This window comes from Artibeus jamaicensis, unplaced genomic scaffold (genome assembly GCF_021234435.1).
Source record: "Artibeus jamaicensis isolate MK-2021 breed Jamaican fruit bat unplaced genomic scaffold, CSHL_Jam_final contig_548, whole genome shotgun sequence".
Classification (NCBI taxonomy): Eukaryota; Metazoa; Chordata; class Mammalia; order Chiroptera; family Phyllostomidae; genus Artibeus; species Artibeus jamaicensis.
Window position 1 is genome coordinate 2,126,048 of NW_026521883.1, and position 72,089 is coordinate 2,198,136.

The window sequence follows — 72,089 nt, forward strand, 5'->3', positions numbered from 1 at the left end:
TACCTGTGAAGAACTATGTGAAATGAAATCTCCAGCATTGCCATCTAAGAAAACCTACAGTGAAGACACATACTATTCTTCAAGAACTGCTTATCATGCTTCTGAGATTATTTTTTGGTTGTTGATTGCAACACATGCAATTATACCTGTCCATCAAACAGCATGCACACATCAAGGTTCAGTCTCTGTCTTCATCAAGCCTCCTTGATTCTTCTGATGTAAAATTAATGTCTCCTTTATCTCTGTTCCCACAATCCTTTGCACCTCCATTCTAGTGTTTCATAGAAATATAGAATTTCTGGGTTGAAAGGTACTTTAATGAGTCCACGCTTTCAAGCCCCATCTAATGTCTTCTTTATTAATTTGTCTAATATTGGCTCTCCAGGCCCTAAAACATAGTAGACATGATACAAAAGAAAAATATTTGCTGAGATCTAGTGCAGCAAAGCTATACCTTAATGAAGATGGAGACCAAAGTCACAGCTGGCCCCCCAGCAGCCCAGGTCTGTCCTCTCTCACACACCCTTGCTCAGCTCACTCTCCCTTTCATTATAGGACTAATCCAAACTGTCATTACTTTTTTCAAAATTTCTATCCCCATCCCCAGTGTCGTATAGCTCTTTCAGGACAAATAAATAACCCTTGGTGATTCAATTTTTAAATAAACATCCCTTGGCTATTTTGTGAGGATCTTTAATGTTATCTAGCCACATCATTTAACAGGTGAAAAAAAGGAGTTTTAAAGGAGTTAAAAAAAAACTCTTTTAAAGGAGTTTTGTGACTTGCATGGATGGTCACATGGCTGTTTGCAGGGCAGAACCTGGAATAGGCTCCAGACAAGTAGAATCTCTTGCTCTTGCCAATCTCCTGTCCATTAGGCCATTCTGATTGAATAAATGTGCTCCTCTGTCAAACACTGACATAGAGAACTTCAACTTTATGTAATAGATTAAAGGCTGTTACTAATTTAGAGTTTACACACTCACAAAGAACTGCTTCTGCCTATGCTGCCCCGCCTTTCCACATGGGATTCATTATAAATAAAAACTTCAAATATTTAGGATGTTTTTAGGCTTTAAAATGGAGAACAAAGATATAGGAGTTAATCATAAAGAGATCCTTGTCACTAACAGAAAAATCTCCTCTATCTTAAGGACCAGTTTTCCCGTTGTAGCTCCGAGTTTCACATCACAATCGCTGAAATTGTGTTCAAGTTTCTATTACATGAATTAATATGTTTGAAAGCAAATATCTGAGGACATCTGCTTCCAGTCAAGATGGAATATCGGGAAGTAGATTTACTGTCATCCCTGAAGCAACCAAAAAATGGACACAAATTGTGAGAACACAGCATTGTATGCTTGGGGTTCCTTCCTAAATCATTCAGAGCTTTCACCATGTTTGATTCATTGTTAGTGATAATTGCATGATTTTTTCTTCTCAACTGATTGTTTCATCCCATAAATATTTCTTCAATCAGATTCACTAAGTTTGCTGTGTGACAACCAGAAATCTCTTGGCAGCCAAGTAAAGCAGAAGTGGAGTTGAGTTCACCATTAATCTCTGGGTCTGTCAAATTTTAAACAAGATTTCTGGTACTGGCTGCTTGACCTAAAGCTGGTGTGCAAAAATACACAGAAGTGCCACATTTAATAATGTCATTAACCATTTTGTGCATAGTAGAGGTATAGTAGAAAAACCATTTCCCCCCAATAACTTGTTTTCTAGAAATAACTTCATTTTTTAGGATACATAACTTGGGCAAGTTTCAATATTTTATTACCTTCAACTATTAAAAATGATAAGTAGAGCTCTGACTGGGTTGTACAGTTGGTTGGAGTTTTGTCTTGTACACCAAAAAGGTTGTGGGTTCAATCCCTGGTTGGGGCGCTTATGGGAGGCAGGAGGCAACTGATGGGTGTTTCTCTCTCTCTCTCTTCCTATCTCTAAAATATTAGTAAACATATCCTTGGGTGAGGATTTAAAGAATGATAAAGTGCAGTGGTTTGGTATTCTAGTTGTTGGAGGAGTTTCTGATCCAAAGCTGCCCTATCAGAGGTAGATGAGGGAGATGACTTGGGATTTCCAAGCTGGCTTAAGGTTTTGGAGTACCGCCACTGGTGCGCTCCAGGAGGCTAAGGAAGAACACCTGTTTCTTTGAAGACAGTCTGTGCCACCCATGTGGAGAGTTACCCTCACACCCAAAGACACCCAGTTGCCTCTCTGGATATGTGGGGAGAGAGCTTAAGTAAAGGCAGTTTTTATCATATTTGTAGTAAATTTTGTAAAATACTTTGGTTTGATTTAAGACTTATTTTGTAAGAAATTGTTTAGAAGATGCTGCATTTGTACTTAAGTCATTGTTCACTTCGGATGAATGAGCAAAGTGACTATTCCCAGGCCTTAGTGACATGAACACTCTTGCTGGGGAGTGACAAGTTGCTAATAGGCAGAAGACATGGGTGCTATTTCTTGCTTCTTATAATGTACATTCTGTATATTAATGACATGTTGGATATCTATTAGGGTAATGCAATTGATAAGTGTGTATATGATCTTTTTGCAATAAAACTGACTGTGACTTGAAAAATATTCTGAAAGAAAATGATTAGTATACTACATCAAAAATAGCTTTACTACAATGCCATGACTTCCAGCCAACATGGAGGTGTAGGTGGAAATACTGTACCTCTTTGCACAAACAAATTTAAGGACAACAAAGATTTGGAAACAAAAACACAACCAAAACAGACAGAAAAGTGAACTGTACGGAAGTCTGACAACAATGAACCACTCGTCCAGACTAGTAAGAGGGGTGAAGTTGGCAGCCAGTGGAGAGAGGTCACAGCAGGGAAAAGTGGTGGCTGCTGGACCAACCCAGGCACACAGGTGGTGGTTGGCAAATCCCAGGTGTGGCATGGCAACAGGCAGACCCAGTGAGGGCACAAGGTGGCTGGCTGACCGTGACCACACATTCATGTACAAATAAACCAGGTAAAAAAAGCAGACAGTGAGACAAACCACGCAACACAGGGCCCCGGCGCCAAAAAATAAAATCTAAAAGCACCAACTGAAAAAACTTTCAGAGGTTGAGGTGCTGTCAGAGGCTCACAGCCTCACAGGAGAGTTTGTTGGAGAGACCCACAGGGTCCTAGAATGTATACAAGCCCACCCACTAGGGAACCAGCACCAGAAGGGCCCAGTTTGCTTGTGGGAAGTGGCAGAAGGGACTGAAATTAGAGAGAGAGCAGAACAAGCACCATTTCTCCTTCTTTGACACCGCCGCCAGTCACAACCCAATGACTGAATTGACCTGCCCCAGTAAACACCTAAGCTTTTGCCCCTTGTACATAAGAGGTGGGACAAGACCAAAACATTATGGCTCAAGCAGGAGAATGGCTCAAAAACCCAGAGTCAATACTTCTAAGCGACAAAGAGATAGCCAACCAAAGAGATGCACAGTTCAAAACACTGGTGATCAGGATACTCACAGAACTGGCTGATTTTAGTCACAAATTATACTAAATACTAAAGGCTACACTAAGTGAAATGAAGCAAAATGCACAGGGAACCAATAGTGATGGAAAGAAAGTGGACTCAAATCAATGCAGTGGACCAGAAGGAAGAAAAAAACAACCAAACAAAAAGAAGAAAGAAACAAGAATTGAAAAAAATGAGGAGAGGCTTAGGAACCTCCAAAACATCTTAAAATGTTCCAACATCTGAATTATAGGGGTACCAGAAGGGGAAGAGGTAGAGCAACAACTGGAAAACTTATTTGAACAAATAATAAAAGAGAACTTCCCCAATCTGGCAAAGGAAATAGACTTCCAGGAAATCCAGGAAGCTCAGAGAGTCCCAAAGAAGGTGGACCCAAGAAGGAACACACTAAGGCATACCATAATTACATTAGCCAAGATTAAAATGAAGGAAAGAATTCTAGAAGCAGCAAGAAATAAGGGGACAGTCACCTACAAAGGAGTTCCCATCAGACTGTCAGCAGATTTCTCAAAAGAGACCTTAAAGGCAAGAAGGGGCTGGAAAGAAGTATTCCAAGTCATGAAAGGCAAGGACCTACATCCAAGATTGCTCTATCCAGCAAAGCTTTCATTCAGAATGGAAGGACAGATAAAGTGTTTCTCAGATAAGGTCAAGTTCAAGGAATTCATCACCATTAAGCTCTTATTATATGAAATATTAAAGGGACTTATCTAAGAAAAAGAAGATAAAAAAGATGAACAGTGAAAGGACAATGAACTCACAGTTACTAACAACCACACCTAAAACAAAAGCAAACTAAGAGGATAGCTAGATCAGAAGCAGAACCATAGAAATGAAGATCTCATGGAGGGTTAGCAACAGGGGAGTGCGAGGAGGAGAGGTGGGGAGAAGGTACAGAGAATAAGTAGCACAGATGGTGGGTGAAAATAGACAGAGGGAGGGCAAGAATAGTATGGGAAATGTAGAAGCTAAAGAACTTGTGACACATGGACATGAACTAAAGGAGGGGAATGGTGGGGAGGGGATGTGCAGGATAGAGGGGAACGAAGGGGGAAATGGGACAACTGTAATGGCATAATCAATGCCAATATATTTTTTAAATATACTTAATAAATAGTTTTACTTTAAGAAGTAGCATAGATTTATATCTATGCAATTTGTAGGGTTGTTATTTTATAGTTATTCTACTCATGACTTTTAATTTTTTTTTTAATCTTGAAATAAAATCACAAGAGAGGTCTGGTATACTTTTTAGCCAGTGTTCCTCAATGGTCAAACCTAAGTGTAGCACAATATCATAAGCAGGAATTTGGCATTGATACCTGTGAGTTTAGTTCTTGGCATTTTACGCCAGGTGGGGATTTGTGTAGTATCACTGCACAGTAAGGATACGGAATTGTTTTGCCATGATAACGATCTCCTCATCACTTCTATATTCCTCCTCACACTCCACCATCCCTAACCCTGACCACCACTAATTGTTTTTCCATCTCTATAATCATGTCATTTTGAGTGTTATAGATATAGGATCATATAATGTGTAACCATTTGAGGTTGTCTTTTTTTCACTTGGTGTAATGACCTCGAGATCCATCTAAGTTGTTGCATGCATCCATATTCTGTTCTTGTTTGTTGCTGAATAGTATTCCATGGTGTGGAGTTAACACAGCTTGTTTAACCACCCATCTGTCGAAGGCTATTTTGATTATTGCAAATAAATATACTGTGAACAGTCACACAGATTGTTGTGCAGACATAATTTTTATTTCTCTGGGATGAATGCTCCAGAGTGAAATTTCTGGCTTATATGAAAGCCAGAAAGCTCAGTGAAGCCAGGTTGGAGAAATAAATGCAGGTCTGTGTCTGAGACACGTTTACACAGAAGAGGCCTTGACAGGCAGAACCTCGTTTCCATTACTGACGTGCGTGGGGGTGGTAATGTTGGTGGTTGTTCTTCTTCTTAGTGCCCAGAAGAGCCAACTGCTGGGCTCTGATTCCTCCAGCTGTTGGCTTAGTACTGTGCTGAAATATTCAGGGGCAGGACAGGGAGAGGTTTGGGGCAAGAAAGAAGGCGATGGGAACCTACAAGCAGCAGTTACATAGCTTTGTGGCTGAAGGTTACTTGATATTTTTACTTCAGAATAAGCCACACCTGTTATGAAAACTGAGACTTAATGAAAAAAATCTTGACTTGATAAACCACCCAAAGGAATTTTTTATTAGTTTCTTGCTGTATTGTTCTCTCACCACCATCATCTACTGTGTGGACACCGAGTCTTAAAGAGTGAATATCAGGTTTCATATCCTAAAACCAGGTTACAGAGGTGTGCTTTGGAAATTTCAAAATAAAGACTTAAAACTGATGCCAAATCAACCAGGGACATGAAATGTATTTAGTTACATTTAGTTACATTAGATCATCTTGCACACACCCCAAATATCACTTACAGTCTGTTTCCTCATTCTGTCATATTTCCTAGCAACCATTTGCTCCAAAACCATGTATAAAAGCCACCCTCTATGATAAAAAGCCCAACTTAAAAAATTATTTTATTTGCTCATTTTACAGTACCAATTATGTATGCCACGCAGGAATGACTTGGGGAGTTTTCCTTCTCTTGGCTCATTAAGTCTAGAAATAAAAGTTTGTACATTCTTACCTTTCTTGTTAACTTTCCATCTTCCCAATTCCCCTCCTGAGACTTTTGTCTCACATCCTGTGTTCCTTTCTCAGACCAGATTTGCCCCACCTTCAGGGGCTCTCAGAAGGCCTTTCTATCAAGCTAGCCTAGCTTATGTAACAGATGTGCATGAGCTGGTGAATTATGCAGTTATGAATCAACACAGTGTTTTCACCAATAGCTCATTTGACCCACTGCCAATCATCCTCCTTGTGTGTTGGCTCCGTGTGAGAGACGAAGACAAGAAGGGACCATAGACAAGTTGCAAAGCAAGGGGACCAGAACCACACAGGACCCAGATCCAACTCTATATTGCAATCAAAAGGGCAGCAGATCTTCCTCACCATCTGAGAAGAGGCTCATCCAAGTTACCCTTCTCCTGCTAATGGTTTTCTTTTCATGTTGTCCTTTGCTTAAAATTTACTTCTGTAGATTAGCCAGATGTATTTTCCTGTCTGATAGGTCCAGGAGCTCTGTTCTGTGTTTACTTCAAATTCCTCAGCATTTTTCTTTAATGCATCAAAAATAAATTCGCTTGATCTTCACCTAAGATAGTTTAGGAGCTTAGAGTATGGAAAATGCTGAATACCAGTGTACATGCCTTTAGCACAGGCTGGTGGTGTTGCTGTGCCGCATACTTTTGCAGATCACAGCTTTGCTTCTTTTTCAAAACTGAAGCTGTGATTGGTGACCAGTTACCTTTCTTTATCCAAGATGCTAATGCTTTCTAAAAGTGAATTGCTTGTAGTGTAGTCCTTCATGGTACTCACAGGTATTATATTGAATACTGGTTCTGTGGTCACATAAATTTGGAAAATAAGTTTTGAAACAGATTAAATAGGTTTTTAAAAAATGTCTTAAATAGTAATCATGTTCATTGGATTGTGGTGGTTGGCATATGTGTGGGGATTCTGGGGAAAATATGTAGGGATTCTCAATGTCCTTTAACTTTTTTTCTCTAAAGAGCCTTCCAGGGGATCAGCATGTCATGGAACATACTTTGCAAAACACTGTCTTGCACTCTGCTCCTGGGTACCAAATATCTAGGAATAAATATGCTTGCATGAGAAGTACTATACCTTAATAATATTAGACTCAAGTATTTGTGCATGTTCTTGGTGTTAAGTTTTTTATATTGTATATGCTTTCTCTAACAATTCAAAATTTAAGATCTTATCACTGTTTCCCTCTAGATGGTCAGGTGAGCACTGGAAGTGTTCCCTTGAAAACTCAAAGCAGGTAAACAGTTTCACTTCCTAGAGACAGGCTCTAGGCTCCTGTCTACAAGGAATGAAGATGTTCCCAACCTCTTAGAAACTCTTAAAGCAGGGGTGGGCATCAGCATCCTCGGTCATTTAGCCCCCATGCCAGGAAATTCTGATTTACTAGGTCTCAAGTGGGCCTGGACATAGGTATTTTATAAAATTCCTATAGGTGCTTTTGATGTGAGCTCCCATCTGTCTAGCCATTTGACAAATTCTTAAGTTAACTTAATTGGGTAGTCAACCTTAAGAAAGGTGTTGTTTATACTTTTTTGATGTAGCAAATAAATTCCCAGCAAAATGCAATACCGGGACCTTTAAAAATGGTCGTACTTCTTTAGACACCTCTTTGGTGGCAATTTTCCATGTCTTCAGAATGCTTTTTTCCCTCTCAGTGTTTCTCTGCCCCTTCCCAGATCAGTCTGCCTCTGTTCCTTTCCTCGACTCACTGTGTGTTTTGTGTGCGTGCATGTGCACATGCGCCTGCCTTTGTCTCTGTACAACTTTGCCTCCTGCAGCTCCATGCATGTGGTGTCTCCATCAGCCCAGCTGGGCTCCTCTAAGCTTCCTGCAGTTTACACAGGTGTCTGGCTCTTGGGGCCAGCGTGGTCTATTTCCTCCTTTCCTCACAGGCCTCTCCGGCATGCATCGCCTCCTCCAGCCCATGCATTCTGTCTCTTTCCTCCATCCCACAAAAACAGGAATGCCAAAGGCTGGGCCAGACAGATGGCCTGGAATCCTGGTAATGGGTGTGCCCATGGGGAGCAACCTCCCCAGAAGAGTCCCTGGCACTTCCCAGTAGGGACAGGCAGAAGGGTTTGCATAAAAAGGCTTCTTGTCACCCAACCTTATTTCCCTCCTCCCTCTCTCCCCTTGCCTCCTGTTATGCTTTCCTCATTTCCAAACAAATTCCTTCTTCTTCATTTGTTGCATTTGGGCTTTTTTCTCCCCCTTTTTCTTCTTCCTCATTCTCTCCTTCCCATTTCTTCTGTTAAATCTGTCCCTCTCTGCTTTTGAATTCAAGTGTTTTTCTTCTATGACAGAAGTTCAAATGATTCAACTGGAAATGTATCCCTGGGACAGACCTGAGGATGTGAAGTTTACACTGAAATGATTTCTCTGTTATTCTCCAAAGAGAGTCTGGCTGCAGCCAGATTTGTGAGATATTTCCCATCTCAAATGCATCATTTGTATACAAATAATATAAATCTCAGCACAGCTTGTTTCATGAACTTACTCCAGACAAGGCACAAATATGAATGTGTGCTCTGGAGCATTGGATTTCACACTAGGAAATTGAACATCCAGAGAAGAGACAAGAAAAAAACCTTCTAAAGTATTTCTAGACAAAGATGTTGTTGGAACTCCAAAAGGCATTTATCTGGGGAAACTGTGCATGAGATGCTACAATTCGTGGGAGTATTGATTCTGTGCTATTGAGCTGCGTTTGCTTTGCATAGACATACTGTCATGCAAATTTAATAAAACTGCCCTCCATGAGTTCTACATGTCCAAATTCTGACTGTTTCTCAAAGCTCAGTCTGGATAGCTCTTTTTCCCGAAAGCCTTTCTCACCTGCACACCCACACTCAGCTCTCATTGCACCTTACACTTGCCTGTCTTGCAGCCCTCATCACTGGCACCTCTATTCCATCCTAATAAATGTGGGCCACTTATCTCATCAACCAGATCATGTATAAGACTTTTGAGGGGCAAAATCTCTGTCAGACTCATCTTTTCTTTCCCCAAAGCATAGGATGTGGGATGTCATATGGGACAGACACCCTACACTCTGCTGTTGAATAATCTTGGATGATTAAAAGGACAGGGCAAGAGTGACTTTGGGATCTTTCTGAAGTTCTTGGTTTAGAAACCATGGAGAATTCCAGATATAAGAAAAGGGAAATGTAAAGAGAGCAGGTAAAACATCATTGCAACAATGTCAACAGTCTCACAGAGGTGTGACATTATTTAAAAAAGATCTCTCAATGGAAATGCTATATACCCAAGTAGAGACATAAGGAAAACAATTCTACAACTCAGCCCACCCAAGGAGTGTTAAAATGCAACCCCCATGCCCTCAGGAAAATTTTCTCTATTCCTTCTTTTCTACAGATTACTTTTCCTCCCAGCATTTTGTCACATATGACTTTAATGCTTATTGACCTGTGCTAAGTAACTGCATTTTAGATCATTTTCCAGGTAAAGCTTTCACTTTTGGGGAGCATTTAGTTGTCAAATTTGCAGTTTTGTGGCATTCCAACTCTTAGTGAAATAATACTTTCAAGGTTGCAAAGTGTTGCTACTAGCCAATTCTAAAATTTAAAATTCCACTTTCCTTACTTGACTTCTATTTGCTCAGGATTCCACATGAAGCCTTCTTTTGTGTGCGTGCTCATGACCAGAGGGCAATCTCAGGATACCCGCTGGTGTTCTGTTAGGAGAACAGGCCCTCAAAGATTTCTCTGCCTCAGGGAAATTTTTTTTGGGTGCAGCATGCACCTTACACATGTTCTTAGCAATCACAGATATTTTTCTTTGAACCCTTCCCTCCTTCGCTGACTGAAACAGTATTGAGGGTGGCTCCCAGATGTTTGCTTGTGCTCCGAGTGTTTCACTTGAGCAACTTTCCAGGTCCAAGGAATCATTCTGAGACTAAAATTTCCAGCTAATATTTCCACTGCATGAATTTCTGGAAAGAACCTTTCATGCCAAAATTTTTTAATCTTTTTCATGAGTACTTATCAGAGAGTGGTTTTACCTGGGTAGAGAGTTCTTGAAGAGCAATGTATGAGGACAAAGCAGGGGAAGCTGAAAAGGTTAGAGTAGGTCATATACTTGGAAGTCCCACCAATTGGGCAGGGGTCAGAGTTTGACTGGTCTACAGTTGGAAATAGTGATTCTTAGCACTTACCCCAGATCTACTGAGTCAGAGTATCTGGGGTTGAGGCCCAGAAATCTGTGTTTGCTGTGTTTCCTGGAGACTCCGATGCACACTCAAACTGGAGAACCACTGCTGTAGAAGATGGGTGAGTCTACCAGCACAAATTTTTGAAGGCTCTGTGTACAGGACTGTGCAGGGACCATATTACACTCGATCTCAGCCGAAAGGCCAAGAAGGGATGTAGGCACCATTTTAATGACCTTTGAAGGCCTGCTCCGTAGTTCCAGGCCACCTAGCTCTGGTCTGTCCTTGAGATTTACCACTTTGTGGGAGTGTTGGAAAAGTTAGGAGTTTACATTCCAAGTGCTTAACAAGTGGAAAACACCTATATGTAGTCATGACAGAATGAGAGTAAAACACCATAGGAAGACAGTGGTGAAGATGACCTTGAAGACCTCCTGGAAGGCACTGGGAATCCCCAGGATTTCTTAGACTACACTTTGAGAATTGTTATTTTATACACAGCACTGTTCGTATCAAGATTTATTCATCAATTGTTCAGGGGCAGTTATTTAGACAATTACTTCGAATGTCATTTTTAATGGTTTTATATACATTAGTCTTCTTTTATTCTGATTATAAACTACTCTGTGTGTGTATATACTCTCCATAATGTCTGATGTTAGAGCTAAACACTGTGTGCTTGGTAGGCACAGAAATGCAGACAAAGTTACTTCATAATTATGGTCAAATTGGTATGTGTCGAGTATATCTCTTTGTAAAAGGAAATAAAAGGAAAATTATGTCATTATCTGATCTTACTACAAGCAGAATTGATCCAGAAGGCTTATTAATAGGAACTTTTTAAGGGAAATGTATTTCATTCTGATTTTTAAAATATTTATTCACTTTTTAAAATAAATATTTAAAAATATTTATTATAATGTATGTGTATATATTTATTCACATATATACACATATACATATACAGGCAAGTGTAAGGTACAAATAAATATATTTATTTTTTTATTTTTTAGCTTATCAGTCAGTGCTTCTTAGTACCAGAAACCCTGTTTGGATCCCAAGTCCACACCCAATTGGCTGTGTGAACTTGGACAGAATTTTACACTCTATAATTGGTTTCCTTATCTATAAAATATTAAAAAATAATATTTACCTCTAATTCTTGTGATTTTGCAATGAGATCATTCTTTTAAGGTGCTCAGCACGGTCTCTGCACACAGTAAATGGTCAGTCAGTATCTGCTGGACAAATAATTATTGAAAGAACTCCAAGTAAATATTGTTCATTTGTTCATTACTCTTTTTAATATGATTAATGTTGACTGCATTGCAAAAATCACTTTCAGAAGACTGATGCTGTGTCTTTTTATATCACCATCTACTATTACATTTGCTTCACTTACTTTTTATATACTTCTCTAAGTGTTGCACATATGGGCCTTGGAATGTGCATATGATGTGTTTTTCAGGTAGAAACATCAATTATCAGAGGAGTGTTTGCACTACCCTCTGCTCCCTGCACCTACATTCTATTCTAAGTCTCCAAATAAAGTAAACATATTGTGATATTATTACAGCTTCCTCTGAGTTATTGCTTTCTTATATTAGTAATAATCTTCTGGGGATTGTAACCCAGGCTTTTCACAAAGCACCCATTTTGGAGATGTTTTAGGGACTAAGTTTGCCTTAAAATTTTTCCAGTCTGTGTCTTCACTTTAAAAATGAAAATTAGTTAACAGACTGTCATGAGACCTTTACCTCTTCTACAACTGTTCTCACTCTCTCCACACCTGACATGAGGCACATGTGCCTGAGAATGACCCTTGGTTTCTTCTATGACTCATTGTTAATCATTAGAAGGCATAGCTCCATCAGTTCATAAATTTGAAGTAAACTCAATTTCCCACACAGTCTGTCAAATGATCATCAGCAAGCTGTTCATGTTGATTCATAAGCTCTTAAACTCCCATTATTTGGAGGAGATTTGGGTATATTGATAAACAAATTTGCACGTTCTAGGTCTGTTCAAACAAGGCCTCTATCCTCTAGAATATATAAGTTGACCTTCTGCAAGCATCTAGTTCACAAACTACATATTTAAAATCTGAGTCCAGTAAGTAAGGGCGGTTTATCTACATCTCATAGTGTAATAAGAGAATGAATCTGGAAGATTCTTGCTCAGTATGAAGTCAGTATTGCCTCTTTAGAATTTATGGTAAATCCAGGTCACTTAGCTAGGGATTGCTATGAACGTATACAAAGCCACCAAACCTAGGCATGATGTTAAACCGCAGGGAACTAAATAATTTAAAAAGTACCTAGCATCCTTGCTCTGTGAGGCAGGAATTTTTTATTCAGGCATTTCTTGGCTCTTTCTGCATATGTATTTTTTTCAGAAGAATGTTAGGATTATATTGTAAATGTTTTTAAAATTAGTGATTTTATGGAAACTATGCATCTCAACATTTGTCCAGTCTTCTGTCCTGGAGCTCAGGAAGCTTTTCATGTAGGTTATTTTTACCCTGGTGAACGGGACATTTATCTTATGTGTTCTGTTGGTTTCTCTGGTACTATTCTAAATTTATTTATTTTATCCCTGAAACAAAACACATATCAGATTGACCACATTAAGATGTAATTGAAGTTAATCTGAAGAGCTCAATTTTCTTTCCCCATTAAAATTTTTTTAAACCAGTGTCATACATGCCTATGGAAATAAAGTGTAGAACTTCAAGTGATAAGAAGTTCTACAACCCACAGGCTGGCTTCTAGAGATATTCACTTTTAATCTTTCAGAATTAGTTTTGCTGAGATATAATATATGCATAATAAAATTAGTCAATTTTAAGCGTACAGTTTTATCAGTTTTCTTTTTTTTATTAGCTATATATTTTTTTAATATTAAATTTTATTTAGTTACTTTTCAAGTACATTTTTTTTTAATCTATTTCTCCCATCCCACCCCACCCCCCCCCGCCCGGTCTCCCCCCTCCCTCCCATTCCCCCCCCCCAGTCCTCATCTCTGTGTCTTTCATACTTGTTCCTCAAAATCCCTCCCCCTTTTTCCCCCTTAAGTTCCCTTCCCTCTCCCCTCTGGTCGCTGCCCACTTGTTCTCTATTTCAGTGTCTTTGTTTTTATTCTGTTTGCTTGTTTGTTTTATTCTTTAGCTTCCTGTCAAAGGTGAGATCATATGGTATTTGTCCTTCATAAATGCCTGTAGATACAACTGCCAGTGCCATCAAGATAGGGAGCACTTCTGTCACCCCAGAAAGTGCCCCTGTGCCCTGTTGCAATCTGTCCCTCCTCCATTGCCCATCCCTGGCAATCACCATCTGTTTTCTGTAACTTGTATTTTTCTGTTCTAAAATTTTATACGAAAGGAATTATATAGTATTTACTCTTCTGTTACTGGCTCCTTTTGTTCTGCTTAATGATTTTGAGAATCATCCAGGCTGCTGTGTGTATTAATTCTTCACTTATTTTTCTTGTTGACTAATGTTTCAATATACAGATAAGCCACAGCTTCTTTTTCCACTCCCCAGTTGAGGACAGTTGCATTGTTACCAGTGTTCGAATTTTCTGCTGTGAGCATTCTTCTACAAGTCTTTGTGTGGGTATATGTGTTCATTTGTTTTGGACAGACATCCAGGCATTAAATTTCTGGGTCATATGGTAAGTAAATGCTTAATTGAAAATGAAATACCAGAATTTTTCCAAAGTATCTATACATTTGACAATCAAAGCAGAAATATATGAGAACTTCACTTGTTCCCCATCTGTGCTAACAGTTGGTATGATAGATCTACTAATTTTGTATATTCTAGTGTGTAGTAGTGTCTGATGGCCTTAATTTGCATTTTCTTAATGATGTGTGGTGGTGAACATCTTTTCATGTGCCTAACTGTCATTCATATATCCTCTCTGGTGAGGGGTCTATTCAAAATCTGTACCAGGAGTATTTTGCATCAGGTTGTCTTTGTATTATTGAATCCCAGGAGCTATTTGTATATTCTGGATATGTGTGCTATCAGACATATATTTTGCCCATATATCTATGGTTTTTCTTTTCATTTTCTTTCAAGGAACACAAATCTTTAATTTTAATAACTATTTATCATATTTTTCTTTTATGGATTGTGCTTTGTGTGTGCATGTTGTATCAAAGATTTGCGCCTGAGGAAACAGCAAGCACAAAGGCCCGGATGTAGACAGGTCTCTGGAGCATTTGAGGAAGTGCAAGGTCAGTGCACCAAGAGTAGACTGAGCTGGGGAAGAGCAGTAGGAAGGAGAACAAAAAAAAAAAAGAAGTCTTTGCCCAATCTAAGATCACAAGGATTTTCTTCTGAAAGTTGTATAGTTTTAGCTCTTACCTTCAGGTTTGTGCTTCATTTGAGTTAATTCTATGTAAAGATCAAAGTTGTTTTATGTACAATTGTCTAATTATTTCAGCACTAGTTCTGAAAGTATCCTTTACCCATTAAATAGCCTAAAGCTTTTGTTGAAAATCAGTTGACTTTACACATGAGCATTTATGTATCTGGGCTCTTTTCTGTTTCATATATAATCTTTATGCCAATACCACAATGTTTTGATTGCTGTAGCTCTAATCTCCAGATGTTCTGGTTCTGTTTGAGTCTTTTCTTTTTCTTTTTTAACAATTTTACTTATTTTTAGAGAGAGGGGAAGGGAAGAAAAAAGACAGGGAGAGAAACATCAATGTGCAGTTGCCTTTTATGTACCCCCTACTGGGGACCTGGCTCGAACTAGGCATGTGCCCCAACTGGGAATTGAACTTGTGACCCTTTGGTTCACAGGCCAGCACTCAATCCACTGAGCCACACCAGCCAGGGCATGAGTCTTTTTTTCTCTCTCCTGTTTTTCTTCACATAGTGGTCAGGCTTTCCTCTGCCTTCTTGATAAATGCAGTATATTTAATCCCTGCAGCCAACCTACCCCACAGCCAACCTACAAAAGTTTTGTCATTCAGTGTCTTTTCTATTGATTGATGTTTTTCTTAGTTATGAGTAATATTCCATTGATTTTTTGCATACATGGTAGTTTCTGATTGGATACCGAACATAATGAACTTTTCATTATTGGTGGCTGCATTTTGTGATATTTTTTTAAGTACTGTTCAATTTTGCTTAGGCAGAGCTAAGTTACTTGGACTCAGTGGGATCATTATGAGCCTTTTAAGGATTTGTTAGGTTGGGTCCAGAGAAGTCATTAGCATATAGTTAACTCACCCCCATTAAACTTTCTGGGGATTTCACAGGATGCTCTTGTATTACAAGGTTTTTCCTCTCTTGCAGGTAGAACTGGAGCTGTTTTTTTCTTGTTCTATATAAACCCTAGAAACTATCCATGTATTTTCTTCCAATTCTTTCTTCCTATTTTCTCCCTATTTTTTCTTCCATCTTACCCCTGGCAAATAAGTTATTAGCCTGTTCTTTTAACTATTCCCCTAAATTTAAATACTTATTATATCACTGTCCCTTGATACATCAAACTACAGTATTATCTATTGGATTAAAAACAGTCTAGATAAGCCACAATTCCCTGTTTTTTTTTTCCTGCTCTGCCGAGACAACTATTTTAATTACTTTAATTTCTTCAGTGGTTACCTGTATTCCTCTAAATAATACACTAAATCTTTGTTTCTTTACTTATCAACACAAGACATGATCTGTTGACTCCCTGCTATGAGAGATATGGATTTGGTTCTTTTTTACTAACTCCAACTTCCCCTTTCTCACCTGAGAATAGACAATATCATAATTTTTAATTCTTTTACTTCAGTCTGTGTTTCTTGTTTCATAGGTTATTGACAGTGCCTCTTGACTCCCATGCGTTTTAGGGAGAGGATGTTATCCCCCTTATCATTCCCACCAGATCCCTTCACATTCCACCTCCGAACTTTCTCCACTTTGAAATTGTCAAGGCTGATAACACTCTTCTCTGTGAAAATAACTGCCATTTTTGCTTCATTAATAGCATTCCCTCCCCCCCACCATTGAGATGAAGTTATTTGTATGTGTTTTGTTCACCACAGAGCTGGTATTTTCAGATGATTGTATATATATATATTTTTTTTTCTTGGTGGTTTTCCAGTGCCATAACCTCATGCCTCTCAAAGGAGAATATTCCTAGCATCAAATACCTTTTTTCTCTGGTAGGCAATACTTTTTATTTCTCTCTGGAAGTATCTGGATATTGTTTTTGACCTTGGTCTTTTAAAAATGCACAATGACGTAGCTAAGTGTAGATTGGTGCTGTCTCATCTTACTCAGAACTTGGTGAGTCATACTTTTATGACATGTTGTCTCTTAGCTCTGAGAAATACAGCAATATTATTTCTTTTAGAAGTTCCTCTTTTCTAAGTTTCTTGTTCTTTTCTGGATTAATTTTCTTGGCATTTTGGATTGGATATCTATGTATCTTATTTCCCCTCTCCTATATTTTCTGCATTTTCATCTTTAGATCTGTTTTTGGACATTTATTCAATTTTATCCTTTAACTTTAAACTATTTTATTTTAGTGTTCACCTTGCCAGTTCTTTAAAAGTTTTTTTTTTTCCTGGTTGTTATTTTTTACAAACTTTTTACTTCATGGATAAAATATTTGTTTGACTCTCTCTAAGGATACTAATTAATACTAGATTCCCCCAATTCATCTAGATTTCTTCATTTCTCTAGAGTTCATATCTATTTTTCTTTGATGTTGCAGATTTTCCTCAAGTTGCTGGTGATCCTTGGTTGTCTGTGTATATCTATGAATGAGGTTAGAAGAATGACCAGGAGCTCTGTAGCTCTGGATGGGGCTTATCAACCAGCCTGCTGGTCATCATACTGGAGAAACTAAAAAGGACTGAGGACTTCATTGCGATTTTTGATAGTTTCTTTGGTTGTTTTATTGGTTTGCATTATACCTTTATTCTTAAACTTGTACTTTTTGGTTCTTGTATTGGAATAGGCACAGTAATAGTCCCTACTCTTCTTTCCATTTCCCATAGTCTATCAGTTATCGCTTTAATTTTACATTGTCAAATTTTGATCTGTAACTACATTTACTTTGAGTTAGTTCCTTATAATTTTATTCTGTACTTTGAACCTAAAATTTATGTTGTTTATATACAATATTATGACCACATAAATATTGTTCACCATGGAGCCAAGCGGTGTGCTAGTATTTTATTTCCCTCTCTATGATCCAAAGTTATGTCCATATCTCAACAAATAGCAAATGACAAAGTTTGGAGTTCGACCTTTTCTTGCATTCCACTGAATGTTTGCAATTGGTTCACATTGATTTTGCTTTAGAATGGGATCACAGCTTTCTTATTCAGTCATATTTTTTCTTGAATTTCCACTTGCCATTCTTTTTTTGGTGGGGTAAAGAAATGCTTTATTCACTATGTACTAATATTATCCATGTCTTTAGTTATTCTGTCTTTTGCTTAAAACCCACTCTTTTATTTCACAATAATTTTCTTGAGCCGTGAATGACTTTGCTTTGTATTTTTAAAATGAATCTCCCATAAAATTTATTTTATTTCCAAAATGTCTGGTAAGGAAAATCTAAAAACATGTTTCCTAACTTGCAAAACAATGTAGTTTATATACTAGTTAGAGTAAAAAATAACAAGATCCATGATGACATAGTTGGTGGATTAATTATCACAAGTTTGGGGGAACAAATTGAATTTTAAGGACAAAACATTCCAACAAGTGCAGTTTCTAGTGACAAAGATACACAGTCCTGAGGTCACAAGTCACAGTCTATGAGAGATGATTATTTGAAAATCATTGGAAACTTTTTCCCTCTTGGTAAACAGACTAGATAAAAACTAAATTCTTAGATGACAAGATACAAATAAGTATAAATTAAATTATACAGAAACTTCACTCACTTGGCTATGGGTCTTTATTCCCCTATGTACATTTTTCAACCTTCTCCTTCGTCTTTAAAACAAAAGGTTGTGTCAACAATCTTTTTGGCTTTCATGGTTCTAGTTTAAATACCATTTTGCCTCATGACATACGGTTTCACCAGTAATTTTAAACAAGGCTAAATCAAAATATTTGGGGTTTATAATTTCCTGTTTATTTGGAGCCAACTGTTCTAATTTAGAATAATTGCTTTCAAGGCCTGTTGTCCAACAGCCATTCTGGATTTCTCTTTATTGGTCTCCTTGGATTTCAAGCTGTCTTCTTTCTTATTGTTAACTCTCAGGTTACTGGACAACGTTCTCATTGTAACTCCTCTGGGCCGCACTTGCATTCTCCTATATCTGAAAATATCTTCATTTAGCCCTCCTCATTTGTGATTTACAGTTTGACTTAGTACAGAACTTTAGGTTAAGAAGAAGAGTTTTGACATTTTGATTTGTTAATAATTTACATTTTATTTCACTGTAGTTAGAGAATACAATATGTAATTTCTCCTTTTAAAAATCAGAGTTTTCTTTGTCACCTGCTATAAAGTCACTTTGTTGTATATGTTGTCTGGACACTTGAAAAGGAAGTGTATTTTCTGTTAATAGAGTTTGATAAGTATTTATTATAAAAACCTTTAAAATTATATAATCCAGATTGTTTTCACTCTTGTTTACTTTTGTCTATTTCTCCATCAAGAAGTCTGACAGACATGTATTATCTTCTGTTCTTCTTATGCAATTTTTAGCATATTAATATTAACAATATTCTTATTGAGAAATATACTCTATATTAACAAAAAATGACTCAATTTGTTTCCTTAAAAGTGTTTTGACTTGCATTTGACTTCATCTGATGTAAATATTAAGATGTGTTATGTTTTAGTTTACAGTAGCTGTGTGTATCTTTGTTCATCTGATTACTTAAAAAATTTCTTAAACTGCCATGTTTATTTCTTCACAGATTTTATAAACTCTAATGTTAGCAATTGTCCCAGTGTGGGTGTTATTTTTTTAATGATAGCTTAATCATTATTGTTATAACCATATTTATTCTCTTTTTTAAAAAGATTTTATTTATTTATTTTAAAAGATTTTATTTTTATTATTTTAAAATATATTTTATTGATTATGTCATTACAGTTCTATTCCCCCCTTCATTCCCCTCCACCCTGCACACCCCTCCCCCACCATGTCCCCCCTTTAGTTTACGACCATGTGTCTCAAGTTCTTTAGATTCTATATTTCCCATACTATTCTTGCCCTCCCCCTATCTATTTTCTACCTACCATCTATGCTACTTATTTTCTGTACCTTCTCCCCCTTCTCCTTCTCCCACTCCCCTGTTGCTAACCCTCCATGAGATCTTCATTTCTATATTTCTACTCCTGATCTAGCTGTCCTTTTAGTTTGTATTTGTTTTAGGTGTGGTTGTTAATAACTGTGAGTTTGCTGTCCTTTCACTGTTCATCTTTTTTATCTTCTTTTTCTTAGGTAAGTCCCTTTAACATTTCATATAATAAGGGCTTGGTGATGATGAACTCCTTAAATTTGATCTTATCTGAGAAGCACTTTATCTGTCCTTCCATTCTAAATGAAAGTTTTGCTGGATAGAGTAATCTTGGTTGTAGGTCTTTGGATTTCATGACTTGGAATACCTCTTTCCAGTCCCTTCTTGGATGTAAGGTCTCTTTTGAGAAATCTGCTGACAGTCTGATGGGAACTCTTTTGTAGGTGACTGTCCCCTTATCTCTCGCTGCTTCTAGGATTCTCTCCTTCATTTTAATTTTGGCTAATGTAATTATGATGTGCCTTGGTGTGTTCCTTCTTGGGTCCACCTTCTTTGGGACTCTCTGAGCTTCCTGGATTTCCTGGAAGTCTATTTCCTTTGCCAGATTAAGGAAATTCTCCTTTATTATTTGTTCAAATAAGTTTTCCACTGGTGGCTGTTTCTCTTCCCCTTCTGGTACCCCTATAATTCGGATGTTGGAACATTTAAAGATGTCCTGGAGGTTCCTAAGCCTCTCCTCATTTTTTTGAATTCTCGTTTCTTCATCCTTTTCTGTTTGGTCATTTTTTTTCCTCTTTCTGGTCTACTCCTTTGATTTGAGTCCCAGTTTTCTTTCCATTACTATTGGTTTCCTGTGCATTTCCATTCATTTCAATTAGTTTAGCATTCATATGTTCCTCTAATTTGTGACTAAAATCAACCAGTTCTGTGAGCATCCTGATCACTAATGTTTTGAACTGTGCATCTGAAAGTTTGGCTATTTCTTGGTCACTTAGATTTATTGGCTCTGGGGCTCTGAGTTGTTCTTGAACCATGTTTTTATCTGTTTGTGCCCGTTACATATGAGGAGTAGAGCCTTAGTTGTTTACCAGGGTGGGGCCACCCAGGTTGCTGGTTTGTGACTCTGTATGTGGGGGCGGGGTTAGAGAGGGACAATGGCGGTCCCCTCTACCACTTTTCACCACTGGGGCCTGCACAGTCTGTCTCACCGCTTCGCTCATTCACCAGTTTATCTGCGCTCAACTGTGTGACTTTGGTCAGCCCTCAGTGAGTCTACCGCCTTTTGCCCTCAGTGGGTCTGCCTGCTACTCCACACCTGGGATCTGCCTACAGCTGCTGACATGCCTGGGTTGCGCACCCCGGTTGGTCGGGTGGATCTTTCCTGCCCGACCCCACTCTGCTGCTGGCTCTGCCCCTCTTACCAGTTTGGCTGAAGGGTTCGTTGTTATCAGACTTCTGTGTAGTTCAATTTTCTGTGGTTTGGCTGCGTTTTTGTTGCTAAAACTTTGTTGTTTTTAAACTTGGTTGTGTGAGAAGGTGCAGTGCTTCCACCTACTCCATCTTGGCAGAAGTCCACCATATTTGTTCTTAATCTTATTCCTTTGTTTTATACTTCTGTGGCTGTTCCCTTGATTTTTTATTTTCTATCAGTATTTTGCCATATTAACTCTATTTAGTTTTAAAATTTAAAGCTTTGTTATTTTAATTCATCTAGAATTTAACTTTAACAAATAAGAGTCAAATAATAAACAATATATTATGTATTATATAAATATTACATTTATAGAAATATATTATTATATAAATATATAATATAAATATATATTCTGTTGAGAAAATATCTACTTTTATTTGCTTTAAAACTTCTATATCCCATTTCTTAGTTTTATTCAATTTATGATGGAACTATATGATCAGGTAAATTATTGTTAAAATACTGCTTTTAGTAAAACAGATTATCATTTAATTTACTTTTATGCATGTTTTCTATGTCACCAGAAGTCATTTGATGTATATTTTTATATTTTCTGATTTTTAAAATTTAGTTTTGGAATAAATTAAAAAAAATATACCATGTAAATAGTATAGTTATAAATATATATATCTCTGAGATATGAATCTCTTTATGTGGGTAAATGTAAAATCTTGGGTAAGAACCCTTTTCCAAATATCGTCACTCCATGGTCTTCTAGCATTTAATGTTAAGCAAAATGTCTAATTTTTTAGAGATAAGTTTTTTTCTCCTTTAATAATGTTAAGATTGTTTATTTCTTTTCTTAAAATTTATAATTTTTACCAAAGTCTAGGTCTATATTCTTTTCATTAAATTTATCTGACAATGGTGAGGTATTTTAACTTATATAATTATAACTTTCTCATTTCAGTAGAATTCTCTTCTTTCATATTTTCATTATTCAATTTAATATATTTGTATTATTTATGCCTTAATTAGATAACCTTTGTTAATTTTCTTACCTATCATCTTCACTTGATTTAATCTTCTTGTCCTTTTATTTTCATTCATAGAGAGTTTTTTAGTTTTGCTTTCTGGATCACAGATTTTAATTTTACAGGGCTAATTCTGATTTTTACTGCTTCTATGTTCCCTTTTTAATTTTTTAATTTATTTTAAAAATTATTTTATTGCTGTTCAAGTACAGTTGTCTCCATTTTACCCTCCATCCCCCCCACACCACTCACCTGCACCTTTCACCCTCAACTCTGCCCCCTTTGGTTTTGTCTATGTGTTCTTTATACACATTCCTTGATGACCCTTTTCTATTTTCCCCCATTATCCCTCTGCTCCATCCCCTCTGGTTACTATCAGTTTGTTCTTTATTTCAATGTGTCTGGTTACATTTTACTTGCTTATTTATTTTGTTGATTAGGTTCCAGTTATAGGTGCAATCATATGGTATTTGTCTTTCACTGCCTGGCTTGTTTCACTTAGCATAATGCTCTCCAGATCCATTCATGATATTGTGAAGGATAGGGGCTCCTTCTTTCTTTCTGCTGCATAGTATTCCATTGTGTAAATGTACCATAGTTTTTTGGTCCATTCCTTTACTGATGGGTACTTAGGTTGCTTCCAACAATTGGCCATTTTAAGTTGTGCTGCCATGAACACTGGAGTCCATAGGTTCTTTTGAATTGGTGTTTCAGGGTTTATATGAGATGCAAGGATGGTACAACATTCACAAATCAATAAATGTAATACACCATATAAACAAAAGGAAAGATAAAAATCACATGATCATATGAATAGATGCAAAAAAAGCATTTGATAAGGTACAGCACCCATTCATGATAAAAACACTCAGCAATGTGGGAGTAGACGGAGCATACCTTAACATAATAAAGGTCATATATGAGAAACCTACAGCCAACATCATACTCAACAGGCAAAAACTAAAAGCTTTTCCACTAAGATCAGGAGCAAGACAAGGATGTCCACTTTCATCACTTCTATTCAACATAGTATTGGAAGTCTTAGACACAGTGATCAGATAAGAAAAAGAAATAAAAGGCATCCACATTGGAAAGGAGGAAGCAAAACTGGCACTGTTTGCAGATGACATAATAGGGTACATGTAAAACCCTGTAGACTCCACCAAAAAACTACTCAATCTAATAAGTGAATTTGGCAAAACAGCCACATACAAAGTTAATATCCAGAAATCAAAGGCATTATTGTACACTAACTACAAAATATCAGAAGCAGAAATCAGGAAAAAATATCATTTGATATAGCAACAAGAAAAATAAAGTACCTAAACTTAGGTACTTTAGTACCTAAGGAATAAACTTAACCAAAGAGGTAAAAGAACTTTACTCAGAAAACTACACAACACTGAAGAAAGAAATAAAGAAAGACACAAATAAATGGAAATATATACCATATTCATGGATTGGAAGAATTAACCTCTTCAAAATGTCCATATTATCAATGTTAATTTTTTGACCTAATACTAAATTTATTTTTGTTTATTTAGTTTTCTTTTTTCATGTAGCTTTAAAAATGTTTTTTTTTCCATGCCTCCTAACCTTTTTTTTTTCCCATTGCAGTGGTTGTCTTCTCATCTTATCTCTTATTTTACAGACTTCATGTATTCTTGAATTTCCTTGAGAATGTAAAGTTAAAGTTGATGAAGCATATGTAGTTATTTTCAAATTTTAGTTCTTTACAGCCCCTTACTCTACATTATTGTTATTGCTTTAAGGTCAATAGTTTTAGGATAAGGTGTTAACCAAAGCTGAAAATTTCCCCAATAGAGTATTGGTGAGGTCTTCTTGAATTCTCTTCTTGTTACTTCGATGATTTTTAAGATATGATGCTCTCATATCTTAGGCTGAAGTTCTGCTTGATGTAAGTTTATATCACCAGTTCAGTGATTCAGTAGACCTAAGGGAGTGAGAAGAGATTCAGAAACATGGGTTGCACCAGGATGTGTGATTTCTTCTCTGTACTTGGTGAAACCTGCCACGCCAGGCACCAGCTCTTGGAATCTATAAATTTTCTTGTCCTCCATTTCAATTATAGGTGGAGCTGTGTTAGCCCTCTGGATACTCATTCTTCTCTGATCAAGAAGAGGTTGGGCCTGGAAGGAACCCCTCTGTCTCTAAGTTTGTGTTCTGCAAAGTCTGTGCTTGCCCTTGAACCTCCTCAGAGCACTGCTTCAAAAAGGCTATTGATTGGTAAAAATAGAGGAGGTCCCATCTGTTTTATAACTAAGTTACCATGGTACTCACCATCATGTAAATCACAACACTTATAAAAATGACAGAAGGCTCAATTACAATTAAGCTGGAACAGTAAGTGCAAACCCAGACCGTCTCAGCCAACTTGGGCATGTGGTCACCCTTCCTATGATCCACCACTATCTTAAGCAACTACCCATTCAAATTTGTGAGTATTATTGGGTGTCTATAAAGTTATTCTTTATAATTAATATATATGAACTTAATAATTTCTAATAACAATAACAATGGTGGCAGTAATAAATATTCATTTATTGGATGTTTACTATTATTATAATTTCTTCCGTGGTTTCATAAGGAAAATTCATATCTATACACAGATTTTGAACCCTTTCCTTCTCAAAGTCCCAGGAAACTTCTATCACTGGTGTCCAATTTTTAAAGAAACTCATTTAAAATTATAGCTGACATATAATATTACTTTTAGATATACAACATAGTGATTCAACATCTGTACAGTTTACAAAAGGATCACCACAATAGATCTAGTAACCGTCTGTCACCATACACAGTTCTTACAATATTATTGACTTTATTCCCTATGCTGTATATTATATTTTTGCAAGTTATTTTATAACTGAAAGTTTATACTTCTTAACCCCCCTCCCCTTCTCCATTCTTCCCCATCTTCTACCCATCTGGAAATCATAAGTTTGTTCTCTGTATTTGTGGATTTGCTTCTGTTTTGTTTTGATTTTTGTATTGTTTTGTTTTTTAGATTCCACATGTAAATGAAATAATTCAGGATATTCTTTTCTCTGTCTGACTTATTTCACTTAACATAATACTCCTCATCTATGGTATCTCAGACTAGATTTCATTCTTTTTTTTTTTCTTATGACTGAGTACTGGCCCCTGATTTTTGAAGTGCATTGATGTTATTGGAAAAGAGAAGACAGAACCCACTGATTGTCTCTTCCTTGCCTCTTCCTCCCTCTCCACCTCACCTCCATTCTGTATAGTTGTCCTTTGGTCATTTCACATATGTTACCTTTTGTTCTCAAATAGATGGTAAACTTCTTGAGAAGAAGAACCTTGACTCCTGAGTCTTTGACATTCTCATAGCTCCTAGTTTGGTGTCCTCCCCCCGCCACTCCCACCCCATGCTACATTCTTCCTGAATGTGTCTATAGTTCTGGGGGCAGATATAGGTTTTTTCAGACAATTTTTAACCTTCCCTGTCCTAGTTGTCATTACAACTTAACATCTGTTCCAATATTTCTGTTATAGTTGGATTTTATTCAACTTTTAATTCCACATTTCATCTCAAGAAGTAAATTAAACAATTAGCTTTGGTTACATAAATTTTCCTTTCTTTAATGGAGTAAAATTACAAGTATTTTAAGACAAACTCTAAATCTGAACAGAATAGTTATGATGACATAATTTTATATAATGAGAATCAACCTTAAATAGTGGAATTACAAGCTGAGAAGAGCTATTCAGTCATTATTAGGTCATCTACACATACTTAGCAAGACATTAACTTGGAGAGTGCCTAGATCTCTTTTTCTTGCCTTCTGTTTTTTAATTGGGCAATTATTATTTGATTGATGATTAAATTACATTCAATTGATTAAAGTTTCTACTTGAAAAGGAAACTTAAAGTTTTTAGCTATTTGATTATGTGAGGAAAGATGTGCCATAAGTTGTTTAAATCATCCTAAAGATGAGAAGTGAAAAGCAAAATTTTAAAAAGCTTAATGAGTCTTGACCTTTGTAATTGATTTTTACCTGGAAACTAGAAAAAAATCCAATACTCCCAATTCAGCAAATTATTGATTCAGACTTTACCCATTAAGCTGCACCTTCATTTTGTGCTAGGTGAACTGATTAAAACTGGTCTGACTATGTATTATCATATTTTGTTTTACTAGATGAGAGAAGAGCAAAAAGAAGATAGTCACTTCTAATACAGATTCTAAGTTCCTTGAGAGCAATATATAAATCTTAAACTTCTTTGCATCCTTTCTTTGACTTAGCATCTAGCACAATTCTTTGGGTATGGCCATTACTATGAAGATGTTGAACCAAATTTTTAATTATTCATTTTAGCAGACTTGGGACATGCTGTCTGTAAGAACATTGAAGACGCTTCTCATCTTAAGAGCTTTCTTATTTCAGGTTCAGCTCATGCTTAGCCTTTTCTTTTTCACAAAATCGCCACATCTAATGTTAGGATTTCCTATGATGAAAATTGAAAACTCGAATTACCTACTCACTCTCAAGTGCATGTCTTTCTTTTGATCTATGTAACATTTCAAATCTAGTTTTCTGAAAAGATACATCAATAATGGAATATTATCTGTAGAGTTTTGTTCAGTTCACACTTCTGCCACAAATTTTTCACCTAAAAACCATTACCTGCTTGGGTCTTAGTTTGCAGAGATTGTACTGCTGTCCTGAAGTGATTTTCACTGTGTGTTTTAAAATCCCCAGTGTGTATCAGGATTAGGGATGCGGTGCTGCTGATATTATGGCTATGTAAAATAATATAAAAATATCTTTCCTGCATTGCATATCATATTCCTCTGCCCTGATATCAATAATATACTGTGCAAAGTCTCCAAAAGCACCTTCCACAATACATTATAAGAGGAGTATAGGTCTTAGAATCAGAAGGTTTAAGTGTGGGGTCTCTGGGGTTTTAGGCAAGGCTGAATCTCCATCAGCCTCTTTTCCCATCTACCAGAAATGATTAATAATATCTAGTTTATTAGATTGTTATGAGCAAAAAATGAAATAATGTATGGTAAATAAACAAACAAAGACAACACTACACACAGCAGGGTGTTCTACACATGATGGACAGTTATTATCACATTATTATATTTTTCCTTAGGTTCAAAGCTTCCATTTCTCCCCCCTCTATTGTTTTAGGCTATGCTTACTGCTAATCAATTCAAGAAATAGTTATTATCTGTTAGACTGATTATAAGGTTTTCAAGATTTGAAATTCTTTCATTCCTGAAGTGTAAATAGTGACAACTATAGAAATAAAGTGTGCCCATGATGGCATCCTTGCCCCAAATCAGATTCATATTCCTTTGTTTTCTCATGAGATTCTGCAAGACTGTATGGCTGACCCAAGGATGAAATTCTCTGTAAAGTCCATAGATATATGACCCACGTTATATAACTCAGGACTTTGGCTTTGTGCCCACTTGTGGTTTTCCCACAAGTACACTAGACTGGAGTTTTTAGTATAAGATATGAGGATCTTTACACGTTCGCTTTACAAAGTACACTCCCCGGAGAAAAGCCCCCCCAGGTGTCCTGACAATTGAAGTTGGGAAATGTTGGTTCTAGACTGCATTTCTACAATGTATGGACTAGGTAGGAATCAAGATCCAATTCTTTATCCTTCATGTACTTAATCAACTTAGACTTCTCCTGTTTCAGCCTCTCCAATGTTCTATAGTTTTTACCTTCTTAAAAATGCTAACAATATTTTAAACAAACACTCCCAGTCTACTGTAAAGACTATTTCTGTGCTCTGCCAGGTAAGACATCATTTGGCATGAGTATCAGGAATGTCAGATTACAAATAAATTTCCATTCATAGGCCCTTATTCAAAACTGGTCCTTTTCTATACAGTGCACTTGTGGCATATAGTAGGCTTTTATTTAATGATCACTAAGCATGTACACAGATGAGTAAATTATGACTGGAGCTGATTTCCAAGTTGTAGGGAGAATGGTTGCTGATTTACACATTTTCCTTCTGCAGAAGCATCTCTGCAGCTAATCAGCCTCTGGGTTTGCCTTGCTTATTTCTGTTTTTGCAGGACATACCATGTCCTGCTCCCAGATGCATTGCCCCAGTGCCTTAGCATAAGCAGTTCACCCAGACGGGATTGCAGACCAGCCTCTAGAAACAATATCCAAAGGAGCACTGTGTGCGTGTGTTCTGAAGATGGAAATGATTATCATAAAAGATGTAAGAGGAATTATGTCAGGAATTCTCTCCAGATCTCCACTTTAGCAAGCCATCCTGTTTTGCATTACAGAATCACATTATGTTCTACAGCTCCTCTGTGGCTGTTTGGTGTTGGTCATGGATTTGTGAGAGATTGGGGTCAAAGTCTGCAATGTTTACAAACACAGGAGAAAAGTCAGCAAGAGATGGCCAAATCCAAATATGATCTTTATGATTCACTAAGTGGCTAGTCATTTGACCTATAAACAGAAAGCATGGTTTCTGGCTATGCAAGGTGTTCCCTGAACTCAGAGCTTTAAATAGTGTAACCAAATAAAATCATTCATCTACACTTCAAGTGCTGGCAAGCTGGCCCCTTCCTGATGCCAGGGTTTCTGCCTAATACCTGGTATAGTTTTTTATGGACTAAAGCTTAAAAAGAGCCACGGGAGCCAAGAAATATATATGTGTTCATGATGAATTAAGAGCCTGGAAATAACTGCAAGCCATTTGAACTGGGCTAGTGGGGTTTTCCCACAGCTTTGGTCTTGAGAGCCAGTGATCAGTAAAAAGCAGACAATGATATTCAGAAGCAGATAGCAGATCTTGATAATTTAGTTTCTTTCTGAGGGTGTCTTACTCAGGCAGATCTAACTGTTGCGTCCCTCTGCCTACCTTTAGACAAGACACCTCTTTTGATTTACATGTGGAAGTTTTGTGGAAATCACCAGTTGCCAGTTGGAGCAGGTTCAGGAGGCATGAGACGGAGCGACAGTCGTCTTGCTGTGAGTGAGGGATGGAGTTGAGTGTCTTTCATCTTATGATCAGCTGAAAAGTAGTTTGGGAATGTGTCCATAAATGTGTGGGGATTGATGGGCATGCAATCAAGTCTACCTCCAAAGAAGCAGGATGCCCTTCACAACAGTTTTATTGAAACCACTTCTGCAGTTTCTGATTTGAGTTCTAGTTTGGAAGCTGTAAGGGGAGTCTGAGGAGGGACTTGATTATATTGCATACTTCCTGCCTCTCTTCCAAAAAAGAATAAAGTCTAAGCATTAAAGAACTGAATTTAGAGTACCATGAGTGTCATTCAAACCTATTGCACCATCAAAATGTTAAAATAAGATGCCCATTGGGCAGAAGACTAACACAGATAGGATCCTGGACAAAAAGTTTCTGGAACCATTTCTATCTTTAAAAAGGTCCTCAGACTTGTGTCCAAGATGGGGGGAGGCAGTTAAATTTTGTGTCTTGGAAGTTGGGAGTATTCCATAGCTGGATTTGTGTGGTTGAATCACCCTCAAAATGCTTCTCCTGAATGTTCTGTTGGTGTCCTATAATGGCTGCTTAAACCCATTTGTGAGCAGAGGAAGAGAAGCCAATTGCTCCAGAAAAAAGGAGAATGTAACAGCTATGTGCTGGAGAAGGGTGGACTCTTTCTGAAGACTATAGCAATTATGTTCTGGTCTTCTCCATGTGGATTTCTGTATCACTTTGATTTAAGCCAAAAGGAAAAAAATCAAAGAAAGGGATAAGATTACTGCATGCAAAAAGTTTCTGATTTAGGGGAGGAGAGACCAGATCAACACGCACTTCAGAAAGCCATTCCTGGGCAGGCAGAGATGTGATAAGATACAAGTAGAACAGATCATCTGGAGTGCACCAGTGACTTAGGAAACACAGTGTGAGTTTATGGGGTCTTTGGGAAAGAACCCATATAGAAATAGTTTGTGAGACCTCACGTGTGGGGAAAGAGTTAGTACAGTGTGATTTAACTCGAGTTCACATTTCTCCGCCTGTTCTCTCTGGAAAATTTGCATAACTTCCAGTAGCTCCTCTCTCATAGCAGTGACCCAGCCCCTGTGGGTGCAGACCACTGGGGATAAAGAGCTTTTAGCACTAGGTGGGGTTGAGGATGCTTTAAGGGTGTTTTTATTCTTAACTCAAAAACTCTGAAGAGGAAGTAGTTAAATATAAAAACTGATGGTAATTCCACCAAAGTTTTCTCTGAAAACTTCTCAGTGTTGATGACAGAGCTTGGAAACCCCACCCAATGGAGGAGGCGGTGATGGGTCTTGCTGAGAATAAATATGTATGCAGTAGGATTCTTAGAGAGAGGTTCACATAGGAAATAAGAGATGGACAAAGTGGTGTGAAACCCGCTGCTGAGTCATACATCTAGGCTGACATTTTAGATATTTTTAGTGTTGCAGGGGTTGGAAAAATGTTTGGCACTTGTAAATAATGCTTTTAAATTCTAAAATTTTTCAAGTCACTTTTATTGTACTGTATGCTGGATCCTGAAAGCATCTATATTGTATTTCACTAACTCAAGTACTTGAAATGACTGTGGTGGGTGAAGCCTGCACTCTGAAATCCCTAAGAAGCTATATTTGAGAATTTTTCTCTTCCTAGTTATTACAACTAATTTTCCCATTAAATCCTAGAGGACTGCTTTGAACCACTCTAACTCTCTGAAGGCAGAAATGTATTTCAACTCATTCACGCTGCTGCTAATCTCCTCAGTGATTTATGAGGTTTTTAAAGCTTTAATTCTCCATCTGTCAGAAGTCTTCCTTGGTAGTAAGTTGACAGTTTAAATTAGTGTTTAGACATGGCTTTCATAATGTCAGTTTTGTTTTGTCTCAGCAGCGTCTTGGAATTCCTTCCATTATACCTCAAGTGACTCATGGCAATAAATGACTCTCCTTCTCTTTTGTTCTTAATCAAGGAAGAATGGAGTGAACCACATAATGCTTGTAAAAGAGCAATTTTAATTAGTGCTCAGCTGTCGCCAGAGATGCTTGTCTTGTCTTCTTAGTATATAAATGTAGGACATGATGTGTTCAGGTGAACAAATACTCTTTTCCTGAAAAACCTCCTTTGGTTCCCTTCCAGAAAAAGAAGGGCAATTGCAACAGCAGCATTATAAAGCCTTCTTGAACTCAAGGGAGAGACCCCAAGTAGCTTCCAAGAGTTGTGTCTGGGATGATCTTTTTGGGATTGAATAAACCACCGAAGGAAAGAAAATCTCCTGACTGGGGTTTCCCTGCTCACCGCTAGGCGCTCCTGCCCTTGGGAAATAGTGCCAAGATACACGCAAGGCTACGGGTGCCTCTCCTGCCAAACTGCCAAGCTACATTCTCCTGAGTTCTAAGTATAAGGTAAACCCAAGATCCTTGGGGGTCCAAGTTTGTTTACTCTCAACAACATTTGACTTCCTAAGGAAAATGGTGAAAGAAAGTATAAAATTCCATTAACAAAAACCCTCAAGTATTTTTGGACATCAAACAACTCTTACAACACAGCTCTTTGATGAATTCGGTGTAAATGAATCAGAAACATATGGATAGTGTTTATGCTCAAATGCACATGCACTTAAAAATTCTAAGATAAATTAGTTTAGTGAGCTATGTTTGGGTCAATTCCAGCATCCAGGAACTTGGAAAATCACTTCTTGTGAGTGAAGATGCGGAAGCAATGGTTGGGCACCCCTAGAACTGAAAAGTGGGCACGTTTGGCATCCCAGGCTGTGCTGTGTGTCGTCAACACAGTAGCTGAGGGCACAGATCTTGGCACAGCTCCAGACCAGGAAGGACTGGGGCTACTGACATGGTAAAAGTTTCTGCATCTCATTACTAGCTGTCAGTACCTGTGCAAGAAGGTTCCACACTTAACAAACATGGCCCACCAACTTTCTTGGAGTCTTTCAGTCCTCAGACACTTTTGTAAATTGCCTTTTGTGCTTAGCTCAGTGGGCCCATAAGCTATGTGGCACCATTTGGGTACGACCAGTGCTTCCCTGTCACTTTGAAGATGGTGGGAACAGCCAATAATGTTATAGATGTGAGAAATGGTTTCCTACTTGGTTTCTGGTTAACCAAAATAACATATATGAACTATTTTTAAAAATCCCATTTGGATATGTAGTCCTAAAGGCCTCAACATTTCTCATTTATAGCAAGACCAAAAGTATTGAATTTTTGAATTACCTCATTTTTACTCAAATTTGTGTCATTGTTTACTGGGGAAGAAGAAAGAGCAAGTGGTGGAGGCTACTGCGTCTTGGTACATGAGATTTCTTTATTATTTTGAGCCTGTTTCAAAGGGCCAGGTCTGGATCATGGTTTATTGCTTTAGTGACCTTTACAGTGGTAAGGCGCTGGCTTTGAGAATTAAAGAAAACTTTCCCATGTCTCCTAATGTCCAGTCACAGAATATCATCTATAATGTACTTTCATTTTAGTTTGCTAAAACTCTAAATAACTATAGTATTGAATAACATAATACAAGATGCTGAGAGTAATGCAAAAATGTAAATAGCACAAGACCTCTGCCTTCAAAGAACCTACCACTGAAGTTACAAAATGTTATATGAAATCATTGCACTAGAGATGTCATAATAATATGCTATGTCATTGCTAAACTAGTGACATAAACCATTGCTTTATGAGTTGAGGGATTGAAGGTGGACCTAGACTGTGGGGGATAGTAAAACGATCATGAGATATGTGAACATTTTTGGAAATAGAACAAAATAGAGAATATTATATTTGCTGCATTTCTTCTAAGACAAGTATTGTATGTGGTTGAAATATTGTACATGCTTGATAAACTCTTTAGCCTGATAAAATGGAGGAAGAATTGAAAATCCAAGCTCTGCCATTAACTAATTTTGTGACTCTGTTCAAATTAACTCTTCTTTGCTGACATCACTCATCACTAAAATGGTATTAATATTGATATTAACATTAATATATATCTATAATTTATTCATTTGGTGGCCCTTTGAGTGATTATGCTGTGTCAGGCACTAATGAAGAGAAATGAACTACCAATATATGCAAAGAATGGTGCTGTAATTGGCACATTGTGGATTTGGTGGAGGCAGTGGGGTTGTGTAAGAATTAAATGGCAGGGGGAAGGTAAATTGATTTTCGACTATGCAATTCTTTTGGTTAATGGAATTATTTGCATAGGCATAGCCGAAAAATGTTTTAAGACCAAAGTCAGATAAATATCATTTTCTTCATCATATATTGTAAACTCTAACATTGTTTCTTTTTTTTTCTTTCTTCTCACTCTTTTCTCAGACTTTTGTCTGGAGCAGGAGAAGGAGGTAGTGCTAATAACTGTAGTAGCTCTGTCTTCACTCACATACTTTGTTCTACTCTTTTCAAAACCCACCTGGTTTCAACATGGCTTTATAGGTGGCATGCTCACTCCTCTGTTTGCTGCTCTGTGTATGCTCTCCCTCGACTCAGTGTGTGAACTTGTGAATGTACATCTCTTTATGGGTCAATGTCTCCATCTTTAAAGTAGGCTAATAATAGTGACTAATACATAAAGCACTCAGAGAGCCTCATGAAAGATACAAAGTCTTATTATTATGTTCATGAAGCCTATTGCTCTTTGTCCCATTGCCCTAAAGATACTTATGAAATTTTCTTCTCTTAATAACCTTTTATACTTTATTAGTTTGATCATTGTGAGACAACTTCTTCCTTGCATTATTGAAGGAATTGGGTGCAACCAAAAGAACAATTATATTTTTGGGAAGCAAGAGTGGAGAGTGTGATGGATGGGAAGAATAAGAAAATTATGATCCTTCTGAGGGCACAATATTTCTAATATGGTAAAAAGGAAACAAGGTCCATCATCACATGGGACCACAGCGATGCAAGGACACCAGTCAGACCAAGCATCTGAATGTCAATAAAGAGCCTATAGAAGGACATACTCATTTTGACCTGTTTGGAGCCGAATAGCTTGTCATATGTGTATGCCATATATCTATGAGAATCAAAGACCTAGCCAATTTTGGCTGGTTTTATGCCAAAGAAGTCAAAGTTCAAGACCTCAAAATATTTAACTTCTAGAGAAATAGAAGACTTCTGTATTAGGGGAAGAATTGAAAGGAGAGACAATGAGAGAATATGAAATAGAACCCTGTCATAACATTGTCCAACATAATCAAACACACCACAAATTCATGACATACCCTCAGAGAGAAAATCTTCATTCAAGTAAAGATCTAATAAAATATAGATGTAAGTTGTGGCTCCATCCGCAGCCAGCCTCTGGCCATCTCAACGTACAAAGTTTGCCCAGTGATCTCGGGACCTCTGAACAGGGATACCTGTCTCCTTTTTCTTCTTTTCTCTGGCATGTAGTTGCTCCTGTAGGCAGTATCAGGAAACTATCTAAAGAACAATACTTGGAAGTATGCCAAATTATTATCCTCACCTGAGCACCCACATGTCTCAGGCACAGCCTGGGAGAATTCACTGCTCTGCAGTTTGAGACCCTCCGTGCCATGGGAACAAGAGTGTGAAAGAGGAGGAGAGTGCTTTGCTTTCATATCTATCTGATGTACATACCATCTATCTGGTGGAGATGGGGTCCATTTCTGCCATAAATGCCTAGCTTCTGGAACCTTTTAGGTGCTTAATAAATGGGAATCGAGGGAGTAAAACTTTGACTAGAAGGGAAGGCATAGAACCAGGGAAAACAGAGGAGAAAAGGTAGCCAGCCAGTCAGTATATACTTCAAGAGATCTGAGCTTCAAGCACTCAGGAAATCTTCATGAAATTGCTCAAATTCATAAAAGAAAAATCCCACCTTGAATTTTTTAATTCTTGACAGTCATTGTCCTTTAAGAGGAAAGATGAAGACAGAAGGGGCATGTCTGTGGGGAAAAAAACTACTTGATTTAATTTTACTTTTAATGCCATCAAAATATCTCTATCATCTATCTATCTATCTATCTATCTATCTATCTATCTATCTATCTATGCATCTATCATCTATCAGCTGTCTTTCTCCTGACCAGCAGTGCTGTGTGGTGGAGTGACCACTGCACACGCACTCTGTGCAAGGGCTTGTGCAGCCTTTAGGAGTCACTTGGTCTCTCTGGCGCTCTGCTCACTCTTTTATAAAATGAGAGGTAGGATGAGTTCCATTTCTCAAATTCTGTTTCTACCTGGGTTTGGTTAAAATTTAATAATTTGACCCATCATAATTTCTACAACTTATTTTCATTAACAATAGAGGGTGGACATCACACTTGATGTATTTTCTTTTAAATTCCATACATGTTTTTCAAATGCACAAGGAGATAATAATACATATAGAAGAAACAAATTTAAAGGATCATTATCAATCTCTGCATTTCTAATTTATACTCTTCTCTGATATAATTTTTCATACATTTAAACATTAAATTATGTTTTCACATTTAAGCCAGAAAAAAAGCCAATTTTTCAACATTGCATTATGAACATTTTCTTTCTTTCTTGTTAAAGATTTTTTTAAAATTTATTTTTAGAGTGAGGGGAAGGGAAGGAGAAAGATAGGAAGGGAAATACCTGGGCAACAACCTAGGTATGTGCCCTGACTGGTAATCGAACTGGTCACCCTTTGGTTCACAAGCCAGTACTCAATCTATTGAGCCACACCAGCGAGGGCAGTATTATGAACATTTTCAGGCAAACAGAAGAATGAAAAGAACTCAGATTTTAAAATGACTTTTTTTTGTTTGTTTCTAAATGACTTGTCACATCAGATCTTAAAGAATAAGACTGAAATACTAAGAGTACAGCTACTTTTTATCTTGGCTTTAAAAGTAGGTTTAGCTGAGAGCTAACTTAGGTACCTAGGTTCAAAATGGCTTAATAAAATGTATATCTTAGTACATAAAATTTTTCTATTATCAAAGCCTATGGACAATAAACCTAACTGCTCCCTGTGTATTTCCCTGAATCTTTATTCTTGAGCTTCCATGGAGGAATTGGTCAAATCTTGGCAATGTTATTGACTTAAAGCTTTAACAATGGTATTTACATGTTGCCAGTGAATAAACAATGATTAAAAGAATATTTCTAAAATAGACAGTTTTTTAATTCATCATAGATTAAGGTATAAGACTGGCACAATGGTTGCAAAATTTTATTGTTAAAATACTTAGTAATAAACCTAACCAAGGAGGTAAAAGACCTGTATTCAGAAAACTACACAACACTGAAGAAAGAAATCAAGGAAGAAACAAACAAATGGAAACATATACCGTGTTCATGGACTGAAAGAATTAACATCATCAAAATGTCCATACTACCCAAAACAATTTACAGATTCAATGCAATACCTATTAAAGTACCAATGGCATATTTCACAGACATAGAACAAACACTTCAAAAATTTATATGGAACCATAAATGACCCCAAATAGCTGCCCCAATTTTGAGGAAGAAGAGCAAAGTAGGAGGGATCACAATACCTGATACCAAACTGTATTACAAGGCCACTGTAATCAAAACAGCCTGGTACTGGCATAAAAACAGGCACATAGACCAATGGAACAGAACAGAGAGCTCAGAAATAAACCCAAGTATCTATGGTCAATTAATATTTGACAAAGGGGGCAGCAACATAATATAGAGTAAAGATAGCCTCTACAACAAATGGTGTTGGGAGAACTGGACAGCTATGTGCAAAAAAATGAAACTCGAGCACCAACGTACAACATACACCAAAATAAATTCAAGGTGGATGAAAGATTTAAATATAAGCCATGGCACCATTAAAGTCCTACAGGAGAACATAGGCAGTAAAATCTCAGATATTTCACGCAGCAACATTTTTACTGATATGTTCTCTAGAGCAAGGGTCATAAAGGAAAGAATAAACAAATGGGATCTTATCAAAATAAAAACCTTCTGCATGGCTAAAGAAAACAGTATTAATATAAAAGAAGAACCAACTATACGGGAAAATATATTTGTCAATGATACCTCAGACAAGGGTTTAATCTCCAAAATATGCAAAGAATTCACACGACTCCCCTCTAAGAAGACAAGCAACCCAATTAAGAAGTGGGCAAAAGACTTGAACAGACACTTCTCCAAGGAGGACATACAGAGGATCCAGAGGCACATGAAAAGATGCTCAATATTGCTAGCTGTCAGAGAGATGCAAATTAAAACCACAGTGAGAGACCACTTTACACCAGTCAGAATAATCATCATAAACAAAGCAACAAACAACAAATGTTGGAGAGGTTGTGGGAAAAAGGGGACCCTAGTTCACTGTTGGTGGGATTGCAGACTGGTACAACCAGTATGGAAAACAGTATGGAATTTTCTAAGAAAACAAAATTAATCTGCCTTTTGACCCAGCAATTCCACTGCTAGGATTATATCCTAAGAACCCTGAAACACCAGTCCAAAAGAACCTATGCACCCCAATGTTCATAGCAGCACAATTTATAATAGCCAAGTATTTGAAGCAACCTAGATGCCCATCAGTAAATGAATGGATCCAAAAACTATGCTATATTTACACAATGGAATTCTATGCCACAGAATGTAAGGAGCTCCTACCCTTTGCAACAGCATGGATAGAACTGGAAAGCATTATGCCGAGTGAAATAAGCCAGGCAGTGAAAGACAAATACCATATGATCTCACCTTTAACAGGAACCTAAACAACAAAACAAACAAGCAAGCAAAATATAACCAAAGACACTGAAACAGAGAATAGGCTGACAGTGACCAGAGGGGACAGAGGAGGGAATTTCAGGGGAAAAGGGGAAGGGTTTACAGGAACAAGTATAGAGGGCACATGGACAAAAACTAAGAGAGGTGGAAATGGGAGGGAGGTGGGGAGCACTGGGGGGTGGGCAGGGATGGGAGTAAAAAACAGAAAACTGTACTTGAACAACAATTAAAATTTTAAAAATTTATTCTTAGTCCATAATCCTTTCTTTAATTAAACACTGGAGGCCTAATTTTGAAAGAATATTTAAACGTAGCTCCAGGGGAAGACTACAGGGCCCTCTCTGAAATATTTTTGCAAACATTCCAGATCTGGAATTATACCAGTGGTCTTGAACTTTACTGATCCACTCATATTAGTAAAACACTTTTGCATGTGACCTCATACGTGAACTATACATGACACACACACACACACGCAAAAGAATTATAAAAAATAAGATAAAACTAAAATAGAGCACAGAATATCTGCCCTCACTAAATTTTATCTGATTAGTTATATTCTAGCTCCTTAGTTGTTGGCAGTGATGTTGCTTAACATTATTAGTTAATATCCTAAGTAATTTATATTCTTTAACTTTGAACTTCTTAACAAAGTTCAACTTTAACTAGAGTGACTATAAGTTTGTAATTTCGAAAACTTAATAATTCCAAACAACTTCTGGATAGTGGGTTTTTTAATTTTTATTTTTTCTTGTTTTCATTTCATCACAGAAGGAACGTAAAGTGTCAGCTCCGCATATCTCATTGTTCCTACATATTTGTATTCCTGAGAATACTTCAATTTGAGAATTTATTTAAAGAATATTTTTAATGCTTTTGTCTATTTTGTGAATTAGATAATATAACCTACAAAGTCACATAATTGGGCTTAGCAAGAAGTCTCAACACACTGCAAGCAAACTCCCGAGTAAGAGCTACACCAGCAGCCCCTCTGTGTTTCGGGACTGCCACCTCATTGTCTGTTCATGCCACATGACCACTGGACACACAGAGCATGAGCACTGCTGGCAATCCTCACATTTAAAATGATTTTGAGAATTATATAAATTAAATAAAAATACAATTAGAGATGGAATTTCTTTATCCCGCCAATGCAGTAGGCATGGATGTGATTCCACCACGAAATTCTAATATGGAAATGGTGCATTTGACAAAGTTTTTCCAAATCAAATTAATTAATTTATAGACCCTATCCTGTCAGGCTGGGATATATAACCTAACCCTGTTGAAGTCTGTGGGGAAGTCTTCTGGAAGTGTATGTGGCTCCAAACATTTTATGCTCACTGCCGGAGCCTGTATGTTCTGTAACCCAGGATGTTCTGTGGGTGCTTCAGCCAAGTTCTGGAGCCCTGAGCTCTAGATTCAGCCTTCCTAAGTAGATAGAGTGGGGCTCAAGCTCTTTGTGTTTTTAGAACTTGAACCACCCCTCCATCCCTGTCCAACAGAAGACATAAATTAAGTTCAATAAATTACTCTGCCCCAACCATGTTTGGGGCCATACTGAAATGTCTGCTAAGGGCTCTCTGCTTCTTTCTCCCTAACAAAGGGCCTCCTGCGCCTTCAGGTGTTGGTGCTGCCATCACCACAAAGTCCTTGCTGCTACCGCCACTGCAGCTTTAGATCCACTCTGTGCCCACCCAGAATCTCCCATTTCCCCAATGTCACAGAAGCTTGCTTCTACCTTTATTGACAGCCTCCTCACTGCCAGTTCCTGAAGAGGACAGTCACAGACGAATGTGTGATAAGTGCTTTGCGGCTCTCATCCCCATCTCCTCAGACGCCTGAAGCTCTGTGACTGGCACAGACTTGTGTTGGTGACCCTTCCTCCCCTTAGAAAGAGGCCTTTTCCAGGAGCTTCCAGGGCTCCTCACACAACTCAGGCCCCGCTGGGCCTGCCCCACAGTGGGCCAGGCCTGCTTGGATGTGTTTGCTTTCCTGCGGTAAACACAGCTGGTGGGTGGGAGGGACACCTGATCCACACACCTTTAATCACTAACACGGAATTAATTGCTAATAAGTTTTTATGTTTGCCGCTACATTCTCAGCATTTTCCGATATGTTGGTCTTGTCTGAGATATGTTGGTTTTGTTAGAATTCGACGAAAAAATGGTACGTCAAAAAAATTTATAACTCTCATTTTAATTACTCCCAGACCCTTTTTTGCACAACTGGCTGGCCGGCTGGCTGACTGATTCAATGTAAATGTCCAGAAGGGTGGGACCATTTATAACCATAGAAACCAATACAGGACTTTTACCCTAAGCTATGCTGGATGGATAAACAAACATTGGGACTAGACAGCTGACACCTACAATCTTTGTAACCGTGTCTCTGTAGAGTCCCCCAAACAGAGCTCCAAAGTCCTCATCCATCGAGCAGATTGGCTCCTTTGTCAGGCCATCGTATTATTTAGAATTTTTTGAACATTTTATAGACCATATTAAATAGATGGGCCAGTGTCAAAATCAATTATTTTTATAACTCAGTCTTGAGAAGAGAAACATTATTTATTATAGTAACTATGAAACAGATGTTGTAATATATGTCCTAATTCAATAAAAAAATCAGTTAAAGCAGTCATTTTATGGCTTTTCCCAAGAACACTAGGTTAAATTTGGTGTGTCTGGTTCAAAACAAAAATTCACGCGAAGCGTGTCAGAGTAAGTTTAAGTTAGCAAATATGCAAGGTTTAGATCCAAAAGAGAAATGGGAAACTAAAACATTGGTTTGGGGAAAACTCCCTTCTCCTTTCTAAGCAGATGTTTCACAAAGACAAAGGAAGCCTGGGCCATGGGGACCAGCAGTCTGTCAGTGGGGGCGGGGGACACCCCGGAGGTGGCGGAGTGCACGTGGGTGTGCCGGCTCAGATCTGCTTCACTGGGAGCAGCTCCTGGAGATCTGGTATGAACAGGGGTCTGGTAAAAAATCACACCTGATATGGCAGATTGTCAGCATGGCTCTGACATGAAAAGTGAAGTACTGTATTAAGTATGAAGGCTAGGCACTTCTTTCCAACCGATGTTCCTTCACTACCTTCTTTCAAATTGTCTCCACTTTGCCCTGAGCTTGGCAAGCCTGATCTTTGGGGGCTGGTGCTTGTAGCACTACCCATGCTGTGTTTGAAAATCGGGATCTTGCTGAGATTTAAGAAACTTTACTTGGTTTCCACCTGAGTAGAAGAAAGAGAATACATATATCTTCCAAATGGAATATGCCAATATTTTAAGCCAGGGCTACAAAAAATAAAGTGTACATAAAAGTGTACATACAGCCAAAAGCTTTTAAAGTCCTCTTTTTTTTTTTGCCATTACACTGGCAATCTCCTTGAGTACAAGTGAGTCCATCTTCTTTTACAAAATATATTCTGAAAAGTCATATGGATGTATACAAACTTATACATAATAAAGAGGAATATATAACAGATTAAAACTTTAGTTATACCTGACCATTAATTTAGAGTTAATCTTTGATGATACATATGCAACATTTTATATTTCTGATCTTTGACCAACCTGGGTTAAATAAACTCCTAATTGGAGATTAATGTCTTCTGGTTTGAACAACCTAATCATTATTTTCATTATTCTAATGTTATAAAGTTTATCAGAACTATGCTTCTTATTAGTAGCAGCAGCATTTTTATAAAACTATAATGACAACAGTGCAAAAATGTATATTGCAATTACACAAACTGCTTTGGGGACAAATAAGTGATGATGCCAAAACTGAATTTTTTCTGGCAGGCAGCTATAAAAATGACGGCCTGAAATATTAGGTCGTTAGCCAGTACTCACAGTCTATCTGGTGCGTAAAAATCAGTTGTGGAGTCAACATATAACTTCTTAAGGTGCCAATTTTGTGAAAGTAACATTGTACATTTTAGGGAATGCCTGAGTGATTAGTAAACCTAAATTTTGCAGTTCTATATATTTTTAGAAATCACTGTTGATACATATGAGAAAATAGTAAGGGGACCCACTAAGCAGCCTAGCTAAAGAAATTCCATTTTATAAAGAAATTCTGACTTCTGGTCAAGAGGGAGGCATAGGTAAACCTGGCTCACCTCCTCACACAATCATAGCAAAAATTACAACTAAACTACAAAACAACTATCATCCAAAATTGTTGGGAAATTGAGCTGTATGGAAGTCTGACAACCAAAAAATAAAGAAAAATTTACAGGGAATCAAGAGTGGAATGGAGGAAGCTTCAAATCCAATCAACAATTTGGAACACAAGGAAGAAAAAGAAATTCAATCAGAACCGCAACAGGAAGAACGCTGTTTTGTCTCTGTTAATTTTTCTTTATTTTACTTATTATAAACTTAATATTTGCCTGGGTGTTTTTTATGCTGTTGAAATACCCACTGAGTTCCTTGAGCATCCTAATAACCAGCATTCTGAACCCTGCATCTGATAGATTGCTTATATCCTTTTTGTTTAGTTCTTTTTCTGGGGTTTTGATCTGTTCTCTCATTCGGGCCTTGTTTCTTTGTCTCCTTGTTTTGAGAGCCTCCCTGTGTGTGTTTCTCTGTATGTATTTACAGCAAAAACCAACCAAACAAACAAACAAAAAAGGAGGGTAGTGTAAGGAGCCTTTGCAACAATTTCAAATGCACCAACATCCAAATCCAGGGGTGACAGAGGGAAAGAGGAAGAACAAGAAATTGAAAACTTATTTGAAAAAATAATGAAAAAAACTCCCCTAATTTGGTGAAGAAAATTGACATACAAGTCGAGGAAACACAGAGAGTCTCAAACAAGGTGGACCCAAAGAGGACCATACAAAGATACTTCATAATTAAAATGTCAAAGCTTAAAGATAAAGTGAGAATCTTAAAAGCAGCAGCACAAAAGCGTAGAGTTACCTACAAAGGAGTTCTCATTAGACTATGAGCTGATTTCTCAAAAGAAACTTTGCAAGCAAAAAGGGACTGGCAAGAAGTATTTAAAGTGATGAAAAGCAAGGACCTAGAACCTAGATTGCTCTTTCCAGCAAGGCTATCATTTAGAATGAAAGAGCAGATAAAGTGCTCCCCAGACAAAGGAAAGCTAAAGGATTTCATCATCATCAAGCCTTTATTACATAAAATATCAAAGAGACTTATTTAAAAAGATCTAGACTATGAACATTAAAAAGGCAACAAATTCACAAGTATCAATAATTGAATCTAACAATAACAACAACAAAAAAACCAAGCAAACAACCAGAACAGGAATAGAATCATACATATGGAGATCACTTTGAGGGTTATCGGCTAGAAGTGGGAAGGGTGAGAATGGGGGAAAAGGTGCAGGGATTAAGAACCATAACTGGTAGGTACAGGATAGGCAGGGAGATGTTAAGAGCAGTATAGGGAACAGAGTAGCCAAAGAACTTACATGCATGATCCATAGACATAAACTAAAGTGGGGAGATTGCTAGAAGGAATGTGGTGTACTGGGTGGAGGGATGCAAAAGGGGAAAAATTGGAACAACTGTAATAGCATAATCAATAAAATATATTAAAAAAGAAATTATGCTATAAAATAGTAATATTAAGGCACTTAATAATGCCTGTGTGTTCTATCATAGTTTAGCAATATGAAATCCTTATTCATTGGTTAGAAGATTGAATTGCCATATATACTACATACCTTACCAATTCTCAGTCTTTTTTAAAATTTCAACAAATATTTACTGAGCTCCTGCTTCACTAGGCATTGTGTAAATGGATAATTAGACTATAACTGACAACACCCTGGCCCTTCCCTCAAGGAGATCCTCTAGATTACTAATTTCAAAAGTTTTATACCACAAATATGCTGAAGAGAAAATCATGTTGAATCAATTTAGTCTTGGATGATTCAGAATATACTTTCAGATCTTTCGGTAATCAGGGTCATGTTATGAGCACCATTTATCATGGTATAATCAGAGCCTTGACATTCTAGTTAATAGCTTTTGATTTAGGAGTGTGCAGCTGAGAGTGTATTGCTTGTGCACTGCTCGGGCACTCGGTTTATAACCAAGAATTCAAAGCACAATGGACACTGGAAGGCAACCTCTTTCAGTTGTTTAGGGAAAAAGAAAGATATCTTTCTTCTGATATAAACAGGACACTGTCTGTTATCATTCATTCAACAGAATTTGTTGAATGGGTACTGTACAAATCTAGGTACCCACTTTGTTAAGCGACCCATCTGCTTCCACAGAAGCAAACATAGTGGTTTGTTTTATAATGGATACTCTGTTCCTCATATTAGAAAAGCTATTCTAAGAACAGAAAGTTGCCATTGATTGGGCACCTCTTTTGTCCAAGCATTAGTTTAGCATCTTACATAAATGATGCCTGATCCTTAGAACAGCATTGCGAAGTAGACTAGATGATTGCCTGTTATAGAAACAAATTCAGAGAGGTTCCATCAAGCTTCTTTCATGTCTCCTCACGATTAGTCAACAGAGTCAGAATTTGAACCCAGGCTGGTATAATTTTAAAATCTTTGTTTCCCATCTTAAAAAAAAATGAGTGTGTTGTCTCGTTTAGATTCAGCTCTACTTTCAAGAAGTGCCTCTTGTTCTAGCGAGGCTGTTATGCACAGAGGTAAGGGATTGCAACAGAAGGGGTAGGGCTCAGAAGGCTGAGGGCTCCTCTCAAAAGACCCTGTGGATATGGGAGGTGGCTGGCTGACAAAGGAAACTGGACGGTGATTGTATAAGGGAAGCGAGATGGTCTAACTGGTGGACAGTGAATTCCTTCCTCCTGGCGACACGAGTGTGTCAGAGGAGAGCAAGGCAGGAGAGTAACATTTCTTGATCTTGTGGCTTCCCCAACATCAGAACTTGAGAAGATGGCAGCTAAAGACCCCCAAGGTGACACTAAGACTGACATAGGCTAAGGACTGTGGTTAAGCTGAGGAGGCACCTGAAGAATAACTGTGATGTTCTGACAATAGACAGATGTTCTTTGCTGGTTCAAATTTTTTCCCTCAAGAGCACGGAATGTTTAAAAATTACCATGTTTGAATGTTATGGGATACATGAAAGTTCTTTTAATATAGCATTTTGAGTTAATTGAACTTTATGGAGAGAATGCTTGCCCCATTTCCAGATACTCCAGGAGTCCTGGTTTGAAAGAGGCAGGGGGACAAGCCATGTAGCAGCTTCCCGTAAGCCATACTTCATCATTACTGGTCACTAATTTACTACACATCACTAGTGTTTACTAAATGCTGAACTACACATTCCTAATACATAGTTGCTAATTACTAACATACTGTGTTTTACAAAATATGCCTTGTTCTCTTTCTCCTCTCCTTCTGAAATTCAAATTACCTATACATTAGATTGCTCTGCTGTGCCCTGCATGTCTCTTACACTTTGTTCCATCATTTTCTAACTTTTTTTCTGTCTGCACTTCAGTTTGAGTGTTCTCTCATTGACCTTTCTCTGCTGTGTCTTGACTGTGCTTAACTTCATTCACTGTTTTCCATTTCAGACACTGTATTTTTCAGTTCTAGAAAGCCCATCTAACTTTATAGATTTCAATTCTCTGCTTAACTTATCAATCTTCAAATGTTTTATCCATATTATCCTTCATTTTATTTAGCACAGTTATTATTGTCCTTTTAGGTTGTGTCTGCTAATCCCAACATTTGAATCATTTGCTAGTCTCTCTTATTGGCTATTTCTGGTCTCGATCACTCTCCTCGTGCTTCTTCACATGTCCCTCCCTGACTCTTTTAAATAATTTTATGGCAGCCTTTGTATACAAAGTACTTGTAGAGATTGAAGGCTATATTCTTTATGCCTCAGAAAGGGTCTTTCCTTTTGATTGAAAACTTGGCAGATCTTCATACCACCCCTAAAAATCTTGGCAGGTCTCCCCATCCCAAAAGACTAAGAGAGTTAATGTGTTCTCTGGCAGTTTTCAGCTGTGTTCTCCAGTCTTCAGATCTGTGATCTGGAAAATGTTTTAAATGCCTTGAGGAGATGACTTGGCCCTGTGTGTCATAAAGTCCCCCTTTTCGTGTAGTACTTTGTCTTCCAAAGATTGTTAGACAAAGAGGGATTGCAGTGTGCCTTTTAGAAGCTACTACACTGATTTGCATTCAGCAAAGGATCTCGGTGGGTGGGGCTGGGGGGTGGAGGGGATGGCCATCAGGTTTTAGAGCTCCTGAAGTTTCCAATTTGTTGTACTTTTCCTGCAACACCATCAAAAGCCTTGTTGGTTTCTCTTTCCACCTCCAGCCCAATCTTCAGTCTTTACCCACAATTTGCAAATTCCCCTAGGTAAGAAAGTGTCCGGCAATGTTCTGCTCACCTTGGAAAGACTTGCTATTCTCTGGTTTAGTTCAGTCAGTCCTTTTTGTTCCACATCTCTCCAGTGTCTTAAAAAATGTCTGTGTAAAATATATATATATGTAAAAATTACATCTATAATAATTATGTAAATATATAAACAGAATTATATATATGAAGAAATACATACACAATTGATTTTCATTGTTTGAGGTTATGTTTTATAAAGTCAGCAAAAACACTGAATTAGCAAATACTGAATAATTACCCCTGGGGAGACTATAGGCTTAGGTTATTTAATATATATTGTTGATTCATTAACACTGTGCTCATGGAACAAAGCTTATCTAATACGACTATTTTTTCCACAAGGCCCATCATAGCCTTCTTACACGTAGGAACACTAACGGCAACCCAGCACTATTCTTTAGGGCCATTTTAAACAGCAAAATCACCCAACAAAAGGACCAAATATGAAAAACATGGCATGAAATAGACCATGAGGAGGATGCTCATTTATTTCTGAGAGCTGAAACAAGCAGAACATTTCTTTGTTTGACCTCAGCTGGGAATGCGCACCTCAGGTGACTTACCTTTTCTGCCCCTTTGTGCATGTGCATGTCACAGCTGGGACCACAAGGGCACTGTGAGCTTTGATTGGAGCATTAAACAATACATCTTAGTGGATAGGTGAATCTCATATAAGGAATCTGTAAATAATGAGGGTCAACTTATATTTTTATACATGTATAGTATACATGTAATATATATAATTATATTTATATACATAATATAATATGTTGGATACATAAATATATATTTTAAATTATATTTATATGTTATATATGTTTTAAAATCTATTAAGTTATATATGTCTGTATATTTATACTTTCCCCAAATTATCTGGCTTGTGGCACTTTTATCGTGGGAATGGTGTTCTGTTACTTCCTACTCCATTCTACTTGGAAACAGAAGCCCTCAATTACCATTTAAACATATTTTTAAAGTTTCCTCATGGTATTATTTTCTGCTAAAAACATTTATTGCTAAAGCTTTTAGGAACTAGCTACAAGATATAGATTTGGCCACAGCCACAGGCAGATAACAACTTATGATACTTGGAATTATTTCTTCTGATTGTGAGCATCACCTCACCTGTCCTGTTCCACTGGGATTCCGTTAAGTTTTATCTTTTTAGTGGTCTACTTTGAATGAGGCTGGCACTATCTCCATGGCCGTTGGTCGACAGGTATCAAAATGGATAATGTCAGCATGAATCTTCCTGTAATTTGCAAAAACACTCCATAGTGGCTGTTGGGGAATTTCTTATAAAATAGTGATCTCCCAACTAGATTATAAATCACTCCTAGATGGGAGAGCCCCTCCCCCTGCGGGAGCAGAGTGAAGGCCCTCACATCTGGCTCACTGAAGAGAATGGAGAGCAAGGCCCCGGGAAGAAGAGAAACAAATGGAAGAAAGAACAACCTGGGAGTATCGAGGAGTGTCGAAGGGCCTGGCGTGGGCCAGTGACGAGCTGGAGAAGGAATCTTTTAAAGTTTTCTGAATTAGTCTTCATTTCAACGCTACCAGCTTTTTATATGTCCCTGGATCTTTATAGGTTTTCAGAGAAGAGCAGCAATGGGGGTAAATTTAAGGGAAAACAGAGCCCCTTTTGTTCAAGTCGCAGATAAGCAGAGTAAGAGAGGTCCTCACTGGGAGAAGGTGAGAAGTGGCTCTTGAGCACAGAGTTGAAGGAGGGTCCCCAAGCAGATGGGATCTCAGGGAAGAGTTCATTACAAGGCCACTGCCAAGGATCCTGCAGGCCTAAGGACAAAAACTTTTTTTTCTTCCCTGTGACATTAGCAGTGGCCTTGAAAGAAGCCCCTCCCAGAGATGAAGGCCTACATGCTCAGTCCCACATATGAGCTCTAGTAGTCATGCTTTTTAAGCCCGCTTCCTGTTAAATCCTCTTTACTTGGTCCTATAGCAAAGTGTGAAGAGTTGAACCATCCAGCGGGTCTTATTCTTAATTCCCTTTTCTCATTCAGCCTTGCTGACCAGGAACTCAGGGAACAGTTAACTGCGTTCCCTCTCCCTACATAAAGTTACCTAGGAGTGCTCCGACCAGGTATTTCTCTTCTACCATGAAGGAGGCAAATGCTGCCCCACTGAAACTCTGGCCTGAATTTTCCCTTTTCATGTATCCTTATAAGGCAGAGCAGACAGGGGAGGAGAATCATTTCAAGATGATGAAATGGCTACAAGCCCACAGCTAGAGGGAAAAAGATTTTCCCTTAATCAGATGAAAAAACAATAACATTCTATCATAATATATGTAATCTGTTTATAAACACTGAAAATTAATATATATGTATATGTGTATATACATACATATACATATATACACGCACACATGATTTGTGAGAGCAAGAGCACACAGGGCCTCTTTAAATATGCTTGATATCCTGGAACCTGCAGTGTGGACTTCCTCGGGAAGAAAATAAAGGTCTGTAGATACGCCCCAAAGAGTACTGGTGTTTTGTACTTCTAGGCAGTTGCTGGTATGTAAATTCCATAGTGTCATTTAGAAATGTTGTGGTTGTTCTGAAAAGACAGTGAACCCATGGTATAATAGATCAGGCAGTGGTGGTCAAAAAATATTCACTATGCCAAAGAAATGAAAACAGGTGCAAACATAAAATTTGTACATTAATTTTCAAGCAATATTACTCAAAATAGCCAGAGTGGAAACAATTAAATGCCCATCAACTGATGAATGGATAGACAAAGGTGGTATATCCATATAATAGAATATTATTCAGCCATCAAAAGGAATGGACTACTGATGCATGCTACAATGTGGATGAACTTTGAAAATATGCTAAGTGAAAGAAGGTAGCCACAAAAGACCATATATTGTGTGATTGTGTTTGTATGAAATGTCCAGAATAGACACAGCCACAGGTACAGAAAATAGGCCTCTAGGTGCCAGGAGCTGGGGTAAGGTTTGCAGTAACTACTAATGGGTAAAAGGTTTCTTTCTGGGACAACGAAACATTCCAAACTTGATTGCGGTACAGTCACCGCAATCTCTGTGAATATACTAAAAAACATTGAATTATGTAATTTTACTTGGTATTGTATGGCAGATACAAAAAAATCTATTAATGAAACAAACAAAAAAGAAATATCTTACATGCCCATGAAGGAATGATAGCAAGGCATAAAATTTGGGAATCTTGAATGTGAAATGATCTTAGAAGCCATATCCTCTGAACTTCTATAAAACTGAGTGCCACTCAAGAAAATCACAGGCTTGTACAGACTGAGGCTAGAAGTTTCAGTCTCATTTTGGGCCCTCAATGCCATCTATTAATTATTTAATCTTTCTTTCACTTTGCCTTCAGTTATACTAATCCTTTATGACAGTCTCCATAAAACACCCACGCAATCTTCCTTCTCCATACTCTGAGCCATTTCTTGCTTACCTCAGTGAAAAACATGTTGTCACTAGTCATATTTATCTTACTGACCAGTCCTTACTCTGTCTATAGCCCTAGGCATTTCCTCTCATCTCTGTGAGAGAATCCCTTCCATTGAAGATCAAAGACCTCCCACCTCTACTGGTCTCCTGTCCCTCCACATCTCCTCACTTCCCCTACCACCTCATACCCTAGACATTTCGAACCATTTGGTTCCCTGATAACCATGCTGTTCCTACCCTCACGCCTTTTGCAGGCACAACTCCCTGCCCCTTATCTTGAATGCCCTCCTCGTGGACCACCACTTATCGAACAGCAGGATCCACACAGTCTAACAAACCTACTTATCCCCCAGCTGTGCTCATGCATCACTTTCTCCCTAAAATCTTCTCTGGTTTTATTTCTAGTCTCTTCCCACTCCTACCATAGCATCGATTTCTCTCTCTCTACTTGTTAGAATTTGGCACATATTCCTTTGATTGCACAAATTATACCAAATTGTTTTTATTGGTTTGTTTACATGGCAGGTCTCCTTACATTTTGAGTTCTTCGATGGAGAAAGCGTTTCTCCCTCTCTGTGTCTCTCAGCATCTACATGACTGTTGCACAAGATGCTTGTTGAAACAGTCACAGGAATCTTCATGACATCACGCTAATTGATGGTTATTTCATCCTAACTTAAACGTTTTCAGTTACAGGGCACTCACTCTTTTTTGAGGCAACCCAAACCATGTTCAGATCATTGTAGTAATTAGGAAAGTCTTTCTTTCATTGAACCCAAATAGTCTTCCTTTTAATGTTCATTCATTGATTGTCTCTGCCTTGTAGAACATACAGATCAATCTGTTCCCTCTTTAATACAGCAGCATGGATACCCAACATTTCCAAATACCTTTCTTCTCCTTTGATCACACATCAAGTAAAGACATTTTTCTTCTTCAGGCAAGATATCCCCACTTCCTTAATGTGCTCTGTTAGCCTCTGGACCCCCCATGGTCCTACTTTATCTCTGTGGGATGCTTTCAAGTTGGTCAGTTTCCTTATCGAAATGGCTCCCAGAACTGGTGTCTGTCCCCAGAAGTGGTCTAAAGAGAGAGAAGCGAGAAGACTAGAGGTTCATTCTATCAGGAACTATGTTGCTGTTTATTCAACCTAGGCCTTTTGTGAACCATGTCATACCAATGTAGCGAACTGAAACTTCCAAGCTTTTTCTGATGAGTTGGGATATAGTCCATCTCTCCTTCTAATGCCAAGTTTATTGTTCAAGAATTTACCCAGAGTGTTGATATGGTTAAGTGAGACTAGTGAAGCTCCCATTAAAGCACTGGTTGGGAAGGAATAACTCAGAGAAGAAAGCAAAGGAGAAGGAATGAGGGTGCTGATGTTTTTACAAGCACTTTTTCATTGCACTGACACCTCATTACACAGTATATTTCTCTGCAGGCAGGGATCACAGCTGTGTGACTCACCACTGTCCACCTGCTCCTAGGACAGTGCCTGGCACATAATAGGCACTCAGTAAGCATTTATGGATGAGTAGATACAATCCATGGAGTGTTTCATGTACAGGCCACAAGGATGTGGTAACCTGGCAGTATACTATGCACGACAGGAAAAAAAAAGAGAATCTCTTTGTTAGCATGTGTTGTGCTAGATGTGTATAGATTCAAAACAGAGGTGTTTGGTTATAGTGATGATTTTTATACTATCCCCTGAGAACAGCTTGTCAGGGATTGCAGGGGGATGGAGTAAGCTAGGTCTCACCCCTCCCACCATGGACCAAGCACAGCTCTACTTTTAGCTGTTTTGTATACTGGATTTTCATACAAATTTTCTTTTGAATACATGATTCCTTGGCTTATAATCATGTTATCATTACTAAGTTTTGAAGTTGATTCAAGAAGAGATTAAGATTTAGGTTAAAATTATGGTGAAAAGTCACAATGTCCATCTGTGCCACATCTGAGCGTGTGCTGTCTGTACACTCTGCATACGGGGACTAAGTCAGTGCTTTATAGGCAGCCAGGGCCCCCTGCCAAGGGAACCACAGCAGGGACGAGGAGTAAGCTAGTGTTTTCTGAGCTCTACTATGAGACTTCTGGGCGGGTCTACCTGACACTCTCTTCTAGAAAGATAGCTTCATCTCCATAAAAAGTTCTCACTCCTCGGGCTTAAGAAATACCTGCTCCCACACTGATATTCCCAGACCCCTCCTCAACCTTGCTTCTCTGCTTGCATCCATTAGCTGGCTTTCTTGCCTAAATCTTTGTCTTTCTCAAACCCACTTCCTCACTCACCTAAATCAAGAGAGGGTAATCATTTTAAGATGCTGAGATGATTGCGAACCCATAAACTTAACCAGGTGAAAAAACATGGGGGTAAAAGTAGGAGACTGCTTTGAAGCAAGATACTTTTGTAAGACTTGCTGCTAAAGTAAATGAAAAAAAAAAAACAAAACAAAAAAAAACTACCCTCCCTTCCCGGCACCTGCCCCCACCCATAAAGAGGTATTAAAAGTGGAGCTGAAAGAGAGTCTGATATATAAATGCATCCTACTCTGTAAACCATTAGAGATGGCTTCCCTCCTAATATGAGTCCTAGTTAGAGAAGACAGAGAATGAGAAATGTAGGGTCTCTCCTGGTGTCATAATGGGTAGGTTAGCCTGGAATCCAGTGCCTTTGTAAGCGAGAGGAAAAAAGATCCATCCTCCAGATGTATTACCAGAACCCCTGTATTTGGGAAAGTCTTAAATTTCTGACTTTTGGACCTCTCCAAAGGATCGCAAGCTTGAAAGAAGACATTTTTAAAGAAACTAATTCATGGTTGGAGTTTTTCTCTGCAGAAGCAAGTCTGTGACAGATAGTGTTTTGCTCCAAGTCAAAGCTATGTCTACTCAGATGAAAATTTGCTTGAGTCCATCTCAGGCCCAAACGACCCAAGCATACAAAGCATGAGCTTCAAATGGCACCAGGGTAAATACTGAATGTTTTCATAGTCTTTGTCCAAAATAAACATTTGAAAAATCCCAGAGGTTTTAGTTTCCTGAAGTAAAGAAAAATCATATTTCCAGCTGTCATTGGAAAATATCACACAAAATCCCACGTTTTTATCTTCCCAAATATTTTTACAATTACTAAATACTTAAAGGACTATTTTCATTTGTTTTTATGTTGGTGAGCTGTTCACACAGCGAGCAATTACGTCAGAAGTCCTAAGGTATTAACACAGATCCCATAAAGCTGCAGAAGAGGCTTCCTTACTTTCCTCTCCCGGTTGTTGGGTGAAGTAAGAGTCTGGTGTAATTGCCCATGTGGCCAGTAAACGTGCCAAAGTGCAATCTTTTGTCTTCACCATGAGAATGTTTTATAAACACATGGTTATCAGCATATGCTGACTTTCAGAAATATTAACTACAAAATTGGCAGCAAGCTGAGGCATTTGCAAAAATCCATATGTTCATTAAATTACTTTATTTGTGTGTGTGGATCTGTATTTGAAAACAGTTTCTGTATCTTTTCTTCTGAAAATCTCTAGGCTCCTTTAGAATTTTAATGGGAAGAAAGTAAATCAATGTCTTTGCTAAAATTCATGTTTATAAGTCAAGATTTTAGAAACTTTCTTGAGGTTTGCGAGACCTAGACTAGTTGAGATTTAAAACTTTTTTTCTTAGTTCAGCAGTTTTTCCTAATTTGTAAAACTCTCAAGAATTAGGGTATGTTGTTGTCTTTTAGTGACCAGAACAATACGTATGTTTTAGCAGACACAACCCAGACAGTCTTTCAGGATTTGATGCTATAAAACCACATAACTGGAAAAGACCTGGAGAGGTTATCTTGTCCCAATATTTGCCTTCAGATCCTTTAGGACCACCTCAGAGAAATAAGAACTTGTTCTATTTTTAAAGCCCTCCCCTACAGTTCTCCTCCTTAATAACAATTTGCTTTACACTTAGCAACCCTTATTGGGAGATGACAGAGAGATAGCTAGATAGCTAGACAGATGATAGGTAATCTTTTTTTCAGATTTCTTGACACCAGTTAGGTCATTTTAACAAGCTCCTTGCAGAACGTGTGGTACTGCCATTTCCATCTCATGGATGAAGACACTGAGAAATCAGAGTTAAGTGGCCTGCCGCAAGCCTCATTAGAGACATGAGTCACCATCGGTAGTGAGAACACAGAGCCACAGCCTTCATTCCTGAGCTGTTTCCTCAACTCTCCATTTTTCTTCAGTACATTAAGAAGCAAAAACAACCACATTGGAGTGACCAAACAATGGTAATTAGACTGCACCCAAGCCAACTGCTACTGGAGAGAGCACTCTCTCTTTGCTCATCCAAATACCAAACGTTTGTTCTCTTAATTTCACCAAAGGAAAAACAAAGGGTAATTATCGAGAAAAAGGATATACTTTGCATTGCTTTAACTCCAAATAGGAACAAGTGGAATGCAGCTACTACCAAACAGCAAATTCCTTAGCTGATTTGCAACGAGCAGTTCACAGGGAACTGGCTGGGTCTGTTACTATTGTTCTCGTATCGCACTACTGGACAGCTTTAATTAATACCAGAAACAGCACCGGAAACATCCTTTAATTATTCCTCTTAGATTTAGAGAAAATGTAGCTTACTAAAAACAAAGTAAGCTGCAAGCCTTTGAACTGGAGTGTTATCTTTGTCCTTTGGCTTGCTTGGGTTTTGTGTTATCAGACATATAATTTGTTTTCATTGATACCCTTGATGAAATTGAGTTTTAGACTAGCATACATTTCCTTTCGCTGATACTTTCACTCTTGGCAAGGTCTTATCTGGGCAGTTAGTCCTGTTCTCGTCTGGTTCTGTCTGCTGAGATTCAATAGCTGCAGGATTGTTGTTGTTTTAAACAAAGATGTTTACTTTTGTTATTAATATAATATTCAGTTCACTTCCCCTTTTTATCTTCCCAGAACGCATAGACCAACTCCTTTTTTTTTTTTAAGGAGATGACGATTTTGGACTTCGCTGTAAGTTTCCCTAGGAACACCCTTCCAGACCTTTCCAAATATACCATCATCAGAAGAGGGAGAGCAGTTTCAGACACTCCTGTCTGTGCACTTGGCTTCAATTCAACTGATATCTGCCTTCTAGGTCCTAAACATTTCCTTTATTTTTCTTCAACTATATTAATTTCTCTTTTCCAAACATCAGAGTAATGTATGCTAAATAGAAAAGTACTTAAGAATGGAAATAATATTTTCCCCATATACATCCTGACATCACTCAATTTCAAATCATGCTTTGCATTAGCAGTTTTTGAAAAAAAAATCAGCACATATGAGCTATATTGCCATATGAAAAATAGTTAGATTTGACATAAAGATTTTATACTACTGAAATTATACTGAATTTACTGTACTTATTGCTCTACACTTAGCTTTTTTCATATATTAATTTGTCTTAGACATCTTCCCAAGAATGTGTTTTATTTAACTTATTTATTGACAGAGATTAAATCCTTCCCAGGATTTTTGTTATTGTAAAACAATGTGAGTTTATCTGGGGGTGAAAAGTAGAGAGAATCCAGCTGTAATATTTCAAAATAGTATGTTTACTAAATAATCTATTTTTTCCATGGTGATTTAAAAGGTAATCTTTACCATTTAATAAATGATGTATATTTTTCCAAAAAAGCTACTGTTTGCACCATCACCATTATGTACTATCAGGCCATGGTAGTTCTATGGCTTACACGTGAGCCACTGTAATTACTGCGATAACTGTGGTGGGACTCTGTTGCTATTAGTGCTCTGTACCTTTCGAAAAATATATTGACAACTTGCTACTTGTTCCTGCTGACATTGTGAGTTCTCCATGCTTAACGCAGAGCTCCTATATTTTTCAGACTCTTATTCAGATGGGGAGCAGACATAGAACCTACATTTCATCAATCAAAACCAACACAAAAGTTGGAGTCAGAAGTGAACAACATGAGGCAGGAAGCCCAGGACCAGGAGTTTGAACATCAGGCAAACTTGTCGGCAGGAGCCCCCAGAATTTTCGCAGGGCACTGTGGCAAGCCACAGGCAGTGGCAGCAGTCCTGACTGGTAGTTGGCATCCCCAACTACATTTTCCTGCCTATGTAACAACCAGCTTGAGTCTTAACCCACCTGGAGTTTCTGTGAGTTGCCTGATAGTTTCTATAAATCTCTTTTGCTTAAATTAGCCAGAGTGTGTACTATTCAAATGAATTGGTGTTAGGGAAAATGGTTGTATAAGCCCCTCAAAGCAAATGAGAATCTGGGATTGGTTACCTAAACTAATGAAATATATGGTAAGTCCTCCCCTAACATCATCAATAGGTTCTGTGACTCTCAGCAAAATAATGTATAACAAAACCAACTTTACCATATGTTAATTGATATAAACAAGAGTTAAGGTCTTACAGCATTTCATCAATGTTTCTTTTTTTGCATAGAGAAGAAATGGAGGAAGAAGCTAATATCTATTGAGCATCTAGCTTACGCCAAATATTGTGATAAGTACTTCATATATGTTATATCAATAATTCTCAAAAATAACATCAATTTACAGGTGATAATACCAAGGCCCCAAAACATTACATTATTTGTCCAGGCTCACAAGAAAATAAGTAGGAAGATATTTTCATATCTTTAGTGACCAGTTGTACATGTGTGTGTATGATGAAGTATATATAATATTATGATGCATATATGCAGTACACAAATATTGTATACATTAGGTCAACAGAACTTTCCTAAGGGTTCACTCAACCTAGTATTTTTTTTTCATATGTGTAAGATTCACTTTGGGGAGGTCATTTAAAATGTAGATTGTAAACATCAGTATAACAAAAAAAAACCTATTAAATGGGAGCAGATATTCACAAATAATATTTCTGATGAGAGACTAACATCCTCATATATTAAGGAACTCATACAACTTAACATTTAAAAAAAATAAAACATTTAATCGAAAGATGGGCAGAGGACCTGAATAGAAACTTCTCCAAAGAGAACATACTGATGGCCAACAGACCTATGAAAAGATGCTCAACATAATTAATCATTGGTGAAATGCAAATCAAAACCACAATGAGATGCCATCTCACACCTGCCAGAATAGCTATCATCAGAAAATCACCAAATAACAAGCACTGGCAAGGAGGTGGAGAAGAGAGAACCCTCATTTGGTGAAACTGTACATTGGTGCAGCCACTATGGGAAATGCTATGGAGCTTCTTCAAAAAAACAGAACTGCTGTACAGCTCAGTAATACCATTTCTGGGCATTTATCTGAAGAAGACCAAAACACTAATTCATAAACATATAGACACCCCTATGTTCATTACAGAATTATTTATAATAGCCAAGATAAAGAAGCCACCTATGTGTCCATCAACAGATGAATGGATAAAGAAGGTATGTACATACATACAATGGAATATTACTCAGCCATAAAAATAATGGAATCTTACCATTTACAAAAACATTGGTGGACCCAGTGGGTATTAAGCTAAGTGAAATTAAGTCAAACAGAGAAAGACAAATACCATATGATTTCACTTATATGTGGAATCTAAAAAATAAAACAAGTGGATAAACAAAACAAAATGGAAGCAGACCCATCAATACAGAGAACAAGTTCATGGTTGCCAAAAGAGGAAGAGGTGGAGGGGATGTATGTAAGGAAAAAAAGAAAGAAAAATACAGAATCCTAATAGAATTTGGGTAGATTTATATATATTTTTTATTTTTTTAGCCAGCACCTTTGTCTGCCATTCTTCTGCAGGTGGTCAATGAACCACACTTCTGAGAAACATTGGTGTCCTTCATGTGCATCTCTGACATGAGTCTACAGCAAGCCCTGATGCCATGTCTATGGAGAACTTAGCCCTCGAAATCACATCCCTTTTATTCAATAATAAACACACTCACGATTTGATGCCTAGACTCACATTGCCTCTTCTGAATGCTCGTTTTGAATGATGCTGCCATTTTGTCTGGTTTCAAACTCAATTCTTAGTGAAAGCTGTATCTCTAGATCAACATTTTAAGATTGTGATTTTATTTGACCAGGTTGACAAGGATTAATGCTTAAACAAATCTCTCACATTTTAAATTTATTTGAAATCTTATATAAGCCACAATTGCTTTCAAAAACTTCAAAAATAGTGATGAAAAATGTAATTCTACATAAAAATATTGACCTTGGATAAGCATGGTAGATTTTTCCCATTGAATATATTGGGCACAATTCAAGGTACACATTCATTCCAAAGCATACTAGATAAAAATAAGAAATCCATGTCTCTAAGAAGGATATAGACATATTTTCTATACTCAGTTGCAGAATGGTGTTTTCAAAAATTAAACATTCATAGTTTGTTGGCAGTTCTTGCTCCTTAATGCTAACTTGCAGCCTTTAAGATAGCATTTAGTTAAAAACTCCTGAAAGTGTCAATGACTCATTCTCAATATAGTTTTCACAAGTATAATTTTATGCAAATAATTTGAGTGGTGTAGAGCATTAATGCTTTTAATTTACACTGTGTGTTAATTTAAATTTAATTTTCAAGACAGCTAATGAGCTGATAATGCAACATCCAGCTAAAAAAAGAAAAGCCCAAGTCCCTTAAATAGAATTTATTTCAAGATTGCTTTGAAGTACTTATAGTTACATAAGCTAATTTTCTACTTAGCCAAAAAGATGTGGTTGTTGAAGTACTCCATGTTTTATTTTATCTGCTCTAGTGATTGTCTAATTTTTTTAAATCTAAAAACAATTTCTCACTATTTGTACTGGCACCTTGTGAACTCTAATGATGATATTCCCATTTGAAAGCAATGGTATCTGAAAAAGAAGGAAAGATCATTACAACCTGGGGTAGTTCTGGAGACAAGTTAGGGGACTGAGAATAGAGTAGGGTTCTTTGGTGATACTATAAGGAATACCTTAAATGTACTGCTATTGAGATATAGCATCATGCAGGAGAAAAGCACCAATAAGTGATAGGTAATAAGATCTGGAGCTTAGAATCAAGTTTGGATGGAATGTCTTCATTTAGGGATTGGGCTGGAAATGGTTATTATGTAGTGCCTCTTCACACCTACATCAACACCCCTCACAGCTCCTGATTCTGTTGATGAGGCTCTGAGGGAGAAGTGTCCCAGGGTAACAAATCTATAAATATAACTCGTACCTAATGTTCATGGCCTAGTTCAAAAAGAACTATTTTTATCAAATTCTCTCTGGCTATGGAATATGAATTAAAAAGAAGAAATCCAAAACATGTTTGCTCATTGGAAAAGAAAGTTCAAGTGGATCTATCATGAGGTAGTGTTAAGACTCACAGTAAGCAAAACAATGTGCGAGCCCACATCATAGGGAGAAGAAACTGATTAACTAGAGAAAGCTAGAGGACAGCAGGACAGAAGCAAGACTGAGCCATCTCAACAAAGGAATAATAGTGTGAAAGTGATGAATTCAACAACGACAGTTTCCATGAGACATTCTAGAATCATAGTCCAGTCTCAGTGACTGTGGGCCCAGATTGAAAATGGTTCATGCTTTGGACTTTCATGGGTTACATGCTTCTAATCATTTCAACTTGATCTTTAAAATAAATCCTCTTACTCCAATAAAAATAAGGGACCTCTGTTTATAGCAACCAAATGTACTTGACTAAAAAATGGCCATCAGCATGTCAAATTATGGAATTTATTTGAAATATGGATTTATTTTCATATTTCGATGTTATAGATTTAATAATATTTATTTCCTACCTACTACTATTTTCTATTTATTATTTTTATTTCATACTTATTATCATTTCCTATTATTTGCTTGTCAGTCTGGGCAAATAAAGTAATCTCTTTGAGCCTCAACTTCATCATCTGTAAATTGATGTTATTTCTGAAAATCTTTGATATGAAATGTATAAACTACTTATCACAATTTTTGGCATAAGCCAGATCCTCAGTGAATGTTAGCTTCTTCCACCATTAAGGAAAGTTCCACTTCAGATGCCATCAAGGAGCTGTAAATTAAGATGTGGTGAAACAGATTGCCCTGTCCTGGTGAGTACCTAGGGCTTCACCCCACTCAATGTACAATAGGCCACACTACTAACACAGGGAGTCAAAGCAACTCTACCTAATATACAGCAACAAATACAGGGAGACTACCAAACTGAGGAGACAAATAAATATGGCTCAAATGAAAGAATAGAACAAAACCCCAGAAAAAGAGCTAAACAAAATGAAGATAACTAACCTATCAGATGCAGAGTTTGAAACACTGGTGATCAGGATGCTCAAAGAACTCACTGAATATGGCAACAACGTAAAGGGAGAAATGAAGGTTACACTAAGTGAAATAAGGAAAAATCTACAGGAAATCAGTAATGAAGGGAAGGAAGCTGGGGTTCAAATCAACGATTTGGAATATCAGTAAGAAATAAACATTCAAACGGAACAGAAAGAAGAAACAAAAATTCAAAAAAAACCAAGGATAGTATAAGAAGACTTTAGGACATCTCCAAACATGCCAACATCTGAATCATAAGGATATCAGAAGGAGAAGAGAAGGATTATAAAATTGAAAACTTATTTGAAAAAATAATGAAAGAAAACTTCCCTAATTTGGCAAAAGAAATACATATAAAAGTCCAGGAAGCACAGAGAATCCCAAACAAGATAGAAGCAAAGAGGACCACTCCAAGACACATCATAATTAGAATGCCAAAGGTTAAAAATAAAGAGAGAATCTTAAAAGAAGCAAGAGAATAACAGAGATCCCTGGCTGGTATGGGTCAGTGGATTGAGTGCCAGCCTGCAAACCAAAGGGTTGCTGGTTAGATTCTCAGTCAGGGCACATGCCTGGTTTATAGTCCAGGTCCCAGTAGGGGGTGAATAAAAAGAAACCACACATTGATATATTTCTCCCTCTCTTTCTCCTTCCCTTCCCCTCTCTCTAAAAATAAAAATAAATAAAATCTTAAAAAAAAGAAAAGCAGAGTTACTTACAAAAGAGTTACTGTGAGACTATCAGCTGATTTCTCTAAAGAAACTTTGCAGGCAAGAAGGGACTGGCAAGAGGTATTCAAAGTGATAAAAAAGAAAGGATGTACAACCAAGATTACTCTATCCAGCAAAGCTATCTTTTAGGATGGAAGGACAGATAAAGTGCTTTCCAGACAATGTAAAGTTAAAGGAGTTCATCATCACTAAGCCATTATTACATGAAATAGACTTATTTAAGGCTTATTTAAGAGACTTATTTAAGAAAAAGAAGAAGATTAAAACTATGAACATTAAAAAGGCAACAAACACACAACTATTAACAATTGAATCTAAAACAAACAAACTAAGCGAAAAACCAGAACAGGAATAGAATCATAGATATGGAGATCATTTGGAGGGTCATCAGCTGGGAGAGGAAAATATGGATGGGGAGAGGGGGAGAGTCGGGGTAAAGGTACAAGGATTAAAATGCATAAGTGGTAGGTACAAAATAGACAGGGGGATGTTAAGAATAGTATAGAAGATGGAGAAGCCAAAGAATTTATATGCATGACTCATAGACATGAACTATAGTGGGTCTGCTGGAGGGAAGAGTTGTACTGAGTGGAAGGGGACAAAGGAGGGAAAATAGGGACAACTGTAATAGCATAATCAATAAAATATGTTTTATAAAACAACACTAAAATTTATTAAAATGGCCAAAATTCAGAACACTGACAACATTACAAGCTGGTGAGGATGTGGGGCAAGAAGAACATTCGTTCACTGCTGGTAAAAATGCAAAATGGTGCAGCCCCTTCAGAAGACAGTTTGGCAGGGGTTTTGTTTTGTTTTGTTTTTTTACAAAACTGAACATACTCTCATCATATGACCCAGAATTCACACTCCTTGTTATTAACCAAAAGGAACTGAAAATGTATGTCCACACAAAAACTTGCATGTGGATGTTTATAGCAGCTTTATTTATAGTGACCAAAACTTGGAAGCATCCAAAATGTCCTTCAGGACATTTGCTGAATGGACAAATAAATTGAGGTACATCCAGAGAATAAAAAATTGTTCAATGCTAAAAATAACTGAGACATGAAGCTATGAAAGGATATGGAAGAATCTTAAATGTGTATATTACTGCATTAGAGAAGCCAATCTGAGCAGTCTACAAACTATGATTCCAACTGTATAATTCTGGAAAAGACAAAACTAAAGAGACAGAAAATGATTGGTGATTTCCAGGAGCTGGTGGCGGTGGTGGGAGTGGATAAATGGGCAGAGCACAGATGATCAGATGATTCTTTTAGGGCAGCAAAAATATTCTGTATGGTACCATAATGATGGATACATATCACTAAACATTTGTCCAAACCTATACACATCATTAGTGATATACATATCACTTAACCTTTGTTCAACACCAAGAATGAATTGTAATGTAAACTATGGACTTTGGGTGGTTATGATAGATTAATGTAGGTTCATCAGTTGTAACAAACGTACCACTTGGGTGTGGGATGTTGATAATGGGGGAGGCTATGCATGTGGGCAGGGCGGGGTAAATATAGGGGAAATAAAGCTTTGTAGCTTCCTCTCAGTTTTGCTGTGAACCTAAAACTGCTCCAGAAAAATAGTCTTTAAAAAAAAGAAAAAACAAAGCTTTGATTATATCTCTAATATTCTAAATTTAACTTTAAGTATTTCAGTGTTGACATAATGCTCTAGTGGCTATAATTTTGTCATTCACTCAGCAAATACTATTCAGCACTAACTATGTGCATGTACTTTGAGATCAAGAATGAAGATGTGCTGCCCTCAAGGAACTTTACCATCTAACAGAGTAGATACAGAAGTGATGGGTGTTATACAAGAGTTAGACCAAGTGCTATGGAAATGATGAAGAGAATGAGTTTATATCCAACTGATAGGACAATAAATGTCTACATGGATTAGAAGACATTTGCCCCAAATATTGAGAGATTGGTAGGATTTGAAACTGTAAGGGAAGGGTGTGAAACAGATGGTAGAAAAACATGGAGAAATCCTTAGAGACTGGGAGGCCTGGGGTACATACTCAGATGACTAGTACTTTGAATGTGTGAGAATTCTGGGTCATTATGTCAACAGAACAACAAGAGTAAGAATTTCTTATTTCTTCTTGGAAGGTTCCCCCCACAATTAGGGGGCACTGTTTTACGTATTTCCCAAAGGGGTGAAAAAATGACAGTTCCCTAAATTGTTCATTGCTGTTGGGTATGAATGTGTGTGCATTCTTCTTGGAAACTAACTATAAAATTAAGCATCAAATTAGTAGTTTGATTAATGAATGGCTACTTGTAGCCATAAAATGTAAACAGATTCAGTTATTTGACCCTGGCCACTTTTGACTACTTGAGGTCATTGCAGTTTACTCATGCACATTGTGGGGGCGTCTGAAAACCACACACCAAGCAGTCAAAATCAACCATTGCCAATGACCACAAGATAGCTCCAACTGTAAATTTTATTGCTTGTCCTCTGAGCATTATTTGGGAGTAAAAGTTAATTTAGACTCATGGATTTTTTTTCTTACATACCCAGCTCTATTCTGCTAAGTGATGCAGAAAGAAGTTGATCAAATTTCCCCTAACCTTAGCAGTTTAAAATACAAAATAGGTTATATATATTGATATATAACAACTTACTCAAAAGTTGAAAACAGTGCCATAAGATCAACAAGTAACATGTTCACATGTAAAGTGTAACAGGAAAATTTTTAAAAGAGCAGAAAAACAACAAAAGTAATATGTGGATAAATTCTTACTAATGAAGTTTCTCTACTAAATCCATGTATTTTACCATAGGAAAGGGATAAAGCAAAGATATATGAAGTGGTGAAGAGAATATATATTCCTCCTGGTGTGTATTATTACTGCTATTGTTTCTGGTGAGAGATGAAAAAGAAGGAGGAAGAGGAGAAGAAAACAAACTGGAAATCACCAATTTTACTGTTACTGCTAAGGCCGAGTACAGCTTAGGGGTAATATGCTTTGAGATGTATGGAAGCCTTTTTTGACCAAGGGGCTTCTGGGAACTCTAGCTAAGATTTGTTAGTCAAAACAGCCCGCAGTACTCTGCAGTGCAATGTGTTATGCTGTTCTTCACATCCATCACCTTGCCCTGCTTAAACCAGCACTGGCTTTCGTATTTCTTTTTAACATTTTAAGTATAAAATAAAACACACACACCAAAAAATGTAGAGGAATATATAGGTCCTTCTTGTGCCCTCTCTTATAATTCTCTCCTTCTCCCTTCCGATAACCACTTTTCTTCTATGAGAGAATTGCCTCCCTTTTCTTTGACTATTTACATATGCATCTCTAAACCATATTGCTGAGTTTGGAATGATTTGTACTGTATAGGAATGGCATCACACTTGAAATGTTGCCATGTTTCTGGATTCTTTCACTCAACATTATGTTTTTGAATGCTTTCATTTTGTTGTAAGGAGTGGTTCATTCATTTCCATTGTGTTCACATACCAAAATAAATGATCTATCTTATTAGAGTTGGGCATTTGGATTGTTTTCAGGTTTTGGCTATAACCAGCAAATGGTGCTATGAAGATTCTTGTCTGGAGACTGACATATGTGCTTATGTTTCTCTGGAGAATATTCCCAGGTGTGGGATCACTGAGTCACAGGCTATATATATATGAAATGGTCAACTGTACTAGAAAATGCCAAGCTGTATTCCAAACTGGTTGTACCAGCTGAAACTCCTACAAGCAGCGAGTGAGAATTCTAGTTGTTCTGTAGCTCACCAACACTCGGTGTTCTCAGACTTCTTCATTGTTGTTGGTCTGATGGATATATGGTGGTATTTTACTGGGGCTTTTTAAAACAGATTTTATTTATTTATTTTTTGGAGAGGAGAAGGGAGGGAGAAAGAGAGGGAGAGAAACATTAATGTGTGGTTGCCTCTCATGTGCCCCCTACTGGGGACCTGGCCTGTAACCCAGGCATGTGCCCTGACTGGGAATCGAACTAGCAACCCTTTGATTTGCGGGCCGGCACCCAATCCATTCAGCCACATCAGCTAGGGCTTTACTGGGGCTTTAATGCACATTTTCCTGATAAGTAATGAAGTTGAGCACCTTTTTCTATGTTTACTTGCTGTGCATATGTTTTCTTTGCAATGTGGCTGTTCAAATCTTTTCACTTTTTTTTAACTTGTCTCTCTTTTTCACAATGGTTTGTAGCAGTTCTTTCTATGTTCTTGCCACAACTCCTTTACCACACATACGTGTTTCTCATACTTTCTTCCACTGCTTACATATTTTTTTACTCTTTTAATGGTGTCTTTTGTTTTACTGAAATTTTTCATTTTAATATAGTCAAATTTATTAATATTTCCTTTGTAGTTAATGCTATTAATACCTACAATATTCTTTTCCAACTATAAAATCAGGAATATATTCTCCTACACTGTAGTATATGATAAAAGCTTTACAGTTTTGACTAATTTGTTTTAGCTACTGCAGTTCATCTTTTATATATTCTATAGGTCTTATTTAAGTTTTTAATTATCAAAACCCAATAGTCTTAGCATCATTTATGGAAGTCTTTCTGTATCAAACAATGTTATTTGGGTATATGCATATTTTCTTCACATTCCATATCACCTTGAACCGATTAAAAAATTTTTTTGAACAGGTAAGCTTTTGCTTCCAAGCAATTCTACCTGTAGCTCTTTTGTAGTGGACTGTCCTTGGACTACTAGAGACCATCTTGCTCATACACTCAGAGAGTCTTGGAAGTGCCTAGAAATTTACATGGCCGCTGGGTGGCCCTTAACCAGTGACTGAGGATGCCAGAATATGAAAGCCCAGTTCCCTTGCTCTCTGGGGACAATCCTGTGGTGTAACGTGTACTCTAGTGTCCCCTGTGAAGTAATGCACATTCTTTTTCACATGAATTCTCGTCTCACTGCCTCCTTCTGGGAAACTTGACATAGACATTGTCCTTTTCTCACTGGTCTTCAGAGTCACTCATGTCCTTTATAGAGTACCCAAACACACATTAGTCTATTGGGATGCTTCTTCCATCTCCTTTCTTAAATAACATTATTTTTTTAAGAAACAATAAATAAAAAAGAACTTCTGATGAGGTTGGGTAGTGTAACACAAATTTGTAAAAAGAGTAATACAATAATGGTGGGAAGTGGGGAAAATTTTATCCTTCCAGGCAATACTGTGAAATGATACTAGTATTTTTGTTCTTTGAGCAAATTCCTGTAGTTACACAGCGCAGCAATTTAGGCTGGAGTTGGCCCAGAGGAGTTTTGCAGTAACAAACTTTCATCTTGTTGGGGGTTTACTCGTTCCCTGCTTACCCACTGCTGTGATCTAACCAAGAAGTGTGGTATGGCACAGAGAACCACCCCCCAACCCCCGGGGCAGCATGTCCAGACAGCGTCGGGGCCAAGAGAAATCACCATTCACTTTCACTTAGTGGTGGGATTTGATGGGGAATTTTAGAGCGATGCTGGTGAACTGGGTGGTGAGGGGCATGGGTTGAGTAGATGCGAGGTATGAGTGAAGGCTATGAGACAGGAGGGGACCAGAGGTCAAAGGAAACATAGAAAAGGTTGCTCTGCAAGTTGAAGGTGGCTCAGAGCACCAAAATCACTTTAAAAAAAATATGCAGGCTGATGATTAACGCTCACCGCATTTCACTGAAATTTTTACAGAGCTGTCCAAATGTTTCAACACCTGCTTCACATGAGGCAAAATCCTCTTGTAAACAACGGTGAGTCATTACCCAAGGCCTGTGAGAAAGGTGCTCTTGGGTATACGCACGTTTTCTCCATGTTCCCTTTGATGGACGGTGACTGAAAATATAGCATAACCTTCTTTGCCCCAGAAATGTCTGCTGAAAAGGGGCAAATTCTGAGGGACGAAACCCAGGATGCATATTATATACCTACACACATAAATAAATCCATCCCTTATGTATTTATGTAGGTGGAAAACATGATAATTACATTTCCAAATGGTTTAAAAAACTCCCACAAATGTATACTTAAAAAGTCATAGCAATAAACAGAGACTGGATGGCTCATTAATTGTGAGATAAAGAGGCATTCCCGTTAGGTCCCCTTTTCCAAGCAGGATGAAGCCAGAAGTAATCTGAATCGCAAAAAAGCTTCCTTATAATTAGGTGAGATCACAAAACCTATACTGCAAGTTTTAGGATCATGATTCATTTATTCACTCTTTCGGTCAATATTTATTGAGTGTCTGTTATATGACTGGTATGTTTATATGATAAGAGCTGGAAATACTAAGTGGAATAAAACATTGCTTAACCTCAAAGACCCCATCATAGAAGGGAAGAAAGACAGGTGAACCTGAATTATAATACAAGGTCACAAAGGCCATAATGGAGAATTTATAGGTATATATGGAAATGCAGAGGAGAGCATATAAAGTGAGATATTAATTATGCCTTATATATTAATAGGTCTAAATGATTTGCCCCCCCAAAACACAACTTGGTTGAAAGCATGCTAACTCTGTAACCAAAATGACAACTAGTCAAAAGAAGAATATTTACTGGTTTTAAAAATAGTGACAATGTTGTGCTAAGGAGTCATTTTGTAATTCTGTATGAATTTTTAATATTTTTGTCCATTTTCAGGGCCTTTTATTATACCTTCTAAATATCTTCTTTATTTTAGCCAACTCCACTAAAAAGTAAACCTTATGAAGGCAGGTACTATGTCTTTTTTGCTAACAATTTCATCTCTAATAATGCCTATTGCAATACTTGACATATAGGTAGGTTTTCAATATATATTAATGAAGAAATGAATGAAATTATCTCAGCATATACGATTTATAAATTTTCAACACTGGGGCTACCTTAATGTGCAGCAGGAGTTCACGACATCTAACACAACTATCCCTTGCACACATTCTGCCTTCGATCTATATTTGGGATATAGAACTTTGAGAATCTTTGTAGGATACATCAGAAATTCAGTTCTAAGCCCCCCAAAATTTTCAGGACATTAAAGCATCTGATGTTTCTGTTCATCCCATGCCTGCATTATATGGTTATTTATTTTTTAATATATATTTTTAAAGATTTAATGTATTTATTTTTAGAGAGAGGGGAAGGGAAGGAGAAAGAGTGGGAGAGAAACATCAATGTGTGGTTGCCTCTCTCACACCGCCTACTGGGGACCTGGCCTGCAACCCAGGCACGCACCCTGGACTGGGAATTCGTGACCTTTTCATTTGTAGCCCAGCACTCAGTCCACCAAGCCACACAAGCCAGGGCATACATTTCTTTTAAAAAGATCTCTAAAACAGTATGTTTGTGGTAACATCAATTGTCTCTGGGGAAGGGAACTGGGTGTTTGCAGGACAACACTGGGAGTGAGGGTTTTTTGTTTGTGCTTGTATTGAGGTTTGGTTTTCTTTTTTTAAATTCTCACCTGAGGATATGTTTATTGATTTGAGAGAGAGGCGTGGGGAGAGACATAGATGTGAGAGAAGAACACCAATTGGTTGCCTCCCATACACTCTCTAACTGGGGACTGACCCTGCGACCCAGGTGTGTGCCCTGAGTGGGCATTGAATCTGCAGTCTTTCGGTGCGGGACGAGGCTCCAGTCAGCTGAGCCACCCAGCCAGGGTTGCTTTTTGTCTCCTATTCTATCTTCTTTGAATAGTTTGAATGTTGTACCATGTGATTCTGTACCAAGTGTAAAAATGAGTAAATTTTTTAAAACATTCTTATAGAAGCACTATAAAGTTTTCCTAAATTTGTCTCATTGTTTAGGGAATTCCATCAGAAAAAAAAGGATTGAGACCATTTTAAGCTAATGTGTCTTTCTTAAACAGTACTTTTGTTCAAAATAAAATAATATAATCATCACACAGAGGTTTTGAATGGATTTAAATATGATTTCCTCTTTTTCAAGTGATAATTTGGGGGGGAAATTCAGTTTATATTTGATATATATTGTATATAAAATGCATATTTATCAACCTGTGGCCAATGCAGAGTAACCATCAATCATAACACATGCAAATACCCTGATCTGGCCTTTGGAAGGAATGAACCACACCATAAACATGCATCTACCATCACAATAATGAAAATGATAGGATAGTATGGCCAACTGATCAAGTTTCAATCAATGCTCTAGTTCCTCAGGACAAATCGATGAACATACCAAAGACACACTATTTCAAATGTCACTATTTATTTCTTTAATTGTATACCATAGATCAAATATTCAAAATCAATACTACAGAACAGAGGCATTTTAGAAGCTGTGAAAGATTTTTAAAGTCATATTTTCTCCTTTAACAGTGATTTTTCTTTCTAAAAATATTTTAGGTTCCAGCTAATGAATTAGGTAACTTATTGTGACTTATAAATTTTAAAATACCCAGTTCATTAAGAAATAATAGAGTACACAGCGATCCCAGCTCACTAAGATACTCTCCGGACTACACACACTCTGATGTTTCATTCCCTTTCATGTCTCTATAATTCATGTACAAATGTGTCTGATAGCAGTGATATTCCAACTTCTTAACCAAGGTCACTCTCAGTGCTGGACACAGTGTGTGATGCCCTTTTTGGAAAGCCATTCAAATATAGTTGCCTATTGATAGAGGAAGCCTTAGCTACAGATGAATTGCTGTGTCCAATTACTGAGTCAAATAAAGAAAAATAGAGAGCAAATGAAAAGTCACCTTAAAATGTGATTCAGACAAAGAAAAATAAATAGTGTCATTATCCTTCTTTTAAAGAAATACACAAATGTGCTCAATATGCCTCTATTAGCACAATATAGTCTCAGATTTCAAATATACTTTCTAGTTTTATGGGGCAAATGCCAAACTCTCAATGAATTTATCCCCAAGAATCGTATTTTTTTGTGTTTTTACTCCACTGTGTCCTTAGAAAACATCAACAGATTTCAAACCCCACTAATCCCGTGGAAAATTGCTCAGGGCAAAGCCATTACTAAAGCTCTCAAGGAAGCAAAGCTCACTAGCTCTTTGCCAAGGCCCCTTCTCTGTGTTTATCTTAGAGTAGCAGCTGTCTCAACAGGCACGCCATGCTATACATGGGAAGGAAGCAGCCATCATAGTTCCAATATTCCCAAACTACCACTGGGGCTTTATGCCACCCTTACACATATGGCAACATACACTGATTTTCTAAAATGCAACTTAGATCTGATGCAATAAAGTACTTGACATTTAACGTGTTAGTAATGCCAGTTTACAAAGATGATTTACTATTCATGTTATATAGACTTAGGGGTGGGTGTGTTGAGCTTGGAGAATTGGAAACATAAGCAAGCCCAGAGTGACTGGAATATGAGAGAGCAAGTAGCACAGGATGAGCCTTAGAAATCACGTTAAGGATTTGGAAATTTATCTAAGTGCAGTGGCAACTCTAAGTGGTGGATTTGGGCTTTGGGATCTCCCAGGATTCAGTGAGGAACATAGGTTATTCAGTAACACAGGCACTGAACTGACTTGGTTAGTGGCCACAAGTCCTCAGCCTTCATTACTTGTTGTATTTGCATCCCACATAACCTGATCACAGCTCAGTTGAGTGAAAAATAAAGATACTCAGCATCTCTCCCACATCACAGATGTCCTACAATGCCGACACTAGACACACATTGGTTAGGAATTTCATTTTATTATTTTCAAGGTTAATAAACCATATGATAAACTGCTGCAAACTGACTATAGGAAGTCTCAGTTGAAGAGAGGTTCCTGATTTAAAGAAAAAAATTCTATTTGGACTGGATTTAAACCTCAAGAGGTTAGAGTTCTATAAAATGTAATTTGTTGCAGCATATTCCAGAGAGGGTGTTTAATATACCTGATTGACATCATACATTTTATGGGGTCTTAATGTAAGAATTCTCTACCATAAAAATTGCCTTAATGAGATGTTCAGAATAGTTTGAAATCATTCACTCTGAGGAAGAAGTATAGCAGCACTTACTTGCTGAGTAAGCAACATTCCACTCCGGGGAAAACAAAATAAAGTCAATGCAACATGCAAGATTTAAAGTGCACCATGAAGTTTTATTTGTATTTATTTATATATCTATTTTGTTTTTTGCATCTTCAATTTTAATTTATTTTATTTTTCAACTTCACTGAGGTATAATTGACATATAAAATTGTAATGGAGTTAAAGTGTACAACATGGTAACTTGACAAACACATACACTATGAAAGGATTTCCACCGTAGAGTTCATTAACACATCCGTAAATATTTACGTTTTTGTGTGTACATGGGAACACACGTTATACTCTGTTAGAAAATTTCAGTTGCACAATACAGTGTCATCAACTATAGTCATATGTTACACATTAGATCCTCAGACCTTATTCATCTTATAGCTAAAAGTTTGTATTTTCATTAAGTTTTCTCTATGTCCTTCACGTCCCACCCTCTGTCAATCATTCTACTCTATTTCTGTGAGTTCTATTTTTTCTTTTTCTTTTTTTAAAATTCTACATAGAAGTTATGTCATGTAATATTTGTCTTTATCTGGCTTATTTGCTTAGAAAAATGCCCTGAGTTTTTGTCCATGTTGTTGCAAATGGCAGGATTTCCTACTTTTAAAGGCTGAATAATATTAGTGTGAGTGCGTGTGTATGCGTGTGCGATCTTTGTTATCCATCCCTTCACCAATGGACACGTACATTGTTTCCATACCTTGACTATTGTGACTGATGCTGCAGTGAACGTGGGAGTGGAGATATCTCTCTGAGACAGTGATTTTGTTCCCTTTGGATGTATATTCAAAAGTGGAATTGCTGGCATATGATAGTTCTATTTTTAATCTCTTGAGAGATGTCCATACTGTTTTCCACAGTAACTGTACTTGTTTACACTCCCACCAACAGTGCACAGAGGTTCCCTTTTCTCCACATGCTCACCAACTTCAGTTATCTCTTGTCTTTTTGCTATTTGTTGTCCCGGATGGTGTGAGGTGTTAGCTCATTGCAGTTTTGCTTTGTATTTTCTCATTTTCTCAGTGAGAAAGTGGGCAAAGGACCTGAATATACATGTATAGGGAGAGAGAGATATATGAGTTCCTTGAATACTTTTGATATTAACCCCTATCAGATATGTGGTTTGCAAATATTTTTCCCATTTTCCCCAGCACAATTTATTGAAGAAATAACATTTCCCTGTTGTATATTCTTGGCTCCTTTGTCAAAAATTAACTGGCCATTTATACATGGATTTATTTATTGGCTCTCTAGTCTCTTCCATTGATTTTTGTGTCTTTTTTAATACCATACTGTTTTGATTACTAAAACTTTGAAACATAGTTTTAAGTTAAGAACTGTGATGCCTCCAGCATTGTTGGTGGGGGTTTTGTTGTTGTTTTGTTTTGGCTATTGGGATCTTCTGTGACTTCATACAACTTTTTGGATTGTTTGTTCTATTTCTGTGAAAAGT

At 37.4% G+C, this 72,089-nt stretch overlaps 1 long non-coding RNA gene across 1 annotated transcript; it reads right to left on the reverse strand.

Annotated features, from left to right (window-relative positions):
- Positions 1 to 23,496: 23,496 nt before the first annotated feature.
- LOC128628143 (uncharacterized) lies at positions 23,497 to 46,739 on the reverse strand. Its single transcript, XR_008392474.1, has 3 exons — positions 46,682 to 46,739; positions 46,111 to 46,189; positions 23,497 to 23,978 (listed from the first exon to the last, which is right to left on the reverse strand). It is a non-coding gene; the product is annotated as an uncharacterized LOC128628143 (long non-coding RNA).
- Between the last annotated feature and the right edge of the window lie 25,350 nt (positions 46,740 to 72,089).